We start from the raw sequence: 72,089 nt of genomic DNA, 5'->3' as shown, positions 1-72,089 counted from the left end.
AGAATAGCAAATTGTACTACTTTTGAACACAAATTGTACATTTAAAAGAGGCATTTGGTTGTGTTATGTTACAAGTGAACAACATGCAAAACTTGTGATTGTGTTTTATGTCTACTGCCTTAATATTCTCTTTATATATGCTGCTATATTTGTGTTTTTCCACAATCTAGATATAAACCACTTTATATTCAACTCCAATTGCTCTTACCATAGGAGAAACTGTTAGCAAGGACAGTTGTCTGTTGGTAAAATTCACAAGTGATCAAATAGAGTACAAAAGTAAACGTGACTGCCACTCAAATAGCCTGACACCGCCCCCCCCCCACCCCAGCAGACACACACACGAACGTTCGCACGCACACCACTGAGCACTCCATTGACTTTATAGATCTTTCAAGATGCAAGTAAGCCCTTTATCATGTCATGCCTTGATGCTTCATGGCTTGGCTCCTTTGTCTTGAGCCCTGTCTCCAGCCACAGCACTTTGGCATGCTCTGCTTTAGCCACAGTGACCTCCTTTTAGTCTCTCAGCTGATCACGTGCCTTAGGACATCGATGTTTCTTCTGCCTGGAGTATCTTTCCCTTCTCTTGTTGAGTAGTTAGCTTCTAAGAGTCCTTCAGAACTTCTTTATAGAAGCCATCTTAGACCCTCTGAATTGCTTAAAAGACTCCAGTCATAGATCCTAAGCATCGCATAGCTGTCCTTTGTCAAATTTGTCTCTACTAAAATTTCACATTTACTTGTGTGAACTCTTAATTGCTATGCCTGCCTCTCTGTCTCTGTTAAGCTATGGGCTCTGTGAGGGAGTATTTGTCAGTGTCTGCTCACCGTAACAATTCCCCAGTGCCCAGCACTGTGCCTTGGAGTAGCTGAAGCTTGATAAGACTCTTTGGAGAAAGAGTGAAAAATGAGTATGAGTAGAGCATGAAAGCATAAAATGTTGGCCAAGTTTCAAGCCCACATATTTGTGCAATTGAATATCAGAAGACATAATAGATGGTTTAATTTATGTGTTTGGAATTTAAAATCAAAAGATTTCAATGAAGGAAGTGTTATTTATTTCTGCCCTTGCTTTTGATTCCTTAGGGCACCTGCTAATTTGTCAAATGCCTTTGATGAAACTGTTTGCATTTGGTTTAATTTTTATTTGTTTTCTTGTCATCCTCAGGGAGCAGAATGTCTGTCTGACTCACCCTGACAGATCAGCTATGGCAGGTCTGCTGTTATAGAAAATTCTCCACCCCAAAGGCTCTCCTGCAGGGAAGCCTCATGAGCAAATGCTGTCATTAGCAACCGTGCATTGCTGAAGACACACAGTGAGAAAATATGTCAGGCATTGTTTCGATGCATAGGTTTAAGTAGAAAAGTATAGAGATTTTCAGGATATTGAATACAGATTAAAGCAATAACAACCTTTAACCTGAATCTTGAGAGTTTCCCTTTTCGTTTTTATTTTTTGATTTTTCTTCCCCATCTTTTGAGAATTCGTGCATTTGTCCTTGTATTTTTCAGGAGAAAGTACTTTCATCAGAGAATGTTTTAGCTATATGATTGGATTTCCCTTCACTTTTTACATAGTCTGTTTCATACTTCTTGGTAAGATATCTTTTTTCTTTTTTTAAAATGTACCTACAACCATATCGCACTGTCTTGTGCGTAACAGATAACCAATGAGTGTTTGTTGAGTTAATATTCTGCCCTCACGAACCATTCTGGGAAATAGTAATTTTTTTTTATTTAATTTGGTGAAGGTATAATGTTTATTTTTTAATTTTCAAAACTGTGCACTATTGGGATAATACCCGGCTCTGCATGGGACAAAAAGTTGGATGAATGAATTCCTGATTTGACCAAGAATGAAGTCTCTTAAAAAATAGCAGTAATTTTGGGTGCCTGGGTGTCTCAGTCAGTTAAACGTCTGACTCTTTGTTTCAGCTTAGGTTATGATCTCACAGTTTGTGGTTTCAAGCCCCTCATTGGGCTCTATGTGGAGACTGCTTCAGATTCTCTTTCTCTCCCTCTCTCTTTGCCCCTCCCCTTCTCACATGCTCGCTCTCTCTCTCTCTCAAAATAAATAAATAAACTTAAAAAATAGTACTAATTAGAATAATAGTCAGGATTAAAAGCAGATTATTAATGGGTACTTTGAGATAATTGTCTTACAGCCGTTTTCTTTCTGGTTGTTATAGTTCAGGAGGCATCTATGCTTTGCTGGTAATTAAAGAAGGATTTGAAAAGGGAGGATGGGTTTGAGATTCATTTGTAAGTCTAGTAGGAAAGGAGTCACAGAAATATTATTTATCCTACTATATCTAGAGAAATAGTTGTAATAGGAATTTTCTTATCTGATTCAAGTAGATCCTATAGTTGGTTACATCACTGAAGAACAGTCAGTGTAAGGAATCATCAGAAAGTGATTCATGCATGCCTTAAATATTTTAATCTTTATAAAACATAAATCTGTTGTTTATTTAAATCTATTTCTGAATATCCTTCATTTGTCTTTCTAACTATAGATTGCTTTTCTGTGTGCCTTTATCCTCATTGGAAATATGGCTGCCAACAACACCTGTCTGAAGATCTACCTAAATGGGAGCAACTCCCCGTACCTTCTCCCTGTTTCTTTCATAGTTGGAAAAGTTCCAGACATGGGATTAATCGGCTAAACTTTGGTTAATTTGACAGAGCCAGTACTAGGACAATAAACTGGGTGGGCATACTTCCCAGAAGAGTGTGTGTGTGGTTGGTGGTAAGACATAACAAGGGGTCCTTGCAAAAATTTCAATATCTTCATTGATATTCAAGCAACTAAAATAAATCAGTTAAATAACAGTTACCAGCTATGGATGTATGTGAAAGTACACTCTGATTTTACATGCAATACCTTTTCCATCATTACAGCAACTTTTCTAGTCAATGCAGTGAAGACCCATGACTTTTCCCATTCAGAACCCCTTCTCTATCGGGAAATGCCCCCATGATTTTTCCGTGAATTCACTTAGCCATTCTACATATCGCACACACATAGTTCCTGGCATAGAGGAGGTAAGCAATAAGTGTTATCGAATAAATAAAAGATTAATATGGATTTAAACATTGCTAGAATCAGAATAAGTAGATCTCTAAGTCAAATGTCATCTAAGTATTGCCCTAATTGAGCATCCCTCAAAAAGTAAAATTGACAGTAAACTTTTTTCCTTAAGAACACAAATTCTCATCCATTATTCCTAGAAACCCTGAACTGCTTGGTGTTCTCTATACTTCAGCATTTTTTCTGTTCTCCCTATTTTTGCTGGACTCAATCCCTCTGTTTGCACCATGGACTCTTCCTCCTCCCACTTCAATAACTAACCCCTACCCTTCTGCCCTTGTACCATCCACCTCCTTCAGGAAGCTTCTCTGAACCACTGGCTGGTGGTCCTTTCTCTTCACTCTCAAAGAACTTGGGTTTTAGTCCAAGTTCTGTTCTGCACTGCATGATATAGGGGAAATTACCTCACCCATTTTGGTTTCAGTTATTTCTAAAACAAAGGAGGTTGTACTAGATGAATGGTGTTTAGTTTCTTTTTAGCAGCCAAATCCTCTTATTTTATAAGTAAAATTCTTTCATGGAGTTCAATATACACATTAATGGAAGTCATGTCAGAGGGTGCAAGTATCGTGTTTTCTCTAATGATCTAAAAAGCATCTTGAAATCATGGAAACTCTACACTGCCTAAAAGAGGCCACCCTTGTGGACACCTTGTAATCCCAGGGGCACCTCGCTTAGAAGGTAGAGCACTGCAAGGGACTTCCATCATATTACATTATGTCCTCTCTGTCATACAAGAGGAGATAATCAGCTTCTTTGTTTTCTGATAGTTGAAATGAAAGCCTTCCCTTCTCCAAAAGGTAGATGCTCAGGAAAGGATATTGAGTTCATGAAGGGATGAGCATAAAACCGGTCCTAAAAAAGCACTCTGTGGACCAGCTGGGGCCTTGGAAATGGCTGCATATGGTAGCCTGAAAATGCAAACACTAAAGAACTAATCTCAAGTACAAATTTAATTGCCTTAGCCAAATCTTAACATTTTGTTAATTTAACCACTCGAAAATTTTCTGTTATCAGATCAGTTTGTTGTAGTGATAATACCCAGTCACACCCTCTCAATATATCAAGTTAAAAATCACATAAAGGAGGTCTTCTAGGGGTTGTCTGGCTGCCTCAGTAGGTAGAGCATGCAACTCTAAATCTTTGGGGTGGGGTTGTGAGTTCAAGACCATGTTGGGTATAGAGATTACTTAAAAATCACATCTTTAAAGGAGATCTTCTAAAAAGGGGAACACAAACCAGAAAAAATTATACTCAAAAGGTTTATTGTTTCCCTTTTGTTGACCAATCTTTAGGGTAGAGTTTTATGACTCTCACTCGCAAAGCAAACCTTGTTTTAGAACCGTTTATATTTCAGCTGCTAATCAAGAAAATAATTGCGAAAAGTGCCAAGACTCAAGGCTTAGATGTGTTCATTGAATTGATGTCTTTGCTGGAGCTAAAATTTAAAAGGTTACTGAGAGACAGCCAGCTCAGTGATGTATTCTCTTTTAAAATCCTTCTAACTATCTCAGCTCTTCACTTTTCATATAGAAATGCATGATCTTCCTTATTGGCTTGGTACAGAAAAATTGCATTCTGGTCAAATTTACTAGTATTTTTAAGTTTTAAACAAAGATAATGCTTCTGTAGCATTAAAAGCTTGGCTTGACTTGCTTTTATGCTTGAGTACTATTCAGTACTAATGTTACACAAAAACTGATTTAAAGAGTGATGTTTGGTCAGAGATGGGGCAACAGTAGAACAGGATGATTTGTTTTGGAGAGTCTTAGAAGGAATCTTATTGATACAATATACAACAACATGGATCCAAACATTAAAAGAAGGAAGTATAACGTGTCTTTTATAATATTACATTTTCTTTGGATAAGTGTTGAAAAGTTCTGCTTACTGTGATTATTTACAGGAATAGAACTAAAGTAATAAAATTGCTAGGGAAGACATATTATTTGAGAAGTTATGAGGGACCAAAGCCTGAGGTACTCTGGTTTCCTGGGATATCATTATTGGCTCAGTGCCAACTAAATATCATTGCTTCTCAACGAATTTTCATAAAATGGTGGGGCTGCATTTGATAAAGAATTACCTTGGCGAAGACACGTGAAAGGTTAGAATGTTTGGTTATATAATCTTCAATTTTATCTTTTTCTGCATTCAAGTTTCTTTCCAATTAACAACAACAAAAAAGATTTAGTTATGCAATATAGTGTAGTGGTCTAAAAATAATTTATGCAGCCCAACAGCTACATAATTTTTTTTCTGGCATAAGTAAAGGACCATTTTAATTATTGTTTCATTTAAAATACTTTACATACTTTAATATTGACATTTTATTTTTAAGATAGACATGATCATATTAGTGTTTTATCCCAAACAGAACATTTTTTTCCATTAATTCTAATTAAGCTCTCATATGTGGCAAAGGGAAGGGGGTAGAGTAGGTAGTCAAGGAAGCTACCAAATTAACATTTAGTAATTTAGGGATAGAGTTCGCAATCACAAACTGTAAAAAAAAAAAAAAAAAAAGACATATTTTGAATCTCAGAAGATAATAAACTATTGTTTGCATGTTATAATTTCTTTTAGAGAAGTGGTCCATTTGAACTCTCTGAAGCCGAAAGGAAAGAAATATTATTTGAGAAGTAAATTGGGTGCTGAGTAAAACTTCCTCTGTTCAGTCATGTATCTTAAAAGTTGAAATAGTCATTTCTCTGATTTTGTAATGTGTCCTAACTTCACACCAAACACTAAACAAAGTGTAATAGATTGTACAGAAATGCCAAGACATGTAATAATTTACATGTTCTGTTTTGTATATAAAAAAATCAATATTATATATAATAAAGTCTGTGGGATGCTGACACAGAAAAATCCATGTTCAAATCAGTTCTTGTGCAGATAAATGACCCCTGATGTAAATCAGACAATGATTAGGCAACATATTTTCTGATCTATATATCTATAGTAGAAACTACAGAAATAGATGAGTTGTGACTATTCCTATTTTAAAAATTATGGTTACAGATGAGATAAGCTTTGGGAAAAGATTCAAAGACATTTGTTTCTTCTTTTTTGCAGTGAATGCTTTCTAAATTTAACCTATTACTTCAGACTTGCCTTTATCAACCATGATCTCCTTCACAGCTTGTGTATTCCTGTTGTCATTTAAATTTTGCTAATAGCAACAAATAGTTGAATACTAAAAGGAACAAAGACAGATATTGTACATTTTATGAAGTGTTTTCATATTTGCCTAATCATCATAATGACTTGGGTGGGCACAGCTGAGAACAGGTGTGAATATCATTGTTGTACAGATAAGAAAATTGTTGCCAAGAAGATAAATGATTTACATTGTTCCAGGCTCCAACAGCGTGGCTGGAGCTCTCCGTAGTTTTATTCGTGGCCACAATAAGCCTTTACTTAAGGAGCCAGAGCATGGTAGCCATCCTAATAGAAAGGCACTGTTGTTCAGGCAGGTTAAGGAGGTATCATCTCAGACCAGCAAAGGCAGCCAGGACTTCCCTAAGCAACTCCCCAAGCTGGATACCTTAGTTCTGCAGCTTACCACTCTGAGAATGATGCCCACCTGAGGGCAAGCACGTGTCAGTTACAGTGGGTTTCTGCGAAGGGTGCAAAGAGATTTTTTTCCTATTGAGTTTGGCTTCCTTTCTGGGTAGAGGTGAAAATTAGTGACACATTATTGTGATCTAGAGTAAAAAGGATATAAAAATATCTTACCCTTATTAACCCAAGCTTCAAACTAATGAGATAAGAGGGGAGGCAATACCTCTGGTTTTATTTTGGCAACTATTTTTTCTTGTTCTGGAATTAACCCAGATTACCCCCTCTTGAATTGTTTTTTTTTTTTTAAACAAAATACGAAATGCGACAGAGTAGAAGCTCTCTCTCATCCCATTCCTGTCCCTCTAGCCCCAGAGGTAACTAATATTCTGAAGCTGATATGTATTTTTTCCTCCATATATTTTATACTTTTGTGATATATCATGTGTGGTTTACCATAGTGTTTTCTGTTCTTTTTAAGAGTTACACAAATGACAGCATAGTATAGTTGACACTGAATCTTGCTTTTTTCCCCTGACATTTATATTTTTCAGATTCAGCCTTGTTGATATGTGTAAGTCTGGTTTGTCCTTTTCATGAATATACTACAATTAATTTTTCCATTCCTATATTGATTGACATTTGCAATGTTTCCATTCTTTTTATTAAAAATAAGTATAAAGGTTTCCTTATGCCTACATTCAAGAGCTCCTGTAGGGTTTATTCTTAGGGGTAGTGTTTTATGTTCAGAAGGTATAAACATCGTCAACTTTTTTTTTTAATTAAAAAAATGTTTTTAATGTTTATTTTTGAAGGAGAGAAACAGAGCATGAGCAGAGGAGGGGCAGAGAAAGAGGGAGACACAATCTGAAGCGGGCTCTAGGCTCTGAGTTGTTAGCACAGAGCCCCACGTGGGGCTTGAACCCGCAAGCCATGAGACCATGACGTGAGCCAAAGTCGGATACCTAACCAACTGAGCCATCCAGGTGCCCCCTTTTTAATTTTTTTAAATTTTTATTTATTTTTGAGAGAGAGAGAAAGAGAGACAGAATCTGAAGCAGGCTCCAGGCTTTGAGCTGGATGTACAGAGCCCGACCCGGGGCTTGAACTCACGGACCCTGAGATCATGACTTGAACCGAAGTTAGATGCTCTATCAACTGAGCCGCCCAGGCGCCCCGTCATCAACTTTTTTAAGGTATTGACAAAATACTGTCTTCCAAGAGCAGGTTATGACAGCTCCCATTTCTTCCTACCGTGTCAAACAGTTGGATATTGACATTCTCTATAATAGTCTAATAGAGGTAAAATGGCATCCCATTGTTATTATAATTTGCAGTTCTCTAATTATTAGATTGACCGTAGTTCCACATTGTTTTTAAAAAAATTTTTGATGATTATTTATTATTATTGAGAGACATCATAAGCAGGGGAGGGGCAGAGAGAGAGGGAGACACAGCATCTGAAGCAGGCTCCCGGCTGTCATCACAGAGCCTGACACAGGGCTCGAACTCACAAACCGCAGGACCATGACCTGAGCCGAAGTCCAACACTTAACCAACTGAGCCACCCAGGTACCCCCATAGTTCCACATTGTTAATGGTCATTTGAGTTTCTAACTTTGTGAAATTCCTGATCTCATCCTTTGTCCATCTTTTAAAAATTAATCTTTTTTGCTTCTCTTTACAGGTGTTTTTTGTAGATGTTGGAGGCCAGTCCGTTTGCCCTGTTGCAGGACAAAAAGTAAGTTCCGAAGATCTCTGTGGAACGTGGATTATTTGAGAGAAAATGATAAAATGGTAGTAAATAACCTCAAGACTACAACATGCATGAGTGTTCCCATATTTGCTCCTCTTCATCCTAGAGCAAAATTTTTATAAGTTGTCCCAAACAGGGATACTGCTAGGGGGACCACCTTGGGAAGCCCTCTCAGTTTTACCAAAGTGCATGCAAATTAATAGAAATTGTATCACTTTGTTATGATGATTTGTGTAATAATAATTCAGCTTTGAGTGAGTGTGCTGGGTGATTACTTTGTATTTCAGGTGGGCAGTTGTAAACCTGTACGGTAGCATGTTTTGTGTCTTTAAAAGACCCACTGGAGCTAGACTTTTCTCTCATTGATAGGCAGCACTAGATCTTCCTATTCTTTTTGTACCACAGTTGGCTTCAAACCTGTAGCTTGATTTTAACTTTGCTGTTGGTGTCCTTGTTGGTTCAGAAATGTAAAACTTGAAGATAATCATATTTATCGTTATTATTTTTTACACTTTTTCTTCTTCGATCATATGAAATCTTTCCTACTCTTACGTCATAATATTTTCCTATATTTTCTTCTCAAAGTTTTAAATACTTGGTTTTCATATTAAAATCTTTAATCTGAAATATATTTTATAAATAGCATTGAAAAAAGAAATATAACTCTATTTTTTCCCTCTATGAATTGTCAATTATTTTCAGTACCATTTATTGTCCAGTCCAACCATTCCAACTATTTGTTTTTTTTTTTTAAGTTTATTTATTTTTGACAGAGAGAGAGAGAGAGAGACAGAGCATGAGTGGGGGAGGGTCAGAGAGAGGGAGACACAGAATCTGAAGCAGGCTCCAGGCTCTGAGCTGTCAGCACGGAGCCTGATGCGGGCGGGGCTCGAACTCATGAACCGTGAGATCATGACCTGAGCTGAAGTCAGACACTCAACCGACTGAGCCACCCAGACCCCCCGATTCCAACTATTTGTAACGGCAGTTCTCTTGCTATGTCAAATTCTAACATAAGTTTATGCATGCTTACCTCTTTTCTGTTCTGTTTCATTGATCTATTTGGCACACCCTGCACCAGTATCATGCTCTTTTTGTTACTGTAGCTATATAAGCCTTGATACCTTAATTCGCTTTAAATTTTGTATGTAGGCTTATCTAATCTACAAATAACACCAACTATACTTCTTTACTACAACTATTTCTTTTTCTTGTCTTATTGCATTGATAAGTATTTTCAGTATAGTGCTGATTATAGAAGAGGTGGTCCTGTCTTGTTTCATTTTAAAGGGAGTGTGTCTGTTATTTTGACATTAATGTTTGCTGTATTTTTAAATTAACATTTGTTATATTAAAGTGTTTTTTTTTCTAAAGGAGTTTGCTAACAGTTTTAATCATGAATGATGATGGCATTTAACCAAATGCTTCTTCTGCATCTGTTGACATAAATATATCTTTGTCCTTCTTTTCATAAATTGTTAATTTCATAAATTATAAAAAAATATTCTGTTAGGCTATCCTGATATTTCTGGGATAAACCCTATTATATGCCGTATTTAAAAATAAAACAGGTAGTGTTGAAGGTTCGTCAAGGTTTTTTTGGGAATTATTGGATATATGTTAGTAAGTATTCAAAAATCACCTTTTATATTAAAAAGGCTTTCACTGCCCATCCTTTTAACATATTTCCCTAATCCATTACTCTACTTCCTTACTCTCCATTCTTTTCTCTCTAGCACTTATCATCATCTGATGTATTGTATATTTATTTGTTTATTATCTGTCTCCCCCAAGAGAATGTAAATTCAGAGGGAGCAGACCTTTATTTTGTTCACTGCTCTTCCCTAAATAATGTGAGCAGAATATTTGTTTATTGGATTTATGCACTTGAGAGAATTATTATATGTAAATGAATTAATGTATAAATGAGTGCTATTAACCCTTTTTTTCCTTTTTCTGGCATTTTCCAATTTGATATTAAGGTTATTCTGGCTTCACAAAATGAATTGGGTAGCTATCAAACATTTCATATAAAGCATAATTACTCCTTAGGATTCGATAATGTCTAGTGCTTTCTGATAAGTAGAACGTGATGAATGATTTCATTTCTTTAATGTTAAGGTTCTACTTAGGTTTCTAAAAAAATTCTTCCTGAGCTATTTTTGGTAGTTAATATTTTCCAATAAAATCGTTGTTGCTGTCTACATTTTTAGGTTAATTGGTATATTCGTTTATTATTGCTGCTGCAACAAATTACTACAATTTAGTGGCCTAAAACAACACAAATTCATTATCTTACAGTTCTGGAAGTCAGAAGTGTGAAATGAGCAAGCGGGGACTTTTCCAGCTTCTAGAGATGGCTTGACTCATTGCACCACTCTGACCCTTCCAGTTCCCTCTTGTAAGGACCTTTGTGATTTCAGTGGACCCACCTGGATGATAATTCTTCCTATCTCAAGATCTTTAACTGTATCACATCTACAAAGTCCCTTTTGCCAGATTTTCACAGGTATTGGGAATTAGGATGTGGACATCTTTTGGAGGGCCATTGTTCTATACCTGTCACAATTGGCATCATATTTTTCATTGTATTTTCTCTTCTTTCTAGATGTTGCCTTTTTTTTTCATTTCAAAATGTGGGTTTTTTTTCTTCGTCTGTCACTTTCTCTCTTAATCAGTTTGCCCATTTTATGTTATATTTGTCTGTCTTACCAACTATACCCTGAAAAGCTTTAGCAGGCTTCCTGCTAAAGGTTGGAAAGGCATGGTCAGCCATGCCAAGTTAATTTTCGCCCACCTGTCATTTTCCACTAGTTCCTCAAACGAAACTACTTTCTTTGTACTCTGGGCATTCTAAGTAACCCCTGTTAGCCTGCTTCCTAACTCGGTGTTAAAGGTAACGATGCATCCTGGACATTTTCACTGTGCGTCCCATTCCAGGAACTGCTCCTTCTCTGCCGAAGGAAACCTCTGAGCTTCCTTTCTCTCGAGTCTCAGCCCCTGGGAATACCGAACGAGGTGAGCGGACTGCTCACCTTACTACTCCTTCGGGGCCGAGGCCTGGGCATGCGCACGGCGGATGGGAAGAGAAAGCACGGGTCTCGCCCCTGCTCCTCCCCACCCGGCTCTGGGACCTGTCAAGCTGGTTCCGACATCTGGGGAATTAACGTGTCCCGCCCATCCCTAGCTCCGCGCCCCGCCCTTGTTCCCTCTCCGCTTCCAGCTCCTACGAGTGAAAGCAGCTACAAAGGGCTTGAATGAAACGTGTGTGGGTTTAATGAGTCGTAAACCACCAGGGAATCCAGTCTCCCCACAAACCGGCATCTCTCCGAAGAGGCAGAGGAGGGGGAGGAGGCAAGGAGCGGAGCGCTGGGTGTCGCCCTCGCGCGCAGCGACAGGAGCCGCGGGGAGAGGCCGGGCCACCTCCCCCTTTCCGGCCATGCACCGCCTCGCCCGCGGCGGCTCCAGGCACCACACTCTCCGCCCGGGTAGCGCCCGCTGTCGCCGCCACCAGCTCTTTCGGCCGCCGGCACGGCACCGTCCACCGAGGAGCGGCGCCCGCCCTCCTCACTCCCGCCATCGACTCCCTTCTCCGCCAGGACGCACCGCCCAGCAGCCGGCGCCGCCCCCTGGTCAACTTTGAGCTGGAGGAGAAGCAACTTTGACAGTGACCACGGGTTTCGCATCCCGCTTCTCCACGGCAGCAGCGGCCTGGAGAGTCGCTGGGGTTAGGTGGGGCAAGAGTTTCCCGGGCGCGTCTGCGCGGCGTCTGGCTGTTTGCAACCTGTTTCCAGCGAGCCGGGAGCGGGATTGTGGCTGCCAGTCATCTGAAGAAGGGGAACTTGTTTTTCTCCCCCTGTAGCGACCTCGGCTTACAACTGGACAAAGCGGTTGAAAGGATGTAAAAAGGCAGCACAACTGTTACCAACTGGATAAAGCTGTATCGAAAGGATGTAAATAGGCAGAGCAACTGTTACCAAGAAGGCAACCACCCAAAGGCAGGGAGGAACGTGGGGCTTGGTCCGGGCTTCTCCCGGTAGCAACATTCATCAACAGTCAGGTGTTGGTTACAACTTTTCAAGGTCAGCCGTCGGGAGCAGTGACTCCCTCTCTGAACCTTGCGGGGGGGATACGCAGCGCTCGGGGTGGGTTCGGCCGAGAGATACACGGGAAGCCAAACGAGGAAGGATTGTAGAGGGGGAGGGTTTGTGACCCAAGACCCATCCCCCAACCTCCCCGTAATCTCCCGTCCCCCACTGCCGGGGCGGGGGTGAGTATGTGACATGTGTCTAACTCTCAGCAGCAACTTAGGCAGCAGGTGTTGGTCCTAACCGGGAGCCGCGGCCGCCGGGTGCGCCCTCACCGAGCCATGCGGGCCCCGGGCTCGCCTCTCGCCCGCACCTTGCGGCTGCTGCTTCTGCTACTGCTCAAGGTTTCTGCCTCTCCTGCCCTCGGGTCCGCTTCTTCGCCAAGAAACGAAACTTGCCTGGGGGAAAACTGTTCACCTGCACTGAGCCACCGTCGCAGCAGGGACTCTTGGGGACTGGGAAATTCTGCAGAAGACCTGCTAGCCCGTGCGCTCAGGGAGGAGGAGCAGGGGGCAGCGGTGCGCGCACCGCCCTTTAGGGACATAAGGGCAGCTCCGGGCGGTGACCCAGGTGCGGGCAGAGGGCCGGAGGCGTTGACCGCAGAACCCTCGGGACCTCCAGCCAGGCCGCCTGGAGCCTGGAGGTGGAAAGGTGTCCGAGGTCAGGAGCCCCCTGGAACTTCGGCGAGAGGGAACCCCCCGGCTCTCCAACTCCTCCTTCAGATCTCAGAGGAGGAAGAGAAGGGTCCTAGGGGCTCTGGCATTTCTGGGCACAGCCAGGAGCAGAATGTGAGGACGGAACCTGGCGCCAGCGACCTTTATTACTGGCCAAGGAGAGGCGGGAAACTCCAGGGCTCCCACCACGACACCCCACCCAAGACGGTCAATGGGCTGTCTGGGCACGAAAGGAGGACAATTGCACCCCCTGGCAGGGCGCTGGCCCAGAATGGGTCCTCGGGCGAAGGGATCCACGAGCGCGGGGGTCCCCGCCGGGGAAACAGCACAAACCGACGCTTGAGAATAAAGAACCCCTTCTACCCACTGACCCAGGAGTCCTACGGCGCCTATGCGGTCATGTGTTTGTCTGTGGTGATCTTCGGGACTGGCATCATTGGCAACCTGGCGGTGATGTGCATAGTGTGTCACAACTACTACATGCGGAGCATCTCCAATTCCCTCTTGGCCAACCTGGCCTTCTGGGACTTTCTCATCATCTTCTTCTGCCTTCCGCTTGTCATCTTTCACGAGCTGACGAAAAAGTGGCTGCTGGAGGACTTCTCTTGTAAGATTGTGCCCTATATCGAGGTAATGCCTTCCAGGGGGTCTCAAGCTACTGGCTTTACCCATTTCTGGGATTTATAGCATCAGAACTGCTGTTCCACGCACCTACCTGGCTGCTGAACCCCTTCACTTTTTTTCTGGGTACCTTCCTCCATTTCTCTTGCCAATCATTCAGAGAGAAGGAGGGAGGAAGGAGGGAGGGGAGAGAGAGAGAGAGAGGCAGCTTTGTTCACCCATCTTCAAATTCATTTTCTCCTGGATTATGATATAATTAATTATGATCTCATAATGTATAGAATTGTTTAGATTTTAAATTTATCTCTCTGAATATGGCATATATATATATTTTTTTATTTGGCACCTATCAGAGATTCTAGGGTTAATAAGTGACCAGTCAAGGTTGTCTTACCAGAACCCAGCAACCACAAAAAACCATGTTTTGTTTATCCAGTAGGGCTCCAATATGATTTCTCCCCAAGAAGATTATTGCATTTTTTCTTAAATATATAAGTTGGAATACTATTTTATTTAATAAAGGAAATCTGCTTTTGTCAGTTGGCTTCATGATATGTTAATAACCTTCCAAAATTAGTTTACGTGTCTTTGGCTCTCTGCCATGCTATCCCATCTAAATTCTTATGTCATTTTTGATTTCTTTCCTTTTCCTTCTCCATTTCTTAACAGTTTTATTTCTTTCGTGTGACTGCACTTAAGCAAGAATAACACGTTGGCCATCATGGCATAGAATTTATATATAGATATATAAATTCTCAGAAGTATACAACATATACTTGTCATTTGTTAGGGTATTGATTGGCTATTTTAAGGGATTGACTAACTCTAGAAAATTTCTTAAGAAGAAGAGGGAATATAACAGGTTCCAAACTTTGGAAACAAAAATATTTCTGAGGAAAATCTTACTGTTTGTTCTTACAGCTAGTGTCCTGAACCATTATTATGGTGGTTGGAATTTGCTCTTTAAATGGCCTCTCTTTAAACACCAGCTCTTGGAAGGAGCCCAAGTGCTTTGTTGCCAGTTGTGTTTTTAGCCAGCTGGCCCTTGATTTCCTCCATTCAGACTGCCCATTTCATTTATGGAAGCAGAAGAAGGGAAACTGTAAATATTCCAGAGCCCCTGATCCTGTCTGGCACCAGGGCCAGTGACACTGTGTTCAACATTGTTCCAGGGCCTAAAGCTAGGGGATAAGTAAACAGAAAACAGTACCTACTTAGAAGAAGTAAGGAAAGAGACAGTAAATGAGACCCTCTGTTATCCTGGCAGGGATCAGATGCAGAATCATTCCATGCTGGCTAAATCAGCTGTTGCTGCTTCACCAAGACCTAGGGTTTCTCTTGTTGCCAGGCTCCAAGTAGCTCTGAAATGTCTAATTTATTTGGTAGTTCATTTTTGAATTGCAGAGGAGGTAATTGAATTCATGTAAGAGAAATGTGCCTATCAATTGCAGCTTCAAGGTCAAGATTTAAGATTTCTCTGATTGTTTGCTTGAATAATGCAGAAGAAATTGACATACAAGAATGAGACAAAAGTAAACTATACAGTGACCAGGAGAGTTGCCCGCTCCCCACCCCCTACTGCCGCCATACAAGAGAAGTGGATTGGCTTGTCTAAAATGTACTGGGCATGATAAAACCTTTATACATGAGAGGGAAAAACCATATAAAGAAGACAGAAAAAAAAATGGGGAAAGAAAAAACATATTACCCAAGTTCTTGAAAAAAAAAAAAAACTTTAAAAGAAAGGAATCCCATCCAAATTCAGAAAAGGATATAAAAACTCAGGTTTAATGCAACCTATGAGTTTTGAGTGATGATGGTATTATGTATGTCTTTTAATTGTTTTTCTAACTCTGAGGATTTTAAAAAAAATTTTTTTTCAACGTTTATTTATTTTTGGGACAGAGAGAGACAGAGCATGAACGGGGGAGGGGCAGAGAGAGAGGGAGACACAGAATCGGAAACAGGCTCCAGGCTCCGAGCCATCAACCCAGAGCCTGATGCGGGGCTCGAACTCCCGGACCGCGAGATCGTGACCTGGCTGAAGTCGGACGCTTAACCGACTGCGCCACCCAGGCGCCCCTAACTCTGAGGATTCTTAAAAAATGTGTATTTTCATTTGTATTTCATTTTTAAATTCTCTGCTTCTTAAGTTTATTTTTTACCTCTTTTATTATTAAAACAATTACTGCTTTTTTTGTTTTGTTTTGTTTTGTTTTGTTTGCTCTGTAGTTTTTCCTATTCTTTATAGCCCTATTTTTTTAGTTATTAGTACTAGGTTTTATTTTCCCTAGAGAAGCAAAGGTTGGAAAAAAATTTACTCATTTTTTTCTTTAAAAATTAGACTATAATATACATTTTTATTGTTAAAGTAATGAATGACTATCTTCAGATGTAGTGTTTCTACATTCCTACCTAATCCTATTCTTCTGAAATAATTTTATAATGTGTTAGTATGTTTTGTGAAAATGATTATTGGATAGTAGTATCAGCCCCATAGTTCCTGATTTTGAGAACAAGAAATACAGTCCAAAACTCAAAATAAAACAGTTCTGCCTCCAAGAAGTAAGAGATTTAGTGCCTGTTCCGTGTCACGTCCCTGAGAAATCCGACCCAAATGTGGATATTTGCTTCACAGGAGGTTTGTTGGGGTGTGTGCTTAGGTTCAGTGCCTCGTAGGGAATGAAGGAAGCAGAATTGGGCAGGGGGGAAAGTTGAACCGTGATACAGATCCCACTGAGACCTCAGCTGATACCACAGGGAGTTGCAGGGCCCCGAGGGCCTTGTACAATATCCTGAATTGAGGCAAGCTGGCCCAGACTTTATGTCCCCTAAAGGGACCAGTCACTGGATGCAAGTTGCTTCCAGGAAGGGGGCATAACCTTGAGCTGGGTGGATCTCTCTGAAGGGCAGTTCCTAGACAGGGATGCAGCTAAGAGCCGTCAATCACCACTCGTCCCAGAAGTTGGAATCAGCACTTTATACCTGAAGGAATTCTGTGGGGAGGCAGTCTGGAACCACAGCCCTCACTACAGTGGCTTTTGAATTATCATGTTAAATTAGAACCAGCGGGCAGTCTGATCCAACCCTCTGATTTTAAAGATGAAACATGAGACCCAGAGAGGAGAAATGATCATCTCAAACATATATACCTATTCCGTGGTAGCCGGACATTTTGTCTCAAGCTTGTTTATTAGACAAACATCTAGGAGGCAAGAATGTCCAGGGAGTGTTTCTTTCGATGTCTGCTCCTTGGTGTCTTTTAAAGAAGATTTTTATATCCAGTAGGTAGGGAAAAAATAAGCCCAGTTAACATCATTTGCTATTTGCTGAAGTTTATGGCTTTTTATATTCTTAGGTTTCATCTTGTTTGTCTTACATTAACAGTAAGTTCTAGGGGTGCCTGGCTGGCTCATTTGGTAGAGCATGAAACTCTTGATCTTGGTGTTGTGAGTTCGAGCCCCACATTGTGTATAGGGATTACTTAAAATAAAACCTTTAAAAAAAAACCAGAACATTAAGTTCCAGAGTTGGTAGCTGTTTTAAAAAAAAATTTTTTTTTAATTTCAATAATCTGATACAATTGCAGTTTTTAATATGTCAAGCATGATTACTTTAGTTATCAAATCAAGTTACATAGGTTACATTTCATGTTCTCAAAATCACGAAGTGTTTTAGATTGGTAAAAGACACTATAAATAATTACATTTCTTTAAACTTTCTCAAAAACCTTTCCCCCACCAAATTGTTTTCTTCTTGACCACAAGACTTCTAAAATTATTTGAATTTTATTTCCTTTTATTTAGATTTTGCCTTCTCTTCACTTTTTACTTTCTTATATTGACTTTATTTATTGACATCCCCCCATGCACGTTATTATTGATTTATAGTGTATGATTTACCTTTTAGATAGTAATCTGTTTTGCCTTATCCAGTGTTTTTATTTTTAATATTTCTTAGTATAAAATTTTATCCACAATTAATTTTTATTTTTTATTGATGTATAATTGACATATGATATTAGTTTCAGGTGTACAACATAATGATTTAATAGCTGTGTAATCGTGAAATGATCACCACAATAACTCTAGTTAGTATCCATCACCTTACATAATTATGACATTTTTTTATCTTATGAAAATCTTAAGATCTGCTTTTTTACTTTCTTAGCAACTTTCAAGTATGTAATGCAATGTTATTACCTATAGTCACCATGTTGTACATTACATCCCCATGACTTATTTTATAACTGGAAGCTTGTATCTTTTGACACCCTTCAACCATCCCCAGAAATTCCAGCCTCTAGCAGACACCGGTCTCTTCTCTGTTTCTATGCGCTTGGTTTTTTGTGCTTTGAGATTTTTCATTCTTTAGATTCCATATATAGCTGAGATCATATGGTCTTTGTCTTTCCCGGTCTGGTTTATTTCATTTAGCATAATGCCCTTGAGGTCCTCCATGTTGTTGCAAATGGCAAGATTTCATGCTTTTTTGTGGCAGAATAATATTCCATTGTAAATATATACACATACATATGCACACCACATTTTCTTTACCATTCATTCATCAGTGGACACTTAGGTTGTTTCCATATCTTGGCTAATGTAAATCATGCTACAATGAACATAGGGGTGCGTATATCTTTTCAAGTTAGCGTTTTCATGTTCTTCAGATAAATACCCAAAAGTGGAATTGCTAAATCATATGGTAATTCTATTCTCAAATTTTTGAGAAATCTCCATTCTGTTTTCCATAGTAGCTAGACCACAGTTAATTTGTATTCACAAATTTTCTCTCCTCTCTTCTCTTTGCCTTCTTTTCCTCTTCTACCATAGTTCTTTCCCCACCCCCACCCCCCCTACAACTTCAGTATTAGCATAATCTTAAGGAGACAGTGGAATTTTGGGGAAAGTTGGGCTTGTGTAGAAAAATAGGAGTTGTTTCTTCAGCAGAAATTACACATCTTTGCAATTTACATTCAACTCTTGTTTTTATTTCACTTTGTTGGCATAAGGTTGACGAGAGTAGCCAGCTTCCTGGGTCTGTTGCTAGAGAGTTGTTTTATCATATTGAATGTTGCTATGAGTGGGAATATACCGGGAACTGTTGTACTTGATAACTTCTCTCTTTCTATTCCAGGATTCTGGTATCTTTGGGGCCTAGTGATAAATCCTGTAAGGACCAAGGGCAAATGGAATGGTAGGAGAAGGGGATAGGAGAGAAGAGAATCTGAGTGGATGGTGGTCATCCTAACAGACACATCATTTTAAACTCGTTTATCGGATAGTAGACAAAATAGACAAAATAAACAAATCTAGAAATAGACAAAATAAACAAAACTATGCTCAAAATGATAGTTGTATGTGGAAAGAGAGGGGCAAGGGAGAGGGAGGGAAAAAAGGAGGGAGAGAGAGAAAGATGGAAATGAAGGTCTGGGTATGGACTGCAATAAGAGAATAAGAAGAATGGTAGGAGTTTCCTACCATACTATTCCTTTAAGGATGTAAAAAGTTATTAAAGCCAAATAATTCAGGCACTGAATATGGCAACTGGAACAGATCATTGCTCATTACTTGATGGAAGCCAACCGGTCAGTGTATCGTCTGATTCCAGTCCGCTGCCAAATATTTATTTCTGTTGGGACATTAATTGGAAGTTTTGAATGATACAGGCTCCCCTTTAAAGAACTCATACCTTCATGATGTGTGATAGGGAAGAAGGCTTCAAATAGTTGTAAGATAATCTCAGATCGAACTTTGTTTTTATTTTACTGGGACACAGATTCCTACGTGAGGGTAGAGGATGGATAGAGGGAATGCATCTCCCCAGGATCCCTGGACCCCGGATGATTTGTGAAAGATCTACAATCTTTTGTGGTGAAAAGAGCCAAATTCTCCAATGGCTTTAAAAATACTGTTTTTAAACTGAGTGGAATAGATGGCTCCTTAATTGCCTGAGACTGTAGTTAGCACTGGCAGGTAAGAAAGGAAGGATCCTGGAAGCTGAAGATGACTTACCATACAGGTATGCGATTCCACACAGATTGCCCTAGAGCCCCACATTCAAGTAACAGCGCACTTAACATGGCGGATGGCAAATTTGCTTGAGTTGCGGATTAGCCATTAGGTATTCTGATGGACTTGTAAGTCGAAACAAACAGTTTTTTGAGCAATTTGAAAGTTACTAATAATATTCTCTGGAAAAATAAACTCATTGTGTGAGAAAAGTGCTTAACAAATATTTTATGACTTCCCATTAATCCTTTTATAATCATTTTCTACATTTCCACGGAATAAAAATAGTTGATGATTCTCACAGACAAGTTTTAAAAAGTTATAGAATGAGCTCTTATTTACAATGCCATTTATGAATAGTGTATGGCAAGGTTTACTGAATTTAGATTCTACATAAATAAAAGTTTTATGATAATCGAATGTGAAATTCAAATAATTTCCTTAACTATTTATTATACTGAGAAGCCATCCTTTTCTAAAGTTTGTCAGTGAAGACACACAGAAATATGGATTTTCTCTACTCCCCTTCTTGAGATATTCATTGGCATTCAGCTTGGAAGGATTATATATAAAAGAGCAGCACCCAATAACTGATTAAAGAACAATTTGAGTAATTCATTATCTTCTATAATCATTTTCCATGTATGTCATCATGCATTCATTTATTTACTATTCGTTTATTCATCAAAAATTTATCGGACTTTTCTACTATGTCAGGTACCATGTTAGGTGGGGATAGGAGTAGAAAGCATGGGAGAAAAGGGGGGAGAGTTTCCAGAGATGAATAACATAGATTCCTTACTGCTTTTAAAGTTATAGAATAAGTGAGGCACCTGGGTGGCTCAGTTGGTTAAGCATCCAGCTCTTCACCTCCCTTCAGGTCCTGATCTCATGGCTCTTAAGATCAAGCCCCAACTCAGGCTCTGTGCTGACAGCCTGGAGCCTGCTTGGGATTCTCTCTCTCTCTCTCTCTCTCTCTCTCTCTCTCTCTCCCTCTCTCTCTCCCTCTTTCCCTCTCTCCCTCTCTCCCTCTCCCTCTCCCTCTCCCCCACTCACATGCGCATGTGTGCACGTGCACATACACACACTCTCTCTCAAAATAAATAAAAATAAACTTAAAAAATTAAGTTATAGAGAAGTAATGTTCTGCAGTGTAATGAGTGCTATAATAAGTTTATTTAATTTTTTTCATGTTTATTTGCTTATTTTAGAGAGAGTGTGTGTGTGCACACACATGTGCATTTGCACACAAGCAGAAAAAGGGCAGAGAGAGAGAGAAAGGGAGAGAGAAAGAGAGAGAGAAAGAGAGAGAGAGAGAAAGAGAGAGAGAGAGAGAGAGAGAGAGAGAGAGAGAGAGAATTCCAAGCAGGCTCTGCACTGTCAGTGCAGAGTCTGATGTGGGGCTCTAACTCATGAACCTTGAGATCATAACCTGAGCCAAAATCAAGAGTCTGACGCTCAACTAAGTCACCCAGGTGCCCTATAACAGAGGTTTAAACCGGGTATTATGGAAGTCAGGAATAGGTCCTGGAATGAGTCCACTCACAGTTGTACTCAGAACTAAAAATGGAGAAATACAAGTGAAAACTGTGCTCTAATTATTTTTCAATCGTATTCTTATTAATCTGCATAAATCTATACAGCCTAGGTCCATGATGAAAAGATACAAATATGAAAGTCTCTTAATTCTTGCTTTCTTACTTTCTCAATATTTCATGGGATAGGAAGCCCATTAGAATGATTGGCAAGATAATTGGGCAGATAGGACAGCCCTAGAAATTTCACTTAGAACACAGAATTATTCTAAAAATTAAATTATTATTTGGAATACATTGCCTGAGATAACCATCTCTGCCTTGGAATTATGAGTCTATTAGCCATAAGGAATTAAGCCAAATTTTAAAATTTTACTTAAATGAATGATTTATTTAACAGTCTAATAAATAGTACACTGATTTGAGTCCTTTTCTTCTGAAAAATCTCAAAAGTGCACCTCTTATTTAATTTGACCTTAGAGAACCTAGGAAGAAGGGCTGACAATGGAGATACTTTAGACCCTATTATAGATACTTCAGACCCTATTATAGAAAGAGTATCAGAAAGAATGGACTTTCTCAAGAATTGGATTAATCTTTCAAGCAAGAAAGATTCTGAGTGAGGACTTATCCTGAGTTCCCATGGATTGCCAAGATACCTAGTTATACTAACAAAGCATCCTTCAACAGCAAAAAGGAAGCAAATATACCTGCAAAAGCAAAATAGGTCTGAGTTTATGATTCCCAGGCTGACTAGGTGAAGGCGTATCTACCATGCTTTTCCCCTTCCACACCATGGACCTTGATAGAATGTTTCCACCTTTAAAAGCTCTTTCCATGTGCTGCAACTAGATTTAACAGTGTCACATTGGAAGCACAGGGATCTGTGTCTGGGGTGTGGACTGTGTGGGGAGAGGGACGGGCAAGCTACTATGCAGTGAGATTTGTGTCTGGCATTGCACTTCTGATTTCATCCTCTTGGGATCCTCCTGTCCTTTAACTTCCCAAGAATTGACCTGCCAAAGTCTACTAATTAACCCAACCTTCTTGTCAAGACTAACTCTCAAGTATCCTAATCAGAATGGCATTCTTTTTGCCAGAGGAGATGATCTCATCTAAACTTTCAAGGTAGAGTGGAAAATGGGGTTGCTGCAACTTCAGATATGGGGCCTCTCTATTTGAAAAGTAGATATACATACTTTCCATAAAACTTCCATAGAACGCAGGATGGAATCACAGTGCCAGGCTTATTCCCGAGATAGAATACTTTCAGTTTGTGAATTTATGATGGTTTTCACTGTTATTTGTCAGCACACTTGAATGGTTCATAGCATTAACAAGGCCAAGGTCACTGATTTGATCCAGGACTGGAATGAGTCATTTTCATTAGTCTATGACTGTGCTCAAGGCTGCCATTTTTTACTTCCTGCTCATCACTCCTCACCCTAAGTGCCTTTTCTCCTACCTTCACTGTCTTCTCCTTGGTTCAACTTTCTCATGTATAGGAAAAGATCTGTTAACTCATTCACAGCAAGATGAAAGATTTAGAGGTACATACCTTTTATAGGAGGATTGAGTGAAGAAAGAGTATTTCCTTAACAGACTACCAAGAGTGGAGTTTTGGCTAAGAGAAGAGAAATTTTGTCTTCAAAATTTCGGGTTTCTTAGTGTCATTCAAATCATAATTACCCAGCCGCAAATGGATGAGGAATATGTTTTTAGTTTAGGTTTTCTGTCATGTAAACTAATATTATTAAGGACAAAGGAAAATTGGTGAAAACTGATTGCTGTTCTTTGGAAACTCATCAGAGCTTGGGATGGCCAAGCTTGGGCTTGGGATAAATATTACATTTTTAAATGGATTTTAATTATTGAGAATCAACATGGAATATATAAATTATATATATTAACATCTGTTGATTTCAATAGATTGTTTCCCTCCTAGGACAAATGATGTTGATTTTGCTTCACTGTTATTTTTTATACTAATGAGCAATGACACATTTATAACCAAATTATAATATTTTACGCAAGTTGTAGTAAAATGTGTGTGTGTGTATGTATGTGTGTGTGTGTGTGTGTGTGTGTGTATACATATATATATGTACTGTTATACTGTGTATACATAGTACACAGAAATGTACTGTGCTGCAGAAGCCAGAAGTCACAATTGGTAGGAAACCTTATGTCAAGGTGGGACAATAAGGTAAAGAAAGATTTATAACATCAATACAAGTTTGGGGGTGATATGTTAGCTTTTAAATAGTCTCAATTGAAAAAAAAAAGAGAGAGAGGGAGGGAGCCAAACCATAAGAGACTCTTAAAAACTGAGAATAAACTGAGTGTTGATGGGGGGTGGGAGGGAGGGGAATGTGGGTGATGAGCATTGAGGAGGGCACTTGTTGGGATGAGCACTGGGTGTTGCATAGAAACCAATTTGACAATAAACTTCATATTAAAAAAAAAGTAGTCTCAATTGTTTTTAAAATAAGTAAGAGCGTGTTACTAAACTTAAGCAAAAAGGAGGGAGATAGAGAATGAGACAATAGTAATAGTCAATATCTTCAAAATATTTTGCTTTTCCATAACATTGGGAATCAAGTATAGATGAAATATATTGGGTATAATTGAAATAAATGGATATTTATAATATGTGGGTGTATCAGATTAAATTCTAGTGATTTTGATAAAGGTAAGAAGCCTTCTCTTTGACTGTGGAAGAGTGGCTGTAAATAGCTTTATTTTGTTTTAGAGATGCACGCATGCCTGGAAGGGGTGCGGCAAATCTCTCCTCCTTGCTCTATTTTGACTTGGAAACACTAATGGAAGTGTGTTACTACCACAGTGTCATGACTTGCATGCTTTCTGAAATGAAGACCTCTTGAAAAAGGCCATCTTATTCACAGCAGAGTCTCTGATAACGTTAGTCCCACTGGTGTTCAAAGAAGCGTCTCTTTCCTGGAAAAGTTGCCCTCAAGTGCTGTAAGCATAAGGATTATGGAAAATGCAAGAGGAAGCCAAAGACATACAAGCTGAAGACATTTAGAGTTTCAAAGGAAACTCTACCCTGTGCTCCTCCTGCTTTTTTCCTGACTGATTGTTAGGCCTGTAACCACAGACTTATAATAGATTATCATTCATGGTCCAAATGAATGGGTTTTCTTAACAGTAATGCCCTTGTTTTGTGAGTTACTTGTATACAAAGGAGTACACAGAAATAGATCTACTTAAACATCTTTTTGAGGTAAAATATAAGTTAGGATAGAGTACAGTTGTCATGACTTTAGTTAGAAATTTCCCTATTTTCTAAAAATCAGCCTATTCACTGTACTGAAGCATATAGACTTAATTTCATATGAAAGACATTTTGCTTTGGAAGTACATTGGTCTTCCCCGCCCCCCATTGTTATCACTGATTTATATCAGAAAGTTTAGCAAGAGATACTATTTATTTGGTAAGAGTTGTACTTTCATAGCTTACTCTCATTCAAAATGATTTGTTATTTGTCTGTCTGCAGTACGCTTCTGAGAAATGGAGCAACAGATAAGACAACAGCCAAGGATCTTCCTACAAAGATCCTTACCATTTTTCATAAAGCATCCGTGCATACTTTCTTCCTATCATTTTGAGGGAACGGGAAAAGTGACTATGATGGCCTAGGCTTTCTCATGGGCTGATATTTTTGTATTGAATTTGAACTTGAACAGTGGGAAGAACATTTTGACCCCAGAGCTGCTGCTTTCCCACGGTGAGTACTCATGTATCAACTTTGTGCCTGCCCAGTGCCTCGAAGCAGTGCCGCAGGTGGCTGCAGCTTGGAGAAGCCTCACCACTCTGGATGTGGACTGAGTGGGCGCTGAAGGAGTTTTATGGTTGTTCCTCTGGGATATGGAGAAGGGCAGAGCATTGCTGTTTGAAAGAAAGATTTTTGAATTGTTCCTTTTGATTCTCTTGTTTGTGTATTTTGATGCCAACACCCTCAAATGCTTAATATCTTTTTCCCAAATAGTTAAAAATTTATGCTTCTAGCTTCCCTCTGATCGTCATTCTCAAAATTAATAGTCTTGTCTATTAGAAGTGTTTACAGTTCTGCTTTTGTTGATGTTAATTATTTCTCCCATTGCAGTTTAATTAATAGGAGATTGCATCTTATTCCATCTCTCAGGATGTTGCTTCAAAAAACCACCCCTTCCAGCTTTACTCCCAAGAGCATATTTCTTAGTGACATTGAATTTTAGCAATCTGATATGGTCATTAAATGCAGAAGATCCAGCATTTATGATACAGTTTTATAATTGCATATAATTGCACTATTCATCTCGGTAGAATTTCTAATGAGCTGTAAGTAAACAAATATGTTTGAAAATTGTGATAGAGATCTTTTCATGTTACACCAACATTTTTCATTTTTAATTGCATGGATAGATTTCATATCTGAGATAGCAGAAATTAGCCCACCACCCATGATCCAGATGTTTTTTATCAATTAATTTCTGAAGTTGATTCTTTTTTAAATTTTTTTTTCAACGTTTATTTATTTTTGGGACAGAGAGAGACAGAGCATGAACAGGGGAGGGGCAGAGAGAGAGGGAGACACAGAATCGGAAACAGGCTCCAGGCTCTGAGCCATCAGCCCACAGCCCGGCGCGGGGCTCGAACTCACGGACCGCCAGATCGTGACCTGGCTGAAGTCGGACGCTTAACTGACTGCGCCACCCAGGCGCCCCTGAAGTTGCTTCTTTACAGATGTTTAAAGCCTTCTATAAATAATTTGGGAATGTACTGAGCAGGGGCTTTGTACCTCTCTTGCTCTTTCGCTTCATAAAATCAAGTGCATAAGTGGATTTGCAGAAAAGTATCTGAAGTGATAGCACTGCAGGCAGTGGCAGTAAGAGGGAGGAGACATCTAGGACCGGCCTCGGGGCTGCGGTTGCTGTTGGCAACTACATGGTAAGTGCCATCTGCATTTGGGGCAGCATTTTACTCCAAGGCCCCAGCTCTTGTGACTTTCCTGCTTCAGCTGGATACTAACGGAGGAGAACACTATCAGAGAGAAGTACGATTTGACAACAAGAAACTAGGTGCAGGAGCCTCCTGAAACTCGTGTATGAAACTTGGGAAGCTTCCCTCAAACCGCGATTTGGATTACAGATCAAATATGTTCTTTTAAACATATTTGGTGCTCAGTCCTACAGCTTTTGAGAATATGGCTGAAGAACTAAGCATCTGCAAATAAAATACAATGTAGAAGGGTGCCTGTGTGGCTCGGTCGGTTAAGCACCAGACTCTTGGTTTCTGCTCAGGTCATGATCTCACGATCGGTGGGATCAAGTCCCGCAATGGGCTCAGGCTTATAGCATGGAGCCTGCTTGGGATTCTCTCTCTCCCTTGCTCTCTCTGCCCCTCCCCTGCTTTCACATGCAAATAAACTAAAAAAAAAATAGCATAGAATTCCTGAGTGAAAGTAGGAGCACATGTAAATTTTGCTTAAAACTTGCTCTGGCTTTTGTTATCATGTGCAATGAAATATACAGAACCTAGAAAGCATTTTTTGGTTTTCTAGCAAGTGAACTTCTTCTAATTAAAAGTGGATATGTATCACAGTTCATAAATATCTAAGGAGAGGCAATCTAACACACCCTTCTTAGTACATGTCCACCTACGTTCATCGGTTATTACCTTTCATGAAATGCTTTGCAACAGACTGAGAGTTAGGTATGCAAATGCTAGCTCTTGTGATCATTGGTCCAGATCTTAAATCTCTGTGTTTAAAATTAAGGAGATTAATCAGGGGAGAAGATGCTATCTCTTGAGTGTTATGTGTTCTTTGTAAAGAATGATAGAAAACTACCAAGCAAATAGATGTTCCAAGTCTCTGAGAGATTGCCTGTCGTCAGATTCTCTAGTGTTTTTGTCTTACTAAGCTTTCCTTTTAATAGAAATGCTATTCATAATTGTAAAAGAATGCACAGCATTAACCTTTGTAGCTTTCTTTATGGACTGACTCAGGATACATGGGTGACATGCACAAAGATTTGCATTAGTGAAGATGACACAGAAAGCCTTGCTGAGGATGTGTGTGCATTTGATAGTTGGAGAACCTTTTGTTGTTCATGTTCTTCTAGAGAAATGAGTCAAACTGCTTGAAAAATTAGTATGTAAATGTAATGTTTCAGAAATCCATGAAATAAAATAGTGCAATTTCTAAGTAATACTGTTTGATACAGACCTTGAGAAGAGAGCAAGTCCTCGGGTTTCCATTCAAAATGTGGCAGTTACTGACAGATCTGATCTTAAGACAGTCGCACAGCAGGGGCCTCAATTTTAGAATTATTTTGAATCTCTGGCAGAGATGCAAAATAAATTACCATCAAGATGAACAATTCATTAATTTGAAGGTTAATTTTAAAAACGTGTATGTAGAGATGACTTTTTACAGTCATATCGGATTGATATTCCTTGTACTGGTATGTATGGCAAACTTTCTGAAGATTTTGTATAACAGGAATTGTGCTTATAAGCTCAGTCATGTAGTCTTGATCTGCCCTGATGTGGATTGTGAGTCATACTTTTTCTTTAGTTTTGCTTTTCATACACTTAAGCCCTCATTACATCTCGTTTTCAGACTGTCTCCACTAAGAGTTGTGAGAATAGTCAGGGCATGGATGCCACGTCCTTACTTTCTGTAGCGGGACTGGTAGACGTTGACTAATGTGTTGCGTGTAAAAAGGGGAGAACATTGGATGTTGGAACTCTCGTAGAAGCTGCAAGGCAAGTTACCATCGTTACTGGGGAGAGTGACAGCTTGAATGTGGCAGATAAACAACCAATGTGTTGAGTGTCCAAATTGTTATGACAAATGGTTTTCCTTTTTTCAACATGATCCCTTTGAGTTCCAAAAAATTAGAGATTAACATTTACAAAATGTTAATGTCTAATTATATATATATATATATATATATATATATAAAATGTTAATGTCTATTATATATATGTCCAATATATATATGTAATATATATATGTCTAATATATATGTATATAGGTATGTGTGTGTGTGTGTGTGTATTTCCCCCTTGCCCCTTTGCCAAGGCATGACCAATAGCTGCCAGAGGAGAGTGCATGCACATACCGAGTGTCCAAGGTACACCCCAAAACATCTTTCCCACCTAGGGAGTTTTTGTCTCCTGTTTCATCTTAAACCTCATGAACAGTTTACCATCTACCTTCATTGTCTTTACTTAAGTATATAAATAATGGCTACATGTATTAAACATTAAATTACTTCAATTTCCTCTGAATAGTTGAGTAAATCTGGTGCTCCCAGATGACGACCGTGTTTATCTTGTGACTGTGAGAACCACCTTCCCCCTCTTGGCTGACTATGACCTCTCTGAGGGAAAGAACGGTTTCTTGTTTCTTTCTATATCCCCAATAACTAGCAGAGTGTTTGCACATAATCGATATCAATAAATGTATGCTTGTGTTGAGTACATGTCTGTGTACCCTGTTAGAGTGTATGATGTTTGTAAATATTTTACAGACTACAGAATGATAGTATGTTTACATTAGGAACATGCATTTATATTCCTGGCAAAGTATCTGTGTGAAAAAAATATGTACATAGTTTTGGTTGTTAACCTTTAATTGTTGATTTAGTTAGATGCCTGGGCTATGCGCATATATGAGTTTGGATACAGGGCTCTATGTGGACAGTGTCAAAGGGTTCTTTGATCTGAAATTTTCCTATGACTGGTATATTTAGACATTATATCTGGCTCCTTTTTGCATATTTTCATGGTTACTTTTTATATCTCCTATTTCTTTGACATTCTTTTAGTATCATATAATTTTAAATTTGATAATGTACTTATTTCATGGTAAATGTATACGGCTGATATATGCCTGATTCTGTACCTTGCTTCTTTTGGCACATAAGTTCACAAGTGGTGGGTTGTCTCTTGCATATCGTGATTTTTAATTGTGAATTCATGTTCCCTTGAGTTTTATCTGTGGATTTCTCTGAGGCCCGCTTTTAAAGTGCGTTTTTCCAGAGAGGTTTGTGCTTTCTTCCACCAGGTGCCTGGGACAATTTAAAATTGTAATTTGGGTTTTTCTGAGCCACATAGATGGTGTTAATTCTGGCCTTAGGCCAGTGTAATTCGGGCTCCTGGTTAGAATTTGCCCTTTTTTAAATCTCCAGTTCACCTAGATCCAAATCATGTAATGCAGACAAGTTTCTCTACTATTTCCCTTTATGTTTTTTCTCTATATACCCATGAAGATGTCACTATTTGGGGAATTTGAAATTCATAAGGGGATCTTTGACCTAATCCCCACAAACACTGACTCTAGCCTTGTTTCTTACCTCTCTACCTGGGTACCTGGCCCCATCCCTCTGGCTAAAACCAACCTGAAACTCTCACTAGGAAATGCAGATGTCCCTAGGGCAAGCATGCAATGTGCAGGGGGAGGAGTCACTGACCTGTTGGGCATTTGTTTTTTCATTGATTTCAAATTCTGGAGACTTTGCCTTTCTTGTTTTCCAGAAGTATATCATTTGAAAATAATATTAAAATATTTTACATTAGGAGAAATTGGAGATCTCTACTCATCTCATTTGTTGGAAATAAACTCTTGTATGTTTTAAGTTTATTTGAGGGAGAGAGAGAGAGACAGACAGACAGACAGACAATGGAGGAGGGGCAGAGAGAGAGAGAGAGAGAGACAGAATCCCAAGCAGGCTTTGTGCTGTCAGTGCAGAGCAAACTCACAAACCGTGAGATCATGACCTGAGCTGAAACAAGAGTCAGACAGGTAACTGACTGAGCCACCCAGGCGCTCCGATAAGCTCTTAAATGTTTGCTGTGTGTGAGGTGTGCTATCGGCCCCCACACTGGAAAACATGATTACCCTTTTAGTAATGAAAATGGGATACACTCAACTATCCTTCCTTATCTAGATCTCTGGTGGCAGGCATTTTTGTGGTGACTGAAATTCTTGGGGTGTCTGTGTTCTTTTCAATAACAAAATGGTATTGGACTAGTGGGTCCTTATGGATCCTTCCAGCCGTAAATTTTTCTGACTCCATGACCCTGAACCACTACATTTCTTTCCTTTTTTTTTTTCCCTGCCTATTTTCATCTTCACAATGATTTGGTAAATGTCACCAACCCAGTTAACCAGTTAACCGTGCCTCATTCCAGGAAATTGTTCTATTTGTGTTTTTTCGTTTGTTTTGTTTTTTCCCCGTTTGTCAATCTGTATTTATTGCCTAGTATTCCGATCTTTCAGAGATCACCTGGAATAAACGCATTCTGTGCTCCTCCCGCAGGTGGCTTCCCTCGGAGTCACTACCTTCACCTTATGTGCTCTGTGTATAGACCGCTTCCGAGCAGCCACCAACGTGCAGATGTACTATGAAATGATCGAGAACTGTTCTTCCACAACTGCCAAGCTTGCTGTTATATGGGTGGGTGCCCTACTGTTAGCACTTCCAGAAGTCGTTCTCCGCCAGCTGAGCAAGGAGGATTTGGGGTTTAGTGGCCGAGCTCCCGCGGAACGCTGCGTCATCAAGGTCTCTCCTGACTTACCGGACACCATCTACGTTCTAGCCCTTACCTATGACAGCGCAAGACTCTGGTGGTACTTCGGCTGTTACTTTTGTTTGCCCACACTTTTCACCATCACCTGCTCTTTAGTGACTGCGAGGAAAATCCGCAAAGCGGAGAAAGCCTGTACCCGAGGGAATAAGCGACAGATTCAGCTGGAAAGCCAGATGAACTGTACAGTGGTGGCTCTGACCATTTTGTATGGGTTTTGCATTATTCCTGAAAATATCTGCAACATTGTTACTGCCTACATGGCTACGGGGGTTTCCCAGCAGACCATGGACCTGCTTTATATCATCAGCCAGTTCCTTTTGTTCTTTAAGTCCTGTGTCACCCCTGTCCTCCTTTTCTGTCTTTGCAAACCCTTCAGTCGGGCCTTCATGGAGTGTTGCTGCTGTTGCTGTGATGAGTGCATTCAGAAGTCTTCGACAGTGACCAGCGACGACAATGACAACGAATACACCACAGAACTCGAACTCTCGCCTTTCAGTACCATCCGCCGCGAAATGTCCACTTTCGCTTCTGTTGGAACGCATTGCTGAAGAACAGCCTTTTCTTTGGTCAGATCTATGTGTTTTTCATATCCTGTCAACGTTTTTACTTCATATTTTTCCCTACCGGGGAAAAATGCAACGAAAGAGAGAAATATTAACGACTGTAGAACTGATTTTGCAAATTAATATTTGTGCTTTGAAAAAAAAATGTTTATATTTAGTTATTTAAGACGTATGAGAAGGCCAATAGTTTTAGATCATTATATCTGGTATGGTGCTAATATTTTATTTGAAAAAAGTTACTGCACCTTAACTTAATTAATTACTAACTTTCTTTTAAAAATATAATCAGTGTATATTGATGATAGCCATGCGATTTTGTAGGTTATTTTATGTTTGAGTTGTGATTGACAGTATATTGTATATGGTATCGTGAGATGATTTGTAGTTAAGGAGCATTCACAAAGTAGCACCAAATAAATTATGCTTTATTGTTTAATGTCATTGTCAATCTACTTTTAACCGAGATTCAATAAATCTTTTAATTGCCTTAAATACACAATTACTGGTTCTATGCACAATTTAAAATCAGCCTTATTGCTTTAAAGTTCTATTTTCCTTTAAGGCAGGTAATCACTATGTTCTAAAGCAGTTTTCCTAATAGTACTATTTTATATGCATGATTCATATACAACTATATTGTATGTTCAAACAAAATTGTATTTTTAATATTCAGATACAGATGTAAAATTACTTCCAAGTATTTATAAAATGTGAATAGACAGCAGAGCAGGAAGAAAGTATCTTTTTTATCATTATTATTCACCTCTGAACTAGCATATAGAGCTATAGATTTTCCCATTATGAATTATGAGCAGAATCTAGGACTAAAACATGATGCACCTGTCATCTGATTTCCTCTGAACACTGACCTTTGAAGCACTCTGAATTCTAACTTTTCTCCACTTAAAAAATGAACTTGGTTACATCTGTGTGATTTAATTTCTCGAAGTAGAATGAAAGTACAGTAGTAGGATAATAAAATATTTATATATCTTGATTTGAACACTTGAATATTCAAATTTATTTTGAATTGATATTCCATAAGCTTCCAACAAAAAACTAATCCTCTCCATTTGAATATTAGATTCCCCTCAGGAGTTTAAGCTCTGGCAGTTGTGTAGGATGACTGCCTGCCACGCAGAACACGTGTTTAAATCAGGTGGCAGAGACAGAGGCCTGGCGATAGATGTAACGTCTCTGTCTTCAGACAAAGCATAGAAGGGAAACCAATTTTCTGGCCAGAAACCACCCTCTGTTTTCAGCTTGTCAATTTCTGTACATTGAGCATAACCGAGTGGTGACTTCTTTCTTCCAGATTATAGCATGATGTTATTTAAATTGTTAAGCTTTAGTGTTAGAAAAATTAAAGATACTTAATCTAGACCGTTCATCTTCCAGATGACACTCAGATTAACTAAATGACAATGTCCAGAACATCTCCTTTTCCCTAGTCCAGTACTCTCTGAAGGGATTTCCACCCACCCCATTGCCCCACTATCTGTATTGTATGGAATTTGAGGGATTTGAGAATGAGAGAAAAAAAAAAAAAGATACCATTGGCTTCTTATAGGTCCCTGTAATAAATCTTTGGAAAACTTCTTGAGGACACCTAAACTAGGTTTTGGCTACTGAGATCAACAATTGTGATTTCTCAGTGTCTCTCCTGATACTTAGTCAACTTTATAAATCAAGAAATACTGACTGAGGTGGCTCAGTCAGTTAAGCATCCGACTCTTGGTTTCAGCTCAGATCTGGCAGTTCGCGGGATCGAGTCGTGCGGTGGGCTCTGTGCTGACAGTAAGGATCCTGCTTGGGATTCTCTCTCTCTCCCTCTGCCCCTCCCCTGCTCATGTTCTCACTCTCTTTCTCACTCCCTCTTTCTCTCAAAATAAATAAATTTTTAAAAAGAGAGAAAAACTGATTGAGAACATGATGTAGAAAATGTTCTATGTTATCACCTATAGTAAATAAAAGTAACCAGAGCTTAGTGTCAGATTTTCAAAATCAGGCAGGGGTGGCATGAGAAAGCAGGAATAAGACAAATGCGTGTACAATGATGGTTAAAGCTGGGGCCTGCTAGGGAGGTGTAAAGGTCCATGATGGATCAGAAAAGAGAGAGAGAGCCCACCAGACTGGGAGAGATCGTGAAAGGCTGTGTAAGATAACTGGATGGATAGTCTGTCAGAAGTTTGATAAAAGTACTATGAGGAGTGAACACTCCAGGAGGAGGGAGCTGGTTAAAGAAAGGAAGAGAGAGAAAACTCGTGGGGTACGGCTGAAGAAGCCTCATGGAATATGCTGATGAAAATCTGCACTGAAACCGTATTATAAAAGGGTCATGCTTTGAAAGATGTTCAGACGGAGTCCTTCAGGAAATGTGGCTTGTTTTTTGAGCACTGGAAAAACATTGTCGCAACTCTGTGGTAGGAAGATCAGTTTGAAGACAATTTAAATGAGCTATTGGGAAGAGTCTGAAAGTGAAAAAACAATTAGGAAAATATTATACAGGTTGGACTCCAATGGAGGCAGTTGGGACTCAAATTTCTTTTTTCCTGGTATCCTTGACTTTCAGTTGAAACATATGCCTTCTTATTGAATGCTATCTCTGTCAAAGTAGAAACTTTGATAACCACAATGAAATCATCCCAAGGGTGAAGTAGCTTGGAAGTTTTCTCATGGCCTTGATCACAGCTTTCTCATAAGAATTCCTAAAGCATGCTTAAAAAAAAAAATTAACCTTTTTTGCTCTACTTCTTTCTAATCCAGATCCCGTCCCGTGTCTTCCCCCTCCTCAAAGTTTCCTTAAGAAGAGAAATTCATGCATAAGATTAAGTCTACTAAAATTTTGATTGATCAGAAAACTCTACAAATGGTGTCTGAGCTACTGAACCAAATCAACTCTGTGGTTTCGGGATAGTCAATGAAACTCTCTTCAAAATATCTATGTCTGTATCTATATATCTAGATGTATGTCTATATAGATATAGATTATTCATTATATCTATTATATATCTATAACTGGATAGTATAATCAACTCAGCATTTCCTTGATAATTCACAATTCTGAAGACTTCAAATCTATGACTTCAAAAATCAACTCATTTACATTCAACTCAATGATCCTTTATTAAACCTCTTTATGCCTGGTGCTAGGCTAGGCAGTTGGAACACATAATTTAACTTCTTTTCTTTTTTTTTTTTTCATTTATTTTGAGATAGAGAGCTAGAGAGCATGAGCACGCATGAGTGGGGCAGGGGCAGAGAGAGAGAGAGAGAGAGAGAGAGAGGGAATCCCAAGCAGGCTCTGCACTACCAGCGTGGAGCTTGATGTGGGGCTTGAATTCACGAACCATGAGATTATGACCTGAGCCAAAGTCAGATGCTTGACCAACTGAGCCACCCAGGCGCCCCTAACATTCTTAACCTTAAGATCCTTGCAAATAAAATTTCGTGTGACAAGTGCAGCATTTATGAAGCACAGAGTGGATGGTGGGAAGCTGAAAGTGAACCAACTCCCTTTTAGAGCTCAGTGGTTGGGAGGAAAGAGATAGGAATGAAGGCTTCACAGAGGAGGAAGAACAAACGAGCGCTTGGTTCCATATTTTAGATCTAAGTGATTTACATCTGAATCCAGATGAATTTGTGTTTATTCTATGGACATGTTGATACTGTTTTTACAAATATATGCTTAATAATTCTGTTTTTTCATCATTTACTTTTTTCTCATAAAAGTGGAATTAGAATAAAGGTCCACTTCCTTAATAATTATAAGATTGATTTTTAGTGTGTAATAAAAAGTATGCAAGTGAAATTGAGTGCAGAGCATGGATGGGTGAAATAATGACTCTTCCATTATATCTCAATTCATTTATTCAACCAATGAATACCATTTATTCAACTTACTACTATATGTTAAGCACTGTTGTGTGTGCATATGCCATAGCTGTTAAAAAATTCTGAAGAAGCCCTCCCCTCTCTTGTTGAGAGAGACAGAAATTATACTAAATAAATGTTAAAGGATTATATACACATGGTATGTTTGATAATGAAAAGTAACATGGACAAAAGGAGTACCAGTGTAAGGAGGAATTAGGAAGAAGACGTTAGTGTAAAGGTGATATTAGAGTAAACAAGTTATATAGCCTTCTGGGGGAAGAGCAGAGGGAATAGGTGAGGTGCAAAGGCTCTGAGGTGGACACATGCTTGACAGGTTTCGGGAATAGAAAGTGGCCAATGTGGCTCGAACAGATTGAGGGAGGGGAAGAGAAGTACCATACGAGATCAGAGAGCTGAAAGGATGCCAGATGATAAGCTATTGCAATGACTTTGCTGTTTATTCTGGGTAAGACTCCATTGGATGGTTTAGAGAGAGGACTGACTTGACTTTTTAAATAACATTTAGTTATTTAGTTTTAAAATTAAGATGCATTTTTATTAAGATATAAAGTAAATTCACCCCTTTTAGCATATAGTCCTGAGCACATATCATCATGTAACCACCACCAAAAAGTATAGAACAGTTCTATCATTCTAGAAAGTTCTAGAGTTCTATAGAACAGTTCTACCTTTCTAGAAAGTCTCCAAAGACACATGGAGGCATGTGTCTTTGTAGCCAACTCCTTATTTCACCCTCAGCCCACCTACTGATCTGTTTTCTGTCCTTATAATTTACCTTTTTCGGACTGTCATATAAATGGATTATACAATATATAGCTTTTGAGTCTTTGCGTAATATATTGGATATTCATCCATGTTGCTGTATCAGTAGTTTATTTCTTTTTATTGTGAAGTAATATTTTATTGTATGGATGTATCACAGTGTATGCCTTTCCCAGTTAAGGGACATTTGCACTGTCTCCAGTTTCCAGTTTGTTATGAATAAAGTCACTATAAACATTGATGTATAGTTTTATATGTGGACATAAGTTTTCATATCTCTGGTAAACAGCTAGGAGAGGAAATTTAGGTAAGTCTACTTTCTAACTATGAGAAACGACCACCTGTTTGCCAAAGCTGCTGTACCATTTTGCCCTCTCAGCAGCGGTGTATGAGAGCCCACATCACTTTCTCCATATTGCCAACGGTAATTGGTATTGCCTGTTTTTAATTTTTAAAAATTTTAGCCATTCTGATAGGTATGTAGTGGTAGCTGTGTTTTTTTCACTTCTCTAATCAATTTTATTTTTTAAAAAAAGATCAACAGAAAAATCAAAAGGATAATGAATAGGTGTACATTATTCACTTGGAGTCACAAATTATTAACAGTTTTCACACCTGCTCTCTTTTTTTTCTTACCGTTTGAAAATAAGTTACAGATATTAATGATGCTTCACTTGTAAACACTTCATCATGTATATCCTAAGAACAGGAACATTCTCCTGCTGAACTCAGCATCATTATCAGAGCCAAGAAATTAAGCATTGAAACAGCCATATTTCCTAATATCCAGTACATTTTCAAATTTCCCAAATTATGCCCAATAATGTCCTTTATAGGAGTTTCCCTTATAAAACTTCTTTCCCTATCCCTCCACTCTTCTTTCTTGGTTCTTTTTAGATTTGGAACGTTACTATTATCTTTTTTTTCAAAATTTTTTTTTCAAGCATGAGCACAGAGCATGAGCAGGGGAAGGGCAGAGAGAGAGGGAGACACAGAATCGGAAACAGGCTCCAGGCTCTGAGCCATCAGCCCAGAGCCTGACGCGGGGCTCGAACTCACGGACTGCGAGATCATGACCTGGCTGAAGTCGGATGCTTAACCGACTGCGCCACCCAGGCGCCCCAAGGAACGTTACTATTATCTTAGGTGGGGTTCCTGAAAGCAAAACCAGAGAAGGATTTAAGTGCCAGTGACTTATTTGTTCCTTCTTTCCTATTTTTGAGGAATATTGGTCGATAGTTTGTATGTTTTTCCTTGTGATGTCCTTCTCTGGTTTTATTATTTTTTTTTTAATTAAAAATTTTTTTTCATGTTTATTTTTGAGACAGAGCATGAGCAGGGGAGGGGAAGAGAGACAGGGAGACACAGAATCCGAAGCAAACTCCAGGCTCCAAGCTGTCAGCACAGAGCCTGATGAGGGGCTTGAAGCCACGAACGGTGAGACCATGACCTGAGCTGAAGTCGGACGTTTAACCAACTGAGCCACCCAGGCACCCCCCTTTTCTGGTTTTATTCTCTGAGTAATACTGGCTCCAGAGAATGAGGTGAGAAATGCTCCACTCTTAATTTTCTGAAAGAACTTCTAAGGAATTCCTATTATTTCTTCTTAAGTATTCAACAGAACTCCCGAGCAAACCATCTTGGATGGGGCTTTTAATTGTGGAAAGATTTTAAATTACTACTTCATTTTCATGATGTGTATGGCAATGATTACATTTGAATTCTTCACCTCTCTGAGTCTTACAGACTTTTCATGTAGGAATTTCTGTTTCAGACTCTGAATATTTCACATTCAGAAAGTTCCCTGATTCTGTGAAAAGTCTTGGATCCATTATTTATCACATGAGACACTGTCTCTTTTCCAAGCTAATTCTCAGCCACTGGATCTGAATCTAAGTCTATGGTGGGCTAAGCACCCAAGTGGTTCTGTTGGGGACCTCTCTTGGAGAAACATTGCCATAGATGTTCCAAATAACTGTGATGATTCTTCCTTTGTTCATTCTAGCCTTTTACAATTCCTCAGAATTTCCAAGAACATGTAACTAATTTATAATTATACGAATATTCTCTCATGGTTGATATTTTCAGGGACCTACAACAATGAGTAGATGAATTAACATATATATAGAGAACAGAGTCTTTTGTAGAATAAACGCTCACTAAATATTAGCCACTATTATTATATCTTATTAATATTATTCTTATGTATTAGCAACACTATGAACTCAAAAAGGACACGCTTCAAATTTCCTCAACTTCATAGTTACTTAGCAATACTTACATTATTTGTGTCAACCAGAATGTTCCATTTTAGGACTACCTAGGTTAAGAACTGGTCTGATCCTACAGAAGATGCCTTTACCATCAGATATTCAAAACATAAACTTATACTCCTGCAGACTGGTCCATATTCCTAAAGCTTGTATCAGTGAACAAGCAGTTATTTAAACTTATGTCTTTGGCATTCCAAATGTCCTGCCCTCCCTTTATCCTGTACTTGAATAGTATGTCTTAATTAGCAGCAGGTGTAGCAACTTTTCCCCTATAACCACTCCTGGTCCTGAGTTGGAAAATGTTTGCCAGGGAGCTCGGTTCCTCTGAGAAACATTTAAGATACTTCTATTCAAGAAATGTTCTTCTCCAAACCTTGCCTCTCAGTTTAAAAACAGATGGCCTCGGGTGCCTGGGTGGCTCAGTGGGTTAAGCATCTGACTTCAGCTCAGGTCAAGCTCTCACGGTCCGTGAGTTTGAGTCCCACCTCAGGCTCTGTGCCCATAGCTCAGAGCCTGGAGCCTGCTGCAGATTCTGTGTCTCCCTCTCTCTCTGCCCCTCTCCCACTTGCACTCTGTCTCTCTCTCTCTCAAAAACAAAACAAAATAAAATAATAAAAAATATATAAATAAAAACAGATGGCCTTTTGGAGTGCCCAGGTGGTTCAGTCGGTTATGCATCTGATTCTTAATTTCAGCTCCAGTCATGATCTCATGGTTTGTGAATTCAGAGCCCCGCACTGGGCTCTGTACTGACAGTGTGGAGCCTGCTTGGGATTCTCTCTTCCTTCTCTCTCTCTGCCCCTCCTCCTCTCACGTGCACACATGCACTCTCTGTCCCTCTCAAAATAAAAATAAATTCATTAAAAAAGAGATGAGCTTTTTCGAGTCTTCCAAGAATTCTCCAAAACAACAAGCTAAAGCCTCTTCCTGATGATTTGAATTCATCTTGTATTTTCAAGTACTCTTCAGTTACTTTCTGTTGGTTTGGGTTTCTATGTTCTCTTTCTAGAAAGCATGTTCCCAGCATATCTACTTATGGCTAACCGTTTTCATAAAGAGGAAGAAAAAACATGTCAAAGTTTCTGCAATGTCCCAATCATGTTTTATGAGTATTCCCTCTCTCTTTCTGAGAGGAGAAGAATATTTGCTATATTTTCCTTGGCCTGGTCTTGTAGTAAATGCAATTGAAGAGTACGTACTCAACCCCAGTTTTGCTTTGCTACTTACACTGTCTATTTTTTCATTTGAAATCACCCAAAACAGGGCTTACATAATAGACTGGAATTACATTACTGTAGAGCTCAAAATGATCTCAAACTCATCCAGTATTACCCAGCTCTTTCTTTATATATATAGAATGAATTCTCTGAGAAGTTAACTGACTTACACAAAGTCATGTAATTTGACCCTTATTAAATATAGATTAGCATAGGAATTCTAAGAAGTAGGAGATCTTCCAGGAATTATAGATAATAATTCTTTCCTACTTAACTGATACACTTAACAACAATCTATGAAATACTATCTTAGTTTGGATAACATAGTAGGTGTTTAATAAATATCTGATCAATGAAAGAATAAATAAATCTTTAAACTGAAATAACATGCAGAAAACAGGCAAAATCAGCTGGAAACCAGGGCTGTGAGATAAGCAGCAATAAAAGAAAAAGGAAGAAAGTACAGGTTTTTGCTTTTTTTTTAAGAGTGCTCAAACTGTACAATTTGCAGTCCGGCATTAATCAAGTGATATCACGAACATAGTTATGGCCACATTCATGGTATGTATTTTAGGCAAATGGTAACATCTGAGTGCTACAACGAAATCTTCAAACTTCTTCATCCCAAAGTTACTGAGTCCAAGTATCTAAAAAGCCACTTAAATTTTTTTTAACATTTACTCATTTTTGAGAGACGGAGAGAGACAGCGCATGAGTGGGGGAGGGGCAGAGAGCGAGGGAGACAAAGAACCAGGAGCAGGCTCCAGGGTCCGAGCTGTCAGCCCAGAGCCCGATGCGGGGTGTGAACTCACCAATGGTGAGATCATGACCTGAGCTGAAGTACAACGCTTAACCCACTGAGCCACCCAAGCGTCCCATAAAAAGCCCATATTAATATTTTGCCCACTTCGTGCCCTCCCTCATTCACCGCATTAAACACTTTGCTGCCAGACATTATGCTAAATCCTAGAGACCGAACAATATATGAATTAGATACAATTCGGACCCTTTTGGAGTTTACACCACGGCAGCACCTACAGGTTTTAAACATTATTTCCTCAATCAAGTATTGACTGGAAGTATGAGTAATGCCGAGCCAGAAAGTTCAGAAAGAAAAGTGCTCCGAGAGTATTAATAGGGAAACAGACCCAGTGGTAGCGTCGGAGAACGGTTCCTTGAAGAAGCGCTAGGAAAGGAATGAAAAGGGATGGGCCAAGGTAGAGGGAGAACAGCAGTTTCGCTTTCTTTCCGAGTTTCGGTTCCTCCCCGCCCACTGCACTCCTGAAGCAGAGGATCCGCCTGACGAATCAGCAGAAGGTCAACAGTAGCCTGACCCTACGTCAGGCGTGCTCACGTCGTTCACCGCGCTTCTCATCACGTAGGCATTTTACCGTCTCATATTATCAGGGAAGGAGGGTGAGTACAGGACAGTAAGGTATTTTGCAAGTATGCACTTGTGAGACCGCCTTCACGTAACTTTTATTACAGTATATTGTTATATAACTCTTCTGTGTTATTATTGCTATTAATCTCTACGGTGCCTAATTTACAAATTAAACTTTATTATAGGTGTGTATATATATTCCAAGGTTCCCAGTGGATGCTTGAAATCACAGCGTATATATATATATATGTATATATATATATATATAAATGTATATATATATCATAGCATATATATATCACAGCATATATATACTATGAATATATATGCTATGATATTGATATGTTTATAAAATATATAAAATGTGCATATATGCTGTGATAATATATACGAAATATCATATATATAAAATACATATAAATATATTTTATATAAAAAAAAATATATATATGCTATGATTTCAAGCTTCTGCCGGGAGCCTTGGAACGTATCTCCCATGGATAAGGGGGGACTGCTGTACAGTATTAAGATTCTTTGTGGAGACAGGACAGAGCAAGTTCAAGAACTGAGAAAGGCCAAAGACGGCTGGCATGCAACAAGCCAAGGCAAGTGAGAGTACCGTGAGACCAGGATTTGTATGAAGCAAATTGCTGTTCATCTACAGTGGGTTCCTGTTATATGTAGTTAGAATAACTTCACTTGATCAATGTTAGACTGCCCTTCTGTGGTTCATAGGAGACCACCTATCATTGTTATTAGAAAACTGACTTCCTACATATTTGAATGTAACAGCCTCACAATTCTCAGTCTTGATCTTTCATTACGTTTTGCTGAATTATGTTTCCCCACTTGCACCCCAAACATGGCAATCTCAAATAGGGTAATAATTCATTGATTGAAGAGATTATATTGGTATAAGCAGAAGATAATTATTATTTACTATCATAGTTATGATATCTTTGATTCGTAGAACTTTGGTGCTAAATCACTTTTCCATTGCATCCCATAAATTTGTAGAGGATTAGAAGTCTTGGCTCAAGGGCTCAAAACTTGAAGACCAATTAAAAAAAAAACAGTTTTCCTTAATCAGTCTCAAAGTGAGTGTTCTCTTGAACTAATAATACTTTATAATCAATCAGATAGCTATTAAATGACATTTTGACTTTCTACTAGTCCAATTATTATCAATTCTGGAAACTGAATTCAGTGTTTTTTCTTGAATGTTTAAGAGATATAAATAACTCATATTCAATACATTCTGTGAAATCCATAGCAACTTTTCACACTGAATGCCTTGCTATATGGACAGGGATGTGATTGGTTTGTTTCCTACTCTGTATATATATGCTGAATTTAAGTATAAACATACACATTTAAAATTTTTCTATTTAATCATCATTTATTTTCCTGAGTTTTAAGAAAAATGGTCTTTAGTAATTTTATTCTTACTTGAATTTGTGTTCATAATGTATTTAGAAATTTAAGTCCACTAAGATTTCTTTTCCCTAATTAAATAAAGTATTTTGAACTTGATACAATTTGAAAGTTTACCTTGGACAGAATTTGGAAGTTTACAAGAACAGTGCCTCTGAGAGAGAGAACATTTGAAATATCTAGAAGAATGTGTGATTTCAAAGTTTATAAAAATGATATAATCATATTTTTCTTCTGTCTTCTTCCTCCACTAATGACTTTTGTTTCTGAATATCTTATTGTTCTAATTCTGTTTACCAATTAAGTGGCCTCTAATTACCAGTGCTTCCAAGATGACCTAAGTGCAGTGACCTAAGTCATGAAGCATTTTGGCAATGGGAAGTTATGTTGGGATGTGCTTTAGTCATTCTAAAAACACATCCATGTTTTTGTTTAAAAACAAGTTTTAAACATATAGACATATTTAAAGTCTCCCTGCAGCTTGTTTCTATCACATTGACATTTCAGGTTTAAAGTCTAAACATTTTAAGAACAGTTTGTAAAGATGAATATGTTCTTTTGTGAATTAGTGTGAGGACAGGAGGGACAGACAGCATGAATCACATTTGAGTCCTGAAAGTCATGAGGGTCATGTTTTCTTTTATTTTGGAAATACGCTTTTGTACCATATAGTTAGGTTAATGTGGACAGAGTTTTTAGTTCTATTAAGTTTTAATCTTGCCTTCCCTGCTCCTGGAATGAAGACTGTTTTTTATTTGTTTGTTTGTTTTTTGTATCTCTACATTTGATTGGCTTCAGTGACTTGGTGTTAGGGCAGCCTTCTATCCCGATTTACTCTGATTTGAATTCCAAATTGATTGAACAAACCCCACATTAATAGGTTGGCATTATTCTATGGACATAATACAGTGATTGTTGGAGAAGTGTGGCTTCAAAGTCCACCCAGGGTGTCAGATAGTAAATGGGCCTTTTGTTGGCTTTGGGGGTTGGATTATTTTTCTTTGTCTTGCTGATTTTGAGATTGTTGGACAGAAATGTAACTTTTTCTTTTCTTCATTTTGGCAAGAGATTAAAAAATCTCAATAATGTTGCTTTAAAAGGCTTCTCTGACTTCCGTACAACTTTGCCTCCGAATTAACTTTTATCTCCTGAAAATGTTGGGGCTGGGGATAAGCCAGGCATTTACATGACATTTACAACAATTAGAAAGTTCACTGGTTGGGACTGATCTTTGGTCACTGAGTTTAAAAAGATTGGATGCTGTAATGCCAACTGATTGTATGATTGTTTAAGCCTCACTCATAAAGGATTGTAGCCGAAGAGTCTTTGTCTCGGGCAGCCCTGTGAGACCCAGCTGCATCTGTCTCTGGAATGAATGCCTTTGTGTAAATGGTCAGCCCTGCTCTGATATTTGATCAGCCCCTATTTGTATCTCAACCTATTTCTACATCAGCAAAGTGTGCATATAATGCTGGTCTTTGTAATCTGGTTGAGAATATGCTTGGGTGATCAGAGGTTCCCCCTATACTGTCACCTTTAGATGATTACATCTAGTGGAAGGAAGTGTTATGTGAATAATTATAAGTGTTAAATGAATGGCTGATCCATACCAAGCGAGTGAGGACTGGGACTTTGTTTCTAAGTCTGGAATTCCCTGTAACCAAGGTGAGGTATCTGACTTGGCTGTTTTGATTGATCAAATTAACTAGAAAGTTTAGAAGATTTTCATTTCCTACAGACCCAAGGACTATGTCATCAGGCTTCGGCCATTGAAAAAGGAGAAGAAATATTTTTTATTGTTAGAGCCTTTTGAAAACTAAAGAAATTCATAGAAAGCCAGCTATGCCTACACCCATCCACCTCCCCACCCCTACTGCTGCATACAGTAATATGGGAGTAAAAAGTCAAGCTGGTAATACTATTTCCTGATTTAGCATTGGGAAATTCACTCAGACCTCCAAAGTCTTTCTGTTTTAAATCATAACCTCATAAAGTCACAGTCAATCCTTACATCATAAAAAACTAGGAGAAATGTTTCCAATGGAAATACAATTGGCGTTTGGGGCAAAACAGTTTTTGTCGTTCTTTCTTGTGTGTGATTCTCCCGATGTTTCAGTAAGTTGACTATATCTGACCGTTCAGGACCTAGATACCACCCTCTTCTAATAGACGTGACAAGAGAAAACTCCTTCCTTTGTATCACCACCTCCCACATTTACAAATGCCTCTGAGAAACTGTAGAGTGGTGCCCAACTGAGAACCATGGTAAGGTAGTATGTGTACTGAACTATTTTGAAAAATACAGAGGCATAGCCACATGCATAGTTTACCATGTTTTATAAAAATTAGAATATGAAAGTAACATTCAGCCTTAAAACTATAGAGTACGTGTAGACAACTCCTACCTTTTAAAATATTCCAAAAGGATTTACATTTTTAAAAAGTAGTTATTTATAACTTTATACACACTTTTCTATAGAAACAATTAGGCTGCATCACCAAGATTTATTCAAAAAGTTGTAGAGTTTTTTGACTAGAAAGGCCAGAGACTCATAGAGGTGTGGCATCAAGCAAGAGTTGAATTTGACAAAGTCCAGATTCTGGTTTTTAGCCTTGAACTTCTTCAGTATTACCCAGGACAATGTGACTGGGTTGAGAAGCTTGCTGGCTCAGATATGACAAGAATATCAACTAATTTGATTATTGGGGGCCATAGAAGCATATTCTCAAACCCTCTATGGTATTATGTCCTAAGATCAAAGATCCTGAGGATTTGCATTAGTAACCGTAGTGAAAGAAAATGACAGGTCCTGAAGCCCAGCTCTTCTAGTCCATGAAGATATCTGGGCAAATGTCCTTTCATAACTGAAATGCCCATGTCCCTCAGATTCTGATTCTCTATCCTTAGGACAGTGCTAGATAAGCTGCAAGAATTTACTTCTATATACCTCTGTGTTAACTTCACAGATTAAATTGAATTCTGTTTCTAGCCAAGTTCACTGTTCCCACATGTCTAGGAAATGATCTATTGCTTCCTATTTGGGGTTGACATTAATTTTACTTCAGAGGGAAATAGTCTTCCTCACATCTCAGAGTTCTTCCTGATGACTCAGGAAGAAATGAGTCATCTCATATACTGCAGATACTCATATAGATAAAATAGCATTAATGACAGCAAATATTTATAGAGCATTTACTATATGCCAGAAATGGAAATAAGCATAAAAAGTTAGAAAATAGGTCTTTGTTAATACACATTTAAAGAACTATTGAAATACCTCAGTGAACTAAGAATTATGTAATAAATTTAAATAGGTTGCTATAATATTTTTCATGAGTTTATGATCTTATATTGTTCTAAGTAGGAAAAGCATTGTACTCCTGTAAACACTTAGTCATAGTTGTGTCTCACCCTTATTTTTCTTCCACTGAATCATTCTTTCCTCCATTAGGCATCAGGCAAGCAGTCTCCAAGCATGAAACATCATTCACCTCATTTCAGACAGACCCTGTGACAAATTACAGCCTCCTCAGACATTAAAAATACATTGATCAAGAGAAGTTGTAAGACATGGAAGAAAAATTAATCCATACCTCTCTTAGAAAGAAAAGAAGGAACCACTTTGCTGAATGACCTTTGAGCTGAACAGACCATCGAGTTTTAAAAGTACCTGCCAGTTTCACATCCCTTCTGAGGTAAGTGTACTAAAAAACATATTCTAGACTTCCCATCCACATTTATTCTTTATTGTGAAACAGCCACGAATGGTGTGGATTGCTTCTGCCAGCTCCAAAGGGAGGCTCATTGATTCTTACCCCATCTTTCTCTCCAGAATAATTTGTTTGGTTACTTACTGCCTCAGCCGACTAGCTCATAGCAGTTCCCTTGCCACTCTGATATGTTCAACAGTGGGTCTAAATTTGCCCAACCCATGTGTCCTTATTCAGTGTATTAGTATTTTGTGGCTGTTGTAGCAGATTACCATAAATTTAACGACTTCTACAGTATGAATTTATTCTCTTACAGTTCTGTAGGCCTGAAATCTGATATGTGTCTCACTGGGTTCATATCAAGGTGGTGGATTTTTTTGTTGTTTTCACCTGAAGAATCCTAACATATACATACTCCAAATGGTTCTTTTTGGTATATTATATCATGATTTTTGAAACGTGTAGGGAATAAAACAGTTCAGCTATCTAGCAACAAACTCATAATTGTCACAAAGGCAAACCTAAACAGTAAGGTATATCACAACAGAAGTATATTGCCAATGAATTGACCTAGCAGAAACTTTTCCAGGAAGGACATCCCAGAATTGAGTAAGGCAACTTGGGCCAAATCAAATCTTCCCTTTGGGCTACAGACTTGCTGGGTAATCAAATAAAAGTTAGGTCACTTGAGCTTAGATTATTCCACAAGCTTGCTGTCCATCTTACTCTTAAAAGTTTTCCTAACACCAGGACCAGAAAAATTCTAGACCAATTAGGCTATTCTGTCCTATTGCAGAACAGAACATGTTTGTCATGTTATACAACCTCAGAGGTTGAAGGAGGTTTTTTTCACGTATAGCATGAGGAAACCAGAAAACCTCAGAGAGGACACACCACTGAATTCAAAGGAGAAAGGAATAGACACCCAATAAAAGATACTTACTTAGATGTTTTCTAAGAATGGTAATTACATTTCTTTTCATGCCGCCATTTTTCATCAATCCAATTTAATTAAAGCAATCAAATAAGTTAAGTATGTAGATATATGAAGAACATAATGCCATAGACTGAGCCACATTAGTATACTTCCTTCTGATATTTCCAGTGACTAAGGAACTAGATTTTGTTATAATTTGCAAAGTGGGTGCCATAAAATAGGTCATCGTTGTTTGGAAAAAGAAAAATAAAGAATTATACTTTCAAGCTAAGTTCTTTCTCCCTTTGTTTTATTTTCCCTAAGGAAAAACTTTTAAACTGTAAAAAGTGATAATTAACAAGGCAGTGTAAGGAAATAATGAGAGGAAAACATTCCTTAGGAGTAAAAGGGATTATTATGAACATCAGAAATTACTGGCTTTCAACTGGTTTTAATCACACTTGAGAATAGAACTGTAATCATATATTGAAAAGAGCAGAAGTACAGGTATTTTTAAATCTTCAATAATAAAAGTATATAATTACCTCCAACATATTTCAGAAAACATATGTAAAATATTGCAAAACAAAACAAAACAACCCTCGTTAATTTCTGCAGTTTTTGTTTCCCCATAAAAATTGTTTCTTTATCTAATAAGATCCCTCCCAATGATTTTGTGTGGACCATGATTTTAAGCTTAATTTTAAACTATTTTTGCTACTTATAGTATAGTACAATATTGTTTTTTTTCTCTCCAAACTAGCTGAGGAGGATTTACAAACAGTTATCCACAATTCTACAGGCAGGATGCCTATCATATAATTCAAACAACATTTTCAAATATTCAGGTCACATAATGCATATATATGAAACTGGGTGTTAACACTTAGTATTTTAAAATTCATGTTTTTGAACATGGCAGAAAAGTAGGGGGACCCTTTGTTCCCTTGTCCCTCAAACACAGTAGTATTGAGGCCAGAAGACTTGGAATTCCAGGAATCTGGATGACAGAGTGACAGAAACATCTCCAGGGGCCCATGGGGACAACTTGGAGGGCCATAGGTGTGTAATCGCAAACTGGGAGAGATAAAACAGGCAGTGTAGGCACAGAGGGAAGGGATCCCCTTCTGTGGAGAGATAAAAGGAAGAGAAAGAGAGGCTGTGGAAGTGTAGGATTGTGTTTGGACAAGAGAAAAACCATGAACTAGGGAACGGAAAAAGCAGAGAAAGAACCAAATTCTAACTTGATCCAGGGTTGCAGGGCTTTCTCTGGACTAGGCCTGCCATCCTGTATGCCACCTGGGGAGGAGGGTGAGCCAGCCCCGGGGTCCTGAGCAAGCTCAGAGGCCCAGTTGGAGAGAGCAGTCTTCTCCCTTGAGTGCTGTGGGAAGAAGGCATATAGCTGCTCCAAGGACAAAAGACCCTACAGGTGCCCCCCAGCCAGAGGCCCTTTGTCAGTGGGCTGGGTGGAGTGGCACTACCCTGGAACTGGGGCACAGGGAGTGGGATCCTTTAAGACATCAGGGTTTGAATCACAGCTGAGTGCTTGAGAGGCATGGGAGACTGTGGAGTGAGACAAACCTGAGCGCTCATGCCCCTGAGGCACTGTGAGGACAGCCTGAACAGAGTGATTTGGGTCACCCAGTCCAGGGAGGAGAGACTGGGGTGTCACCATTTTTCTCCCCATCACCAACAAGGTGGGGCTTCAGGGAACGGAAAAGGGGCCCACAGTGGAGGCAGGACCCACCCACACCAAACCATGCCCCTCTGTGCCTGGTAACTGTGATATCTTCAACAAACAAATCAAAGCACACCTGGTAGAAGGTCCAAACCACCACTATGAGTAGGGCGATAAAGCAACCAGAGTCACAATGACAGGGAGTCATTGTGCAACACACTCCAAAAACATCTTCTGAAGGGCCAGGCCCTGGACAGTGTATGACCCCTTTTTAATATAGTAGTCCTTCAGGTGTGGGACATGTAACAAGCTATTAAAACACATAAAACTAGACAAAGTGATGAAATGGAAGAATTCTCCTCAAGAGAAATTCCAGAAAGAAATGACAGCTAGAGAATTGCTCAAAACAGATGTAAACAATATATCTGATCAAGAATTTAGAGTAATAGTCATAAGATTAATAGCTGGGCTTGAAAAAAAGCATAGAAGACAGCAGAGAATCTATTGTTGCAGAGACCAAGGAACTAAGAAATAGTCATGACAAATTAAGAAATGCTATGGGGTGTCTGGGTGGCTCAGTCAATTGTGTCTGACTTTGGCTCAGGTCATGATCTCGCAGTCTATAAGTTTGAACCCTGTGTCAGGCTCTGTGATGATAGCTCAGAGCCTGAAGCTTGCTTCAGATTCTGTGTCTCCCTCTGTCTCTGCCCCTTCCTGCTCAGGCCTCTCTCTCTCTATCTCTCAAAAGTAAATAAACATTAATTTTTTTTAAAAAAAATTAAAAAAAAAGAGATGCTGTAAATGAGGTGCAAAATAAATCAGATGCAGTGACAACATAGACGGAGGAAGCAGAGGGGAGAATAAGTGAAACAGAAGATAAAATTATGGAAAATGATGAAGCTGAGAAAAAGATAAGAAAATATAGGCCACGAGGGGAGAATTAGAGAACTAAGTGATTCAATGAAATGTAATAATGTCCATATCATAGGAGTTCCAGAAGAAGAAGAGAGAGAGAGAAAGGGGCAGAAGGTTTACTTGAACAAATTACAGCTGAGAATTTCCCTAATCTAGGGAGGGAAGCAGACATCCTAATCCAGAAGGCACAGACAACTCCCTTCAGTTTTAACAGGAATAGGTCTTCTCCACAGCATATCGTAGTAAAACTGGAAAAATACAAAGATAAAGAGAGATTTCTGGAAGCAGCCAGGGACAAATGGGCCTTAACTTACAAGGGTAGACACATAAGGGTAGTAGCAGATGTGTCCACTGAAAGTTGGCAGACCAGAAGTGAGTGGTAGGAAATATTCTATGTGCCGAATAGGAAAAATATGCAGCCAAGAATCCTTTATCCAGCAAGGCTGTCATTCAGAATTAGAGGGAGAGATAAAGCCTTTCCCAGACAAACAAAAACTGAAGGAATTAATGACCACTAACCCAGCCCTGCAAGAGATCCTACGGGGGATTCTGTGAGTGGAATGCTACAAAGACTGCAAAGGACCAGAAACATCACCACAAGCATGAAACCTACAGATAACACAATGACACTAAATCCATCTTTCAATAATAACTCTGAATGTCAATAGACTAAATGCCCCAATCAAAAGACATAGGGTATCAGAATGGTTAAAAAAACAAAAACAAAAAAACCAAACCAAAACAAAAAACACACCAAGATCCATCTATATGCTATCTTCAAGAGAACTGAGGACATCTTCAGATTGAAAGTGAGGGATAGAGAACCATCTATCATGTTCCTAGAAGTTGAAAGAAAGCTGGAGTAGCCATACTTCTATCAGACAAACTAGATTCTAAACTAAAGGTTGTAACAAGAGATGAAGAAGGGCATTATATCATAATTATGGGCTCTAGCCATCAAGAAGAGCTAACAATTTTAAATATTTATGCCCTAACTTGATAGCACCCAAATATATAAATCAATTAATCACAAACATAAGCAATCTTATTGATAAGAATATGGTAATTACAGGGGACTTGTTAATAATCCACTTACAACAGTGGACAGATCATCTAGATAGAAAATCAATGAAGAAACAATGGCCTTGAATGTTACACTGGACCAGATGGACTTGACAGATATATTAAGAACTTTTCATCCAAAAGCAGCAGAATACACATTCTTCTTGAGTGCACCTGGAACATTCTCCAAGATAGATCACATAGTGGATCACAAAACAGCCCTTAATAAATATAAAATAATTGAGATCATACCATGTGTGTTTTCTGATCACAATGCTATAAAACGTGAAATCAACCGTAAGAAAAAATTTGGAAAGCCTCCAAATGCATGGAGGTTAAATAACATCTTACTAAAGAATGAATGGGTCAACAGGCAATTAAAGAAGAAATTTAAAAAATATATGGAAGCAAATGAAAATTAACACAGCAGTCCAAACCCTTTGGGACACAGCAAGGGCAGTCCTCAGAGGAAAACACATTGCAATCCAGGCCTATCTCAAAAAACAAGAAAAATCCCAAATACAAAACCTAACCACACACTTAAAGGAACTAGAAGTAGAACAGCAAAGAAACCCCACAGTCATCAGAAGAAGATAAATGATAAAAATTAGAGCATAAATAAACAATATAGAATTCAAAAAAGCCGTAGAACAGATCAGTGAATCTAAAAGCTGATTTTTTGAATGAGTAAACAAACTTGATAGACCCCTATCTAGGCTTCTAAAAAGAAAAGAGAGAGAACCCAAATAGATAAAATCATGAATGAAAGAGGAGAGATCACAACCAACACCACAGAAATACAATTATTAGAGAATACTATGAAAAATTATATGCCAATAAACTGGACAACCTGGAAGAAATGGACAAGTTCCTAGACACCCAGACACTACCAAAACTCAAATGGGAAGAAATAGAAAATTTGAACAGACCATTAACCACAAAGAAATTGAATCAGTTATCAAAAATCTCCCAACATATAAGAGTCCTGGGCCAGATGGCTTCCCAGGAGAACTCTACCAGACATTTAAAGCAGAGTTAATACCTATTCTTCTCAAGCTGTTCCAAAAAATAGAAGTGGAAGGAAAGCTTCTGGACTCGTTCAGTGAAGCCAGCATTACCTTGATTCCCAAACCAGACAGAGACCCTACTAAAAAGGAGAATTATAGGCCAATATTCCTCATGAACAGGAATGCAAAAATTCTCAACAAGATACTAGCAAATCAAATTCAACAGTGTATTAAAAGAATTATTCACCATGATCAAGTGGGATTCATTCCCAGGATGCAGGGCTGGTTCCATATTCGCAAATCAGTCAATGTGATACATCACGTTAATAGAAGAATGGATAAGAACCATATGTCCTGTCAATAGATGCAGAAAAAGCATTTGACAAAATACAGCATCCTTTCTTGATAAAAACCCTCAAGAAAGTTGGGATAGAAGAAACATTACTTTGGCATCATAAAAGCCATATGAAAAGCCTGCAGCCAATATCATCTTCAATGGGGAAAAACTGAGAGCTTTCCCCCTGAAATCAGGAACATGACAGGGATGTCCATTCTCACTACTGTTGTTTAACATAGTGTTGGAAGTCCTAGCCTCAGCAGACGACAAAATGAAATAAAAGGCATCTAAATTGGCAAAGAAGAAGTTAAACTTCCACTTTTCACAGGTGACATGATACTCTACATGGGAAACCCACAAGACCACCAAAAAGCTTCTAGAACTGATACATGAATTCAGCAAAGTCACAGGATACAAGATCAATGTACAGAAATTGGTTGCATTTCTATACAACAATAATGAAGCGACAGAATGAGAAATCAAGAAATTGATCCTGTTTACAAGTGTACCAAGAACCATGAGATACCCAGGAACAAACCTAACCAAAGATGTTAAAAGACCTGTATGCTGAAAACTATAGAAAGCCTATGAAAGAAATTGAAGAAGACACAAAGAAATGGGAAAACATTCCATGCTCATGGGTTGGAAGAACAAATCTTGTTGAAATGTCAATACTACCCAAAGCGATCTACACATTCAATGAAATCCCAATCAAAATTGCACTGGCATTCTTCTCAGAGCTAGAACAAACAGTCTTAAAATTTGTATGGAACCACAAAACACCCTGAATAGCCAAAGTAATGTTGAAAAAGTAAACCAAAGCGGGAGGCATCACAAGCCCAGACTTTAGCCTCTACTACAAAGCTGTAATCATCAAGACAGTATGGTATTGGCACAAAAATAGATATGTAAACTGATGGAATAGAATAGAGAATCCAGAACTGGGTTGGCCAACTAATCTTTGACAAAGTAGGAGAGAGTATCCAATGGAAAAAAGACAGTCTCTTTAGCAAATGGTGCTGGGAGAACTGGACAGCAACATGCCGAAGAATGAAACTGGACCACTTTCTTACACCATACACAAAAATAAAAGGGTTGAAAGACATAAATGTGGGACAGGAAACTATGAAAAATCCTAGAGGAGAAAACAGGCAGTAACCTCTTTGACCTCAGCTGCAGCAACTTACTAGACATGTCTCTGGGGGCAAGGGAAACAAAAGCAAAAATGAACTATTGGGATCTTATCAAGATAAAAATCTTCTGTACAGCAAAGGAAACAATCAACAAAACTAAAAGGCAAACGTTGGAATGGGAGAAGATATTTGCAAATGACATATCAGATAAAGAAGGTTAGTATCCAAAATCTATAAAGAACTTAAACTCCACACCCAAAAAACAAATAATCCAATGAAGAAATAGACAAAAAACATGAATAGACACTTTTCCAAAGAAGACATCCAGATGGCCAATAGACACATGAAAAGATGCCCAACATCACTCATCATCAGGGAAATACAAATCAAAACCACAATGAGATACCACCTCATACCTGTCAGAATGGCTAAAATGAACAGGTCAGGAAACAACAGATTTTGGAGAGGATACAGAGAAAAAGGAACCCTCTCGCACTGTTGGTGGGAATGCAAACTGGTGCAGCTGCTCTGGAAAACTGTGAAGTTTCCTTAAACAATTAAAAATAGAATAACCCTATTACTCAGCACTAGCACTATTAGGAATTTATCCAAAGGATACAGGAGTGCTGATTATAGGGGGCACATGTACCCCAATGTTTGTAGCAGCACTATCAACAATAGCCAAGTTATGGAAAAAGCCCAAATGCCCATCAAATGATGACTGGGTAAGGAAGATGTGACTTCTATATACAATGGAATACTACTTGACAGTGAGAAAGAATGAAATATTGCCACTTGCAACAATGTGGATGGGACTGGAATGTATTATGCTAAGTGAAAAGTCAGAGAAAGACAGAAATCATATGTTTTCACTCATATGTGGAATTGGAGAAACTTAACAGAAGAGCATGGGGGAATGGAAGGGGAAAAATAGTTTCAAACAGAGAGGGAGGCCAACCATAAGAGACTCTTAAATACAGAGAACAAACTAAGGGTTGAGGGGGGGTGTGAGGGAGAGGGGGAAATGGGCATTGAGGAGGGCATTTGTTGGGATGAACACTGGGTGTTGTATGTAAGCGATGGATTGTGGGAATCTACTCCCTAACCCAAGAGTACATTGTATACACTGTGTGTTAGCTAACTTGACCATAAATTATATTTAAATAAAATAAAATAAAATAAAATTCATGTTTTTCCCTCTTAGGAATAAGTTAAAGATATGATGGCTTAAAAATGAATATTATGAAAATAATTATTGCAAAGGTAAACATTTAAGCCTTAAATCTGCTGTCTGGAAAGGTACAATTTTTATATTCTCTTAGAAGAATATGTGTGCTTTTAATTACATGTTTGAGAAAATAAACCCATTTAAATCCCATTTGTCAGTTAAATTTGTCCCATGCGTGGTCTGTTTGTCATCCCTGTTCCAAAGGTCATCAGCCCATAACCTCACTGCCAGTAAATAAGTTCACTTTAATCACAGTTGTACATTCCATGGGTTGCAGCAATTTCTACATTATTTTCCCACTCATGCTGCCATTCATTGCTGTCCATTTTAGCATGAATTTAGTTACAGAGGGAGGTGTGAGGGAGAAGGTGGAATTGGGAGGGTTTTTCTCAGGGAATGACTCACTGCCATATTGATTCCTTAGACCTTAGACTATCTATCAAGGTAAACTCTCTTCAGAAATGCAGGCTGACCAGGGTTCTTGGAAGGAGGAGGAAAACGGAATTGCCTCCCCACACCCCACATCTCCTCAAATGCTTATTCTACAAAATATTCGGCAAGAGACACATTGTAAAATCCAGGGTTTTCTTTTGTGACACTTGCTTCCTTCCTTTTTTGTTGTGCTTCTCAAGGTAAAGCTGTTCACGGGGAACTTCTGCTTTCTGAGTAAGATCTCTGCTGGGTTCTTATTCAGTGGTTAACACCAAAGGCTCCCTTTGTGCTTTGGTTAGATTTTTGCAAGCTGCAATTTTTGGCCTCTGGGCAATTTTCCTCCAGCAGCTGGGCATTCTCACATGACACCGTGATGCCTAGAAGGCTCAAAAAAAAAAATCCGGTGTTTTTCAGAAGAACTTTATCTTATGTTGTAATGCTCCACAACATCTACATTAGTACTAGGCACAGAATAAATGCTTCTTGATTGATTAGTAACAGGAGTGACGTTATGTAGGTCAGAAATATAGGACCATGTCACTAAGATGCTTCAAACATTTCTCAAAATATCTACCAGTAAATATCCAACATCAGTATCAGAGCACTTCAAACTTATATCATTAGTGACTGTTTTCGACTTTCTCTTAAAAATAAAATGTAATTATTACCAAAAGTGAGTGTTATTCTATTAACTACCATTATTACAAACTATAAAATCATTGTAAACTAATCTGTAAAACTAGGGTTGCCTGGGTGACTCAGTTGGGGGTCCGGCTCTTGATTTGAGCTCAGGTTATGATCTCACAGTTCTTGAGTTTGAGCTGCGCATCAGGCTCTGCACAGACAGCACGGAGCCTGCTTGTGATTCTCTCCTTCTCTCTCTGCCCTTCGTGTGCACGTGCTCTCCCTCTCAAAATAAATAAAGAAACGTTTAAAAAATAATCCGTAAAATTAAAAATGGATACTAAAGTAACCTATTCTGGACAATGGCTGCTTAAGGTGTGAGAAGGACCTTGGGACTGTAGGATGTGGGCAAAGTTCACAAGGACACAAGAAGAGGCTCTTTGATGGGAAATTAAGCCAATGGACATACGTTTTCAAATTCGGCCAAGAGTTTTGGTCTCAGCCTAGTTTCCAATGGATCTTGAAGGTTCAGAAAATTCATTAGTGTTCAGGCTACAACTCCAGTTATTTCCAGGACAGTCTGAGACCTGTGAAATAGGTGAGGATGAAAGAGTAATAAAATATTCAACATCCTCTAGTTTGTAGAGTATGATTGAAACTTGGAGGTGCATAGCCTCTCTCACTGAAGTCACCTTCCGTAAACTCCAGATATAAAGGAGAAGGGTGATGTGTCTTTCTGACTGTAAATGTTTTTCTTGAGTGTTTTTAACCTAACAGAGTATCTGTCTAAAAAGCATTTTGAGAAATTTGAGTAGGAGATGCATTGCAACCACAAGGCACATGCCACATTCCAGTGGGAGTCAGGTGCCTTTCATGGTTTAATTGTAATTATAAACATTACCAGCAAATCTGTCACATCTCATTATTAATTATGGATTATTCTTTGTTTCTTCAGTTCTAAAACTACTCATTAGGGATTCCTTAATTACCCTAGAGACTCAGTGGCCATTTTCTGCTGTCCTGCTTCAGTCTTCTCCCTATATGAACGCCCAACCCTTCACCTTGGATTTATTCAATCTTAAGATCTATCAAACGGATATTTGATCAAAATTCCCAGGTTTTATAATACTGTACAAATATACCCTTGGCTAAAAAGTTAAATAACTTTATGAATGTGTACTTTTTGAAAACCAAACATCTTCTGAGCATTTCAGTGTTCAGTGTTGTATAACTGGGCTTTACTGGAGCTGAATGTATGTGTAAGGTACAGATCCAATTTCAATTAATAATGGAGCTCTGCTATATATCTGGAGGCTTGTTCATGTAGATGGAGGTCACAAGTGAAGTCACTGTTGCAACATCTTGACAGAGCTTGCCAGTATCATTAAATTAACTACAAATGCATGCCAACCTGAAATAAGACAGGTATCAAACAGGTGTATCAAAACTATATCAGAGGAGCATGTTTTGCATAAAACATATCTAGCCTGATGACATGACTATTGGCAAAGGCTCTACCAACGAGGAAGTAAACTTTAGGGTCCCAGGACCACGAGTATACACACCATTAAATTAATTGTTCTACAATACAGTTGATATTTCTTTGATGACAAATATGTACTTATCAATTATTAGTTTGTGTGTATAAATCAATTAAGTAAAATGCGTTGCAACTATTATTAAATAATACCTCCGAATCATTAATTTTTTTAGAGGAAGTAGAAAAATTAGAAATGCATTTATACTGTACCTATACATTTATAGAAACGTGTTACTTAATCACAACCATAGAATGATGTAGATGCAGATGATGAATCATGAAATTGCAGATTTTGTAGATGAAAAATAGTCAAATATTGGCAGTTTCATATAGCTCAATGTAATAGTTGAAAAGCCAAAACTTAATGATTAATTTGCACAAGTTCATATAGTTTGTGGTAGATGAGCTAGCTTTGATCCAAAGTCTATGTACACATCTCTTGGCCAGTCTGCTTTCAGTGTTCAGTCCTGTTCAGGCTCAGTGACATCTCCAGCCATGTGGCACTTACACTGCAGTCAAAGTAACCTGAACATAGAAGCACTTCTACTTTTTGTTGGGACACAGGGGCACATTACAATCTATTTCATGCTTGAACCATTCCAGTCTGCATCAATATATTTTCCTCCCTTTGAAGGTCTTGTCCTTGGTTATATCCTGAGTGAGCAATGAAGCAGTCAGGTGGAGAACTTATCCCAGTTTCTTTAGAAACCAACTGATGAGTATATTCAGGGGTTTATACAGGAACAAATGAACCAAGTACATTAAAAGACAAAGTTCATTCATGTGTCTTTTATAAGCCAATAAAATTGATTTTAATTAGTGTTCTAGATGTGCTCATTGAGACACTGCACTATTGTGTGATATGTATATATCTCCCCCCTCTCCCCCCCACCCATACACGTGCTGTTTGAGGCAGAAAACAAAAATCGCCTTGGGTCTTATCATAATTTATCTATTTACATAACTTTGTGCTTGAATTCACTTGCCATAGCTGGCTTCCTATTTGCCCAGTAATTCAAAATATGTTGCATTAAAAGGGGAAAAAAAAGAGAAATGAGGCAAACCAAGAAACAGACTCTTAACTCTAGAGGACAAACTGATGGTTACCAGAGGGAAAGTGGGTAGGGGGAAGGGTGAAATTGTGATGGGGCTTAAGGAGTGCACTTGCTGTGATGAGCATCAGGTGATGTATGGAAGTGTTGAATCACTATATTCTACACCTGAAACTAATATTACACTGTATGTTAACTAACTGGAATTCAAATAGAAACCTAAAAAACATGTATTGCGTTAAAATAAATTAATTTGAGATTGAAATTAAAAAGAGTAAAACTGTTTTGTTTTCCTTCAAGGAGATTCAGGTATATACGCATTTCTTTTTTCTTTCTCTTTCTTTCCTCTTCTTTCCAACAGTCTCCTGTATATGTGGCTATTTTAGAGATGTTTTATTTTGAACTAATAAACACAGACCTAATTTGATATGGGCTAGTATTTTCCTGAGGGAGAGATGTTAGATCATGTCAGTCATGATTTCATTTTCTGAAAACAGTTTTACAGATCCATTCTGTTCTGTGCTGGCTACTATCATCTCTTTCTCTCCTTTATCTTACTAAGATTTTTATCTCTTGGTATTTGTGTGAGGCAAAAAATAAATGTTTCCATAAAAGACGTCCATTTAAAATATAATATTGGGCAAAAATGGGTTTATGAATATCCTACAAAGACACAATATTTATTTTCTTTTTTTTACATCTATCCCTGCAGAACGAGTATTGTATGAAATTATTTTTCAAAAAAAGATATTAAGCCCAAAGCATAAATAGAGTGTGTATTTTGTTTCATGATTGTGAAGAGTATCAGATAAGTTGTCAGAGAGCATGGCGATTTAATTAATGTAGTCCCCAAATAAGCTATAATGATAGCTGATAATATGGAATTATATGGATGTGACTTATACCAGAAGTAACATCTAAAGCAAGATATGGCAAACTATTATCCATGGGCCAAATGCAGCCTGTTGTTAATTTTTGTGAATAGGCACACCCATTTGGTGTCTGTGGAAGCTTTCCTGCCACAATGACAGAATTGAGAAGTTTCAACAGAGACCATATAGTCCACAAAACTGAAAACATTTACTACCTTGCTCATCTGTCTTTCTGATAGATTAGAAAGAAGTCCTATGAAATGAATAAAAGGCGGAAAATAAAATAAAGTCCTATTTTACATCTAAATTAAAGGACATTGAGGGGCGCCTGGGTGGCTCAGTTGGTTAAGCGTCTGACTTCAGCTCAGGTCATGATCTCACGGTCATGAGTTCGAGCCCCGCGTCGGGCTGTGTACTGACTGCTCAGAGCCTGGAGCCTGTTTCGGATTCTGTGTCTCCCTCTTTCTCTCTGACCCTCCCCCGTTCATGCTCTGTCTCTCTCTGTCTCAAAAATAAGTAAACATTTAAAAAAATTTTTTTAAAGGACATTGAAGAAATCCTAGGGTCTTAGGCTAAGTTGGCATTCCTTTAGAGGACTTGCAATTCAAAGAAAGCCTAGTCAGTAGAGGTGAGTGGGTATATGGAATGCATTCAATAGGCCAGTTGTTTTGTAACTAACTTTATTGGGCACCTGATTTTCAGTATATAGTTGCACTGAGGGCTGTGTTTTAATAAATACGTACTACTAAAAGGCGCAGTCTTGTAAACTTCAGTGATAAAGTTGCAAATGAGTCTTCTAACATAAAGTTATATGCCAACATAATTGTATGCCAGCTTTGATACCAAAGAACTAAGGTGTTTCTTTTGTTTATTCTGAGTCTTTGGGGAAGTTGGAGCTTGTATTAGTCTGGATAGGCTAGGTTATTGTGCAGTGATAGACGACCCCCAAATGTCAGTGGCCTAAAAACAAAGGTTTAAATCTTGTTCAAACAGAGTTCACTGTACCTCTGGTAACCTTCCAGGCACCTGTCCTCCACATGATAGCTCAGCTTTGCATCTCAATATTGATACATGCTTCCATGATTGTAGTAGCCAAGGAAGAGAGTCCTGAAAAGTCTCCAATGGCAATTAAATACTTCTGCCCAGAGGTGACACATACCACCTCCACCTGCATTCTATTTTTTTTTTTTTGAGTCATATGGCCATTTCTAACCTCAGGGAGGTAAGGAAATATAATTACCCCATGTATCCAGAATGATACTAGAACATTTTGAGAGGTAGTTCCAGACAGTTGGACAATAGGCTGGCTCAGTAGTAGTTTTGCATACCCCCCTCAACCTCCTCTTACTGATCACCCAGGAGTGTCTTCATAAGATCATAAATTTAGCCTTTCATGAATTGGAGAGAATCAGTAGGAAAAATGTTAGTATTCAAAGTGCATACAGGTAGGCAAGCGTATAGACTGATAGTACTATTGCAAAGATCAACTAGATTTCTGAATTAATGGTTATTATATGTTTCTTTCTCTGTTACACTTGTCTGCTTCTCTTAACTGCCAGTGTTTGGTGAAAAAGTAAGGCCCTTTTCTGACTGAGTTCTCAGTATAACAACTAATTGAAAATAATACTATTATCTCTATACCTATAAGCTCAACTTCAGTAAAAAGCAAAGCAAAATAAAACTGAACTATTTACTCCTCACTGAATTCAAGAGCAATATAATCAGTTATCTCCTTATCCTTCAACCCAAGGTCAAATTCCAGAAGCCATTCTTCTAGTGGTTCTTTCTTGGTTCACTCAGTTCCTCTTCATTCACTATATGGAAGATAAACATCAACATTCTTGCACCAGTGGCTTTGTTCTAGTTGACATTTTTACTCTGGTTTCTCCTTGGTTCTAATATATCTTTGTCCCTATTTTTCTCATGAGTCAACAGCTGTGTTATGGACTGAATGTTTGAGTCCATATGTTGAAATCTAATCCCCACTGCTGCAGTGGTATTTGGAGGTGGGGCCTTTGAGCAATAATTAAGTGATAAAGGTGGAGACCTCACAAATGGAATTATGCACTGATAAGTTGAAGACAGAAAGCTTGCTCACCCATCTGTCCACCATGTTAGGATGCAATGAGAAGTCAGCCATCTGCAACCCAGATGAGAGCCCTCACCAGAACCTGACTGTACTGGCACCATGATCTCAGACTTGTATCCTCCCAAACTGTGAGAAATGAATGTGGTTTAAGCACCCCAGTCTATGGTAAACTGTTAATAGCCACCCAAACTGACTAAGGCGGGTTGCTTTACCACAAATGTGTAACATCACATAGCACTCATGACGTAACTTCAGCCTCCTCACACACAGCTGGGGAAATGTGTTATTCATGTTTTTTTTTTATTAACTGCATCAGTTTTATTGAGATTTTCTCTTTTTTCTGTAGTGCAGATGGAAATGATTGGTGGTGGGTCATGCTATTTCAAACTTTGTAAAACACTTTACGCTTGTCCTCACCTAATTCACACATACTTATTTTGTTCACCAAACTTCCTTTTTCTCAAATCTCTTATTTTTCCTTAAGTTGATGAATTTCTATTTGGTTCTTTAAACATTCACATCTTAAAATGGCCTCAAGTTTTTCACATTAAATTTCTTTTTCTAAAAATAGCAAGTGAAAATGAAAACACTTAACTTTAAACAGATTTAGAGTGATTTCTATGTATGAACTAAAAATTAGTGCTGCAGGGGTGCCTGGGTGGCTCAGTCAGTTAAGTGTCTGACTTTGGCTCAGGTCATGATCTTGAGGTTTATAAGTTCAAGCCCTGAGTCATGCTCTGTGCTGACAGCTTGGAGCCTGGAGCCTGCTTTGGATTCTGTGTCTCCCTCTCTGTCTGCCCCTCCCTGCTGTGTCTCTCTCTCAAAAATAAATGTGAAAAAAAATTAGTGCTGGAAATTTCACAGTATGTACAATTGTCCATGCTTTGAGATCACTTACAAAGATATTTGAATTCTGTTGGTCACTGGTGTCTTCAAATGTTAATAAATACTACTGTATTTTCTTCTTGTTTCTCATGTGAGGTAATAGGCTTACAACTTGAGATTTAGCCCAAACTAATTGGATCTCTGTTCTGCTGTTTAGCTTTCAGCACTTTAATATCAACTTAGATCCCTCATTAATCATATATATCCCTTTCCCAGTAACCAATCTGGAAAGGACTGAGCCATCTGAAACTAAAAAAAGCTAGAGTTTGATTAATATTCTGCAGGTGACTAATGGGGCAGCATGTGAAAGCCTGCTTCAAAATGGTGTCCAAAATTCATAAGTCTCTGTCTTTCCATAAGAGCAGATCAATGATCATCACCAGTAGGCAACTGAGCTTGGGTCTGACAGTTTTCTATTAACACTGGGTATTATAGATGATGCCCTCTCACATCCAGATATTCATGTGATTCACAGTTGGCATCTTGTTGAAGATTAATGGCCCAATGTGAAATGATGGGTCTGTGATGGATTTCAGTTATGATTGTTTTTGGACTATTTCACTTAATATTCTTTTCTGGCTATAGTCATTCACCAGTTAGAGTCATTGAACTCGATCATTGCAACATTTAAAATTTGCACACATTTACTAGCCACATCTTTTTAAAACTTTCTTTTCTCTAAAATTGCATATCAAAGAAAGAAAATTGGTGTTTTTCTTTTCTCTTCTACCCAATGGAAAATTTTCTTTTCTAGGTATAAATCTTTGAGTGACTGTTTCAAATTTGGATTCATTGTAGGTATATGCTTATATTCATTATGTGCTTTGTAATTTTAAAAATTCACATACATACTAGTCACAGGCTAGCTATAAATTCCCATTCTTTTTATTTTTTATTTTATTTTATTTCATTTATTTTTTTATTTGAATTCAAGTTAACATATAGTGTAGTACTGGTTTCAGGAGTAGAATTTAGTGAGTTATCACTTACATATAACAGCCAGTGCTCATCCCAACAAATGCCCTCCTTAATGCCCATCACCCATTTAGGCCATCCCCCTACTCACCTCCCCTCCAGCAATTCTCAGTTTGCTCTCTATATTTAAGAGTCTCTTATGGTTTGCCTCCCTCTCTGTTCTTGTCTTATTTTTCTTTCCCTTCCCCTATGTTCATCTGTTTCATTTCTTAAATTCTACACATGAGTGAAATCATATATTTGTCTTTGACTTATTTCGCTTAGCATAAGCAAAAGTTCTATCCACATTGCTGCAAATGGCAAGATTTCATTCTTTTCGATTGATAAGTAATATTCCAGTGTGTGTGTGTGTGTGTGTGTGTGTGTGTGTGTGTGTACCACGTCTTCTTTATCATTTTGTCAGTTGAAGGACAACTGGGCTCTTTTCATAATTTGTCTATTGTTGATAGTGTTGCTATAAACATGGGTACATGGGCCCCTTCACATCAACATTTTTGAATCCTTTGGATACATGCCTAATAGTGCAATTGCAATTGCTGGATCATAGGGTAATTCTATTTTCAATTCTTTGAGGAACCTCCATACTGTTTTCCAGAGTGGCTGCACCAGTTTACATTCCCACCACGAGTGCAAAAGGATTCCTCTTCCTCAGCATACTCTCCAAAATCTGTTGTTTCCTGAACATTCATTTTAGCCATTCTGACAGGTGTGAGGTGGTATCTCATTGTGGTTTTGATTTGTATTTCCCTGATGATGAGTGATGTTGAGCATCTTTTCATGTGTCTGTTAGCCATCTGGACGTCTTCTTTGGAAAAGTGTCTATTCATGTCTTCTGCCTATTTCTTCATTGGATTATTTGTTTTTTTGGGTGTGGAGTTTGATAAGTTCTTTATAGATTTTGGATACTAACCTTCTTAATCTGAAATGTCATTTGCAAATATCTTCTCCCATTCCATCGATTGCCTTTTAGTTTTGTTGATTCATTTTATGTGCAGAATCTTTTTATCTTGATGAGGTCCCAATAGTTCATTTTTGCTTTTGTTTCCCTTGCCTCTGAAAACATGTCTAGTAAGAAATTTCTGCAGCTGAGGTCAAAGAGGTTGCTGCCTGTTTTCTCCTCTAGGATTTTTGATAGTTTCCCATTTCATATTTAGGTCTTTCATCCACTTTGAATTCATTTTTGTGCATGGTGTAAGAAAATGGTCCAGTTTCATTCTTCTGCATGTAGCCATCCAGTTTTCCCAACATCATTTGCTGAAGAGACTTTCTTTCATTTGATATTCTTTCCTGCTTTGTTGAAGATTAGCCAAACATACATTTGTGAGTCCATTTCTGGGTTCTCTGTTCTGTTCCATGATCTATGTGTCTGTTCTTGTGCCAGTACCATACTGTCTTGATGATTAAAACTTTGTAATACAACTTGAAATCTGGAATTGTGATGCTTCTAGCTTTGGTTTTATTTTTCAACATTACTGTGGCAGTTGGGGTCTTTTCTGGTTCCATGCAAATTTTAGAATTATTTGTTCTAGCTCTGTGAAGAATGCTGGTGTTATTTGATAGGGATTGTATTGAATATGTAGAATTCTTTGAATAGTACAGACATCTTGACAATATTTGTTCTTCCAACCCATATGCCTGGAGTATTTTTCCATTTGTTTGTGTCTTCCAATTTCTTTCATAAGCTCTCTATAGTTTTCAACATACAGATCTTTTATCTCTTTGGTTAGGTTTATTTCTAGGTATCTTATTGTTTTTGGTGCAATTGTAAATTGGGATAGATTCCTTGATTTCTCTTTATGCTGCTTCATTATTGGTGTATAGAAATGCAACTGATTTCTGTATGTTGATTTTATATTCTGCAACTTTGCTGAATTCATGTATTAGTTCTAGTAGTTTCTTGGTGGAGTCTTATGAGTTTTCCACATCGAGTACCATGTCATCTGTGAAGAATGAAAGTTTGACTTATTCCTTGTCAACTTGTATGCCTTGTATTTCTTTGTGTTGTCTGATTGCTGAGGCTAGGACTTCTAGTACTGTGTTGAACAACTGTTGTGAGAGTGGACATTCCTGTCATGTTTCTGACTGTAGGGGGAAAGCTCTCTCAGTTTTTCCCCTTTGAGGATGATATTAGCTGTGGGTCTTTCAGATATGGCCTTTAGGATGTTGAGATATGTTCCTTCTATCCCTACTTTCTTAAGGGTTTTTTTTAATCAAGAAAGGATGCTGTATTTTGTCAAATGCTTTTTCTGTATCTATTGGAAGGATCATATGGTTCTTATCCTTTCTTTTATTGATGTGGTGTATCATGTTTACTTTCTCAAAAGAGATATAAACAATATATCTGAACAAGAATTTAGAACAACAATCATAAGACTACTAGCTGAGCTTGAAGAAAACCATAGAAGACACCAGGGAAACCCTGCTGCAGAGATCAAAGATCTAAAAACTAATAGGCTGAAATTTTTAAAAAATGCTATATCTGAGATGCAAAAATGACTGGATACAGTCACAATGAAGATTAAAGAAACAGAAGAGAAAATAGGTGAAATAGAAGTAAAATTGTGGAAAATAATGAAGCTAAAAAGAGGGACGGAAAACAATTAGATGATGGGAGACTTAGAGAATTTAGTGATTCCATAAAGCAATATCTGTATCATAGGAGTCCTAGAAGAAGAGAGGGAAAAAGGGGCAGAACATTTAAGTGAACAAATTATAGCTGAGAACTTTGCTAATCTTGGGAAGGAAACAGGCATTCATGTCCAAGAGGCACTGAGAACTCCCCTATAAATTCACATTCTTTTTTTTTTTTTTAGGTATATTTATTTTTGAGAGAGACAGAGACAGAGTGTGAGTGGGGGAAGGTCAGAGAGAGAGAAAAGGAGACACAGAATCCAAAACAGGCTCCAGGCTCTGAGCTGTCAGCACAGAGCCCTATGTGGGGCTCAAACTCAAGAATGGCAAGATCATGACCTAGGCTGAAGACAGATGCTTAACTGACTGAGTCACCCAGCCACCCATATAAATTCCCATTCTTAATTGTTTAATTGCATTAAAAACAAAGAAATAATTTATAAAAGATGAACATTTTAAAAACTTAGTGTTCAATATAAATGGAAACCGAGGCTTAAACCTAAGTCAGTTTAGTAAAACTTGAAGATTTCAGCTTTAGCTTATTGTCTTTTGCAATACTTTTCTTATTATGTTTTTTGTTGACTGATTTCAATATATCCATACATGACCTCTCATTTCCTTGACTTCTGTCCATCAATAACGTCCTTCACACAGTCTTAGTCACTTACTCCCACACTTACACCTGGATATTTGAGTTCTCGCTCTCTCCTTCTCTTTCTTTCCTAGATGACTACTATTTTTTAAGTTTATTTATTTATTTTGGGTGAGGCAGAGACAGCATGAGCAGGGAAAGGGTAGAGACAGATGGAGAGAGAGAGAGAGAGAGAGAGAGAGAGAGAGAGAGAGAGAGAGAATCCCAAGCATGCTCTGCACTGTCAGAGCAGAGCCCACTGCTGGGCTTGATCCCACCAATAGTGAGATAAGGGCCTGAGCTGATACCAAGAGTCAGATGCTTAACCAACTGAGCTACCCAGGCACCCCTAGATGATTACTTTTTACCATCACCTCTTTCTTCACATGGCCAACTCTGCTTCCACCACCCTCACTCTCTACTGAAAACTTCGCTTCCCATTTCATGAGTTAACAGGAACAAAAACACTACACTACGTGGCCCTTTCTATCAACTACATTATCACAGCCTATACCCTCTGTCTTCATCACTATGGATCCACTGTCCACACTCCTAATTGAACAACTATTTGTGTTGTGTACTAGCTCTCATCCTCTCTCATCTACTCAGTTACTTTGGCTATTTATGACCTCTCTCTCATATCATTTTTTCCTCTCTGCTATATCATTCCCATCAATATTAAAAAATGCTATGATTTCTCCTTGTTAAAAAACAAACAAAAAATAAATAACCTTCTCTTGACCCTACTTCCTCTCCATCTACCGTCACTTTAAAGCAAAACTGTTCAGAAGTGTTTTCTATAATCTGTGTCCAACTCCTTTCCTCCCCATGACTTTTAAACCTGCTGTAAACAGGCATTTGTTCCTTCCATTCCCCCAAAACTTGTCTTGTTAAGATGACCAATAACCTCCCATCCACTCAATCAGCACATCCCCTTGGATCTAGCTTCACATTATATCCCAAATCTCATCACTTTATATCATTTCTATTGCTATCACCCTGGTCCAAGTCACCTGGATCATAACCCACCTGGATCATTGCAATAGCTTCCCAACATTGTCTCCCCGTTTCAACCCTTATAACGTTCCCTCCCCCATCCACCTATTTTCAGCACAACAATATGATCTGTGACAAGGTAACAGACAAGTAACAGATCTACTCACTCTTTGAAATGTTCCAGTGTTTCCTGTCTTCTTCAAAGTAAAAGTGAGTGTCATTGGGATTGAATCCCCTCCTTAACTTTTGCACCCTATTATCCTACTTAGCTCCTTCTCACTCACTTCACACCAGTCATTTGGGCCTCCTTGTTTCTTTAACACAAGAGAACACTTCCGCCTCAGGACTTTGCCCTCACTGTTTTTTTTTTTCCTTTGCCTGGAGTGCTCCCCCATCTAGTTCACCAGCCCACCAGCTCACTTTCTTCAGGTCTTTGATCACTGAATATCTCCTTCTCATGGAAGTCTTTCCTGATCATCCATTTAGTTTGTGTGCCCATTCTCCCTACCTTCCACTCCTGCTGCATTCATGATCTGGAATACATATATTTTACTTAACTTTTTTGACTCTCTTTCCACCACTGCAGTGTCAACTCAATCGGGGGATTTTTGTTATTTTTATTTGTATATCCAGCAGAACAGTGCCTGGCAAATAGTAGAACTTTAATAAAATGTCTTCAATCATAAACAAATGGTATTGTATATTGTGCTTAGTTGGAATTACGTGGTAGATGTGGCAAAACTACCAAGGCATTTCTCCCTTGTAGTGTTTCCCTCCACATTCCAATAGGACACTCTGTTACAAAACTGATCTCTGTCCTCTCTCTCCCTATGACACTTTTTTGTTTCTTGAGGGCGTATCTGATGGTTTTAATTTCTATATTTTTATCACCGAGAAAAAGAGCAATGAAACAAATGCTGAGTGGGTAAATATGAGAAAGAACAAAGTATACCTTGATGAACAGCAAAGACCCAGGCCTGTCTGTGTTCTGCAACAAGCAAGGAACTGTGCCAGAGAGGCTCTAATGTACTCATCAATGATGTTATGAAAGTAATAATGCCCCAAATTATTCTCTGACCATAAAAGACATTCTTTGCTTCTCTGAAGCTAGTTCAGAAATGAACATTGTGGGTAAACTTGGTTGCTATAGAAGTCAGGTAACAGCAAATGAACTTGATTTTAAAAGAGGCAGAAACAGAGCTGGTTTTCAAGGTTACCTTTAGTTTCCTCATTTAGGCACAAACTGATGGCTGCTCTCCATATGTCATCATCATTGCCATTGTCATTTACACATGCCAGTCAGAATCCAGTATTTGCTAGTTCAGCAAATGTTGAACATTTACCATATACTTGGCATGATAAGAGGCAGAGGCAGTACAACAAGCAAAGAAGAAAGCCCAGATATGGTTTTGGCTTTTCAGAACTTACATTGATCTCAAATATGATAATTGCTGCCATGATACACAAGGCAGTATTTTTTAAATATAAAAAAATAACTTTATGGAGATATAATTCCCATACTATGAATTTTACCCTTTTAAAATATACAATTCAATATTTTTAGTATAGTATAATATAGTATAGTATAGTATAGTATAGTATAGTATATAGAGTTTTGCAACCATCACCGGAATTTGAGGACATTTTTGTCATCCGCCAAAGAAACTCCAGTATCTGTTATCGGTCACTCCCCAGTCCCTACTCCCTCCATGCCCTGGCAACTATGAATCAAGTTTGTGCCACTCTGGATCTGTCTGTTGTCTATTCTGGATATCTAATGTAAATGAAATTATACTATATGTTGCCTCTGTCACTGGCTTTTCTCACTTGGTATAATGTTTTCAGGTTCATTTGTGTTGTAGTATGTATCAGTGCTTTGTTCATTTTTATTGCTGAATAGTATTCTGTTGTATGAGTAGACCATATTTTGTTTATTTATCAGTTGATGGACATTGGATTGTTAACACTTTTTGGCTGTTACAAATAATGCTGCTGTGAACATACATGTACAGGTTTTTGTGTGTCCATACGTCTTTATTTCTCTTGTGTACACACCTAGGAGTAGAATTGCTGGATCATTGTTCACACTATTTTTTTTTTTATTGAAGGAGAGTTGACATACAATAGTATATTATTTTCAGGTGTACAACATAGTGATTCAACAATTATATACATTATGGAAGGTAACTCTGTGGTTAACACTTTGAAAGACTGCCAAACTGTTTGCCAAAGTGGCTGTGCCACTTTACCATCCCACAGACAATATATGAAGGTTCCAATTCTTCTCAGTCCTTGCTTGACACTTGTTATTGTCTGTCTTTTCTATTTTAACCATCCCTGTTGTTACCTGGTGGTGTTTCATTGCGGTTTTGGTTTGCATTTCCCTGATGACTAATAATATTGAGCATCTTTTATGTGCTTACTGGCCATTAAGAAGAAGATATTCTGAAAGAGTTTCTGCTTTCAGGGAAGACCTTTTTAAGAACAAGATATTTTAATAAATTTGAAATGTAGGTAGGATTTAGCTGGGATAAGCATGACAGGAAAAATCCCCATGTGGAGAGAACAGCTGTTACAGAGATCCTGAGGTTCAAAGGCATTTGACTTTTAGAGGGACTGAAAGGTTCTGTGTGGCTGGGCAGGGGTGAGTGAGGTGGAAGGTGGCAGGAAAGGTTTCGAGAAGTCAGCAGGAACTAAAGCACACAGAAACTTTAGAGGATGTAATTCAGCAAATTAATTTCATTCACAGCATTTAGGGAAAGAGGGCAGGTGTTTAAGCAGAAATGTGAAATAATCCGATTTATGTTACTAATAGCTGATGCTGCATAGCACTTATCATGTCGTGGGCACCATTCTAAGTGCTTTACATGTATTTACTACATCTATTACCCTACAAGGTAGTGTATTATTTTCCAATTACTGTTGCGACAAATTACCATTAACTTAGTGTCTTAAAACAACACAATTTATTGTCTTACCGTTCTGGAGGTCAGAAGTCCTCAGTTCCTCTGAGCTAAATTCAAGGTGTTACCAGAGCTGGGTTCCTTCAAGTGGATCTAGGGGAGAATCCATTTCCTTGTCTATTCTGTTTCTAGAGGTTGCCACATTCCTTGGCTTATGAACCTGCATCACTCTGACTGCTGCTTTGGCCTTTCCATCTCCTTCTCTGACCATCTCGCCTCCCTTTCATAAGGGTTCTTGTGATTACATAACCCAGGATAATCTTCTCATCTCAATATCATTGATTTAATCACACCTGTAAAGTCCTCTTGCCAAGGTAACATGGTCACAGGTATCAGTGTTTAGGATGGGACATCTTCTGGGGGAACATTATTCTGGTGGTTAATAGTATAAAGTATGTACTATGATTTTCTGCATAGTAATTTGTTCATGGTCACATGGATGGTGACAGCGCTGGGATTTAATGCAGAGATCTGATTCTGAGGAGCACATCTTTAACCTCTAGACTATCCTGCATCTCACAGCCACTGGATTTTTACAAATGTATAATTTCTTTTTCAATGGCACCGGCCTATTGAACTTTGCATCAGAATATGGTTAATGTAATTGACCTGTGAACCTCCTGTGTGCTTGTAGGTAAAGCTCTATATGCCTGGTTTCTTTTAAACTTGTGGTTTATTCTTTCTTAGTTTGTATAAATTCTCTTCTAGCTGTTAACATTAGTGTCTTTCTTTTACCTTTCCCCAAGGCTAGCTATTTCATGGAAAAATCCAAATGGTCAATTTCTGCCTGTTAGTACAGGAAAGAAAATTTGACATTTGCAAGGGTTGGTTGTTCTTGGTATATAAACTGAATGTCCCAGTGTACGTATCAGTATTCACGAATGAGTATAGTGAGGAAATGTCAAGGATACTTCTGTCACCTAAGGCCACTTGAACTCTCTGAGGCTAAATTTTGATGAAAAATTTTTGCTTTAGATGGTTTGGTTTTTCAGAGGATTTAAGAAACTACAGGAAATCATTATATAAAAGTAGGAGGTACTCATACTTAATTACCTATATGGGGAGATATTCCAACTACAACTTGACTGTTAAACCCTGAATAGGTTGAACAACGGTTCTAGACTTTGCAGTTTCCTTAAGCTTAGTCAGTAAACTCATAAACTGAATAAAACAATGCAGCCTACAATGTACTTTAAAGTTTAATATCCGAATTTATATGGCTTTAATAAATTGCGGTAGAATAATTACTTTTGTCTTTTGGATAAAAATTGTGCCTCAAATTTCCCTCATCAGTAATTTAGCCTTTCTATTGCAATTGTGTTAAAAATAAATACAGCTTTTTATTGTTTTGAGGAAGCAAATATGCTCCTTACTAATGCACAGTGTCTTATAGCATATTGAAACAAGGCTTTGCTTTTTGAATTGATTAAAACTCTCATAAGTTGTATATATATTATGTTGCACTTATAACATTTTGAATTTTTTAAAATATTTATTTATTTTGGGGAGACAGAGAGATGTAGTGCAAGCAGGGGAGGGGCAGAGAGAGAGAGAGAAAGAGATACAGAATTTAAAGCAGGCTCCAGGCTCCGGGCTGTCAGCACAGAGCCCAACACGGGGCTCGAACCCATGAAGTGTGGGATCATGACCTGGGCTGAAGTCGGATGCTTAACTGACTGAGCCACCCAGGCGCCCTGCACTTACAACATTTTGAAAGTAAGAATGTTTGGTGAAATGAAATACATACCTTTATTGTCAAAAATGTTGATCATACTGTCAAAGAAGTCTTTGTCTATAAAGGAATATATTACAAAATAATAGCAAAGCTGATATACATACATAAATTCACATCTAACTCTTGCAAGTATGTAAAATGGCTTAAAATATGACAGGAATCTGGAAGAAAAGAGGATGGCAGAAGATGATGGAAGCT

At 38.4% G+C, this 72,089-nt stretch overlaps 1 protein-coding gene across 1 annotated transcript; it reads left to right on the top strand.

Moving 5' to 3' along the window:
* The first annotated feature begins 11,886 nt into the window (after positions 1 to 11,886).
* GPR37 (G protein-coupled receptor 37) lies at positions 11,887 to 33,110 on the top strand. The gene is made up of 2 exons (XM_043589394.1): positions 11,887 to 13,805; positions 30,679 to 33,110. Exons 1-2 carry the CDS (start codon positions 12,783 to 12,785, stop codon positions 31,495 to 31,497), a joined length of 1,842 nt encoding a protein of 613 aa, XP_043445329.1. The 5' UTR covers positions 11,887 to 12,782; the 3' UTR covers positions 31,498 to 33,110.
* The last annotated feature ends 38,979 nt before the right edge of the window (positions 33,111 to 72,089 follow it).

Source organism: Prionailurus bengalensis, chromosome A2 (assembly GCF_016509475.1).
Source record: "Prionailurus bengalensis isolate Pbe53 chromosome A2, Fcat_Pben_1.1_paternal_pri, whole genome shotgun sequence".
Classification (NCBI taxonomy): domain Eukaryota; kingdom Metazoa; phylum Chordata; class Mammalia; order Carnivora; family Felidae; genus Prionailurus; species Prionailurus bengalensis.
This window is presented reverse-complemented; position numbering and strand designations above follow the sequence as displayed.

Coding starts and splice junctions, on each gene's coding strand:
- GPR37 (XM_043589394.1), top strand. CDS start 12,783: ATGCGGGCCCCGGGCTCGCCTCTCGCCCGCACCTTGCGGCTGCTGCTT. Junction 13,806..30,678: donor AGATTGTGCCCTATATCGAG/GTAATGCCTTCC, acceptor CTCCTCCCGCAG/GTGGCTTCCCTCGGAGTCAC.